This window comes from Chrysemys picta, chromosome 8 (assembly GCF_011386835.1).
Source record: "Chrysemys picta bellii isolate R12L10 chromosome 8, ASM1138683v2, whole genome shotgun sequence".
In the NCBI taxonomy this organism is placed as follows: Eukaryota; Metazoa; Chordata; order Testudines; family Emydidae; genus Chrysemys; species Chrysemys picta.
In genome coordinates, this window is record NC_088798.1 from 5281076 (window position 1) to 5353164 (window position 72089).

A 72089-nucleotide genomic window follows, 5' to 3' on the forward strand; every position below is an offset into this window, starting at 1 on the left:
CTCTATCTAATTCTACCTATCTGGACTTTGAGATGATTATTTCTTTGTATTTTAGGCTGTGCCTAGAAATCCAGCCAAGATCATGGGCCCATCGTCTTAGGTACTGTGCAAAGACGTAAGAACAGACAGTCCCTGCCCAGATTTTACGGTGTAAATACATAATACACACGAAGGCTGGGAGAAAAGAAGGGTTACTAACCTAATTTTACAGGTGGGGAACTGGGACACAGAAAGATTAAGTGACTTGCTCAAGGTCACACAGGAAGTCTATGGCAGAGATGGGAATCGAAACCATATCTGACGCAGCTTAGTCTGGTACTCCTATATCCTCGCACAGGACAGAAGATCTGTGCCCTCTGCATCTTTAGACAGAAAGAATTAGCGAGGAGGGTTCTGTGTGCCACGCAGGGGTGAGCCAAACCTGGTTTTCCCAGCAGCCAAGTACAGGCATAATGGAGCATTAAAAGGGGATAATCTCTGGCCTCTGGGAGGAGCCGTTCGTTCAGTTCACAACGCTTGTGTGTTTGTTGTGGCTGTCCTGTGTTACCCTCTGTAACCCCACCCTTCCAAGAGTTAGAGATTTAACATGTAGCAGATTTGTACAGGATGCGAGGCTCATGGCTTTATGAACTTCCTCCAGGGGGGCTGTTAGCGTAATTATACGTGTCGCGTGATGATCAAGTCCTTACAGGCCGGGGCCGCTCATGAAAGAAAACCCCTCACTCCACGCCTTATCTCAGGGCTTTCAGTTTGGGAGGGGTTTAGTCACAACAACAGAAGGGAGCAGAGACATGGAGTCCAATTCTCCTTGCCCTCCAGTTTGTCATGTTCTCAATCTACACCCCTGAAGAACCAAGGAGAACCAAGCCTGCTTTGTCTAACGGCTAAGGGTTCTGTGTCCTGCCTGCAGTCTATGGAGCCCTGGCTCCAGCACCACTCCGACAGAGGTCAGCGGGAGTTGGGCTTGTGCATCCGAACACCTCCCATTGAAGACCATGGGAGTCTTCCCATTGACTTCAGGGGAGCTGGCTGGGGCCTTGAGTGAGGGCCGCAGGATTTGTCCCCATGGTAGCGAGGCATCTCCTGGTCTGTACTGTAGAGGCAGTTGGTAGGACAATCACCTTGAGCTAGGAGAGAGTAGGTTCCAGCAGGAGCAGGCAGACAGTTACATGTCAGGCCCCGATTCTGCCAGGTGCTGAATGTCACCACCTCACCCTCACCCTCACCTCTGGGGGAGCAGAGGGCGCTCAGCAGGATCGGGCCCCTTGGCGACCCCAGGAGAAGGTTCCAGAAATAATCTGGCAGCTAGAGGGAGCTGGATTAATGAGAGGGACAGGGGAGGTCAATCAGTGAGGCCTTCAAACCAGGTTACAAGGACCAAAAATCCGACATGTGCACCATGACTATTCGCCCAAATGCAGGACTGCAGCCAGGGATATACACAACAAACGGGGTGAGCAGCAACCCAAGCCCTAATGGTCTGGCATCCATTTGAAAGACCAATTTCCCCCTCTCATCTCCCATCACAGCAGCTGAGATCCACTGAGGTGCTCCGGCTGCTGGTCCAGGCCACACACCTATTTAGGACCAGTTTTGGGATGTTGTCAGCTGAAGGCTTCAGCACGTAGAACTCAAGCAGGACCTTGGCCACCAGAAACCTGTGCACGGCCATCTTCAGGAGACAACACAAGACCTATAGGGTATTTAGGGTAAATGAGCCTCTAACGTATTTATTTCAGGTACTGGTTATCATCACGGCTTAGGAGCTTCCAGTCACATCAAAGGGGAATGGATTTTATGAAGTGAGCTCTGGGATTTAGCTCAGGTGAATTTGTTGTTAAATTGAAATTCTTAGGCAGAATGAAATACCTAGGGCCGGCTTTTTCCTATTGCTCTCAACGGAAGCTGCTGGGGAGGGCTGAGCAGTTTTGAAAATCAGGCCCCGCTTTTGTGCGCTCGAGAACCTGTGAAAATCTTGACCCTTCTCTAATTCATATGGCCAGCGTTCTAACAACACAGTTGTGTGAGGCAAAAAAGGCAAGCTCCCTGGGAGGTTAAAGCTAGCAAACAACATTGGGGAATTGTGTCTGAAATCAAAAGCACATCTCGGATCTCTCTGTTTAAACAGGTTAGAGAAGCTTGGCTGAGATAGGCCTAAAAGTAATACCTCTGACACCTTTGGGGTGTGTGTGTGTCTGAAAGCAAAACTAATTCTCTCTCCCTTCTGCTTCACTGGTTCTTCAACCCTTTGTTACTCACTAATTTAATTTTTTTTTTTTTTTTTTGGTCCTACTTCAGAAACATTCCTGCTTGGGTAGTAGGCTCCAACATGGGGTTAGCGGGGTGGGAATTAAGGTGTTATTGTGGGTTCAGGGATGTGTCATGTTTCACCATAGATCAGAATGCCTTTCTTTAAGGTGGCTGTTATGGGGATCTTAGGCAAACATGTTAGGAGAGTTTGGGAGGTGTGAGGAGAGATCTTCACGGAGCTGTAATGTTTCCTGACTCTCCAGTGCTAAGCTTGTCTCAGGCATAGCAATAAACCTGCCCCATCGTACACAGGTCTGTCTACAGTAGATGACCAGGATAAGCCTGGCATCCCTGGTGGGGTCTGCAAGGTGAGCTCAAGTTAGTTTGTACAACAGCGGGTCAGCAAGTTCCAATTTTATTTCTGCAAAAAATTGTCGAACGACGCACTGGAGATTCTCTCCCCCCGTCCCAGAATATTTCAGTGAAAATGAAAAGCAGATTTTGATTTTGGTTTTGAATTTTTTCAACACAAATCGAGAATTTGGACTAAAGACATTTGTTTTATTTATTATTAACCTGAAACCACATTTAATTTTTTTTTTTAATCAGGTGAAAAATTTCAACCAGCTATTTAATACTATGTAAGATATACCCATACCCCACTACTGCAGTAATCCTCTCAACCTCTCTGTGAGGTGGGGAAGTGCTATTGTCCCCATTTTATAGTTAGGGAAACTGAGGCCTGGTCTACACTAGGGGGGGATCGATCTCAGATACGCAACTTCAGCTACGAGAATAGCGTAGCTGAAGTTGACGTATCTTAGATCAATTTAGAATTACTTGCTTCGCGTCCTCGCGGCGTGGGATCGACGGCTGCGGCTCCCCCGTCGACTTTGTTTCTGCCTTTCGCTGAGCTGAAGTTCTGGAGTCAACAGGAGAGCGATCAGGGATTGATTTATCGTGTCTACACTACACGTGATAAATCGATCCCCAATAGAGCGATCTCTACCCACCGATCCAGCAGGTAGTGTAGACATACCCTGAGGCAGAGAAATTAAGTGACTTGACTAAGATCACTTAGTGGGTAGGTGAGGTTCTGTGGTCTACAATGTTCAGAAGGTCAGACTAGAAGACCATGATGATCCCTTCTGGCCTTAGTCTATGGGTCTATTATGGTTACATTGCTGAGATCACATGGCAAAGGCTAGTGTGCCGCTTGGAGGAGCATTTTTAAAAAATAAATTCAGTATTTTTGTTTGATGACAATGTAGCTACAGAAGTGAGCCTTATTATTTATATTCCAGAAGCAACTTCAGGCCCCAACTGAGATCAGGGCCCCATTGTGGTAGGTACATAGTAAGAGTTACTCTCTGTGCCCACAGAATTTACAGTCTAATTAGGCAAAATGGACAAAGGGTAGGGATAGAGACCAAGGACGTGACTTGTCAGGTTAGGTGGGACTAGAACTCAGGTCTTTTGAGTTTCAGTTCTGTGTCTTATCCATCACATCACGCCATCTAGTGATGGAGTGGGAATGCCCTGGCATATGAACTCTGGAAGAACAGTCTATGTTGTGAGAGGCAGTGTGGTCCACTGGCTATAGAACTCCACTGGGAATCAGGAGACACCTGGCTTCTGTTCCTGGCTCTGCCACTGGCTTGCTGGGTGGCCCTTGGCAAGTCACTCCATCACTCCATGCCTCAGTTTCCCTACCAGTAAAATGGGAATAAAAATACTTCTGCTTTGAGATCAATGAAGAAAAAGTGCTATATAAGAGCTTATTATTCTTACTATGGAGTGGAGTGGAAAAAAAAACACAGAAGAGGTTGTGGATGGGATTTACCACAATCAATGAACTTGTATTTCTGTTTTACATTGATTAATATAAAACTACCTGGGTTTCCCTTTCACGTGATAGAGTGGGAAAACTTTTTCCTGATTTTCCCATTCTGATTCCTGTAAAGAAAAGCTTGAAAATATGGAGGAAGCTTTAGTCTCCAAGGAGACTGGAACCCCAAGCAGAATCACACTGCCTATCGGTTGTTTAGCACTGTTATTTTCCCCCCAACACCCCATCCTCCCCCTTTATTGAGTCTCCCGTGTATTTTTGTGTGGATACAGTGAATCTAGCAAAGGAATATCTTGCTTTACTAATAAAGACAGGATGTGTTGGTAACGAATTACAGCTGACGGGAAGCTCTTTGCCCTGCTACCGAACTGGGCAGCAAGGGTGTCTCCCAGGCAGCTGGCAAGCTCTCTGTCCCTACCCTGGTGAGCTTGCTTTGTTTCAAACCCAGACATACCCGTTAAGGGATGGGTGAAGAGGAAGGTGCCACCAATCAAGGGCAACCCTCAGAGCTGCACTGGTAACAGTAGAGAGACTAAGGCCTGCGTACACAGACTCCTGCATGTTTGTGTACATGAGCGGCTTCATTGGACTCAATGAGACTAATTGTGTGATTCACGTTAAGCTCAGGTGTCAGTTCTTTGCAGGACCAGGACCTGAGCCTCTAAGCTGATAAGCACAGTCTAGGTAGGATGCGCTCTTACCCTGCCATCGTCAGCTCCTCCCTCCCCTTCTCTCCAATCTTGCCACTACTGGTGTGAGAGTCTTCTCCCGTGCAACTCCTGCCGCCGACGCAAGGAGTACTCGCTATAGGGAAGATTGCAGATTAGGCCTTGAAACTGTAAAGTAGGGGTGTTTGTCTAGAGTCATTAAGGTGACAATACCCTGAGGGAATTTCTCTAGAAGTAGAACTGATATCAGGATTCATATCAGGTTATTTCATTAAGCTGAACAACAAGAATGTTTTTATAACATCACCACAGACCCCCCGTTTAAAAAAAACAGGCAGTGGGGGGCACAGCTGAACCTTGACCATAATGGGGAACATTTTCAAAAGTGCCTAACAGGTGCCTAAGTCCCTTTATGAATCTGGCTAACTCCCATAGCCATCAATGGAAATTAGGTGCCTAAATTTCTGTGAGGATCTGGACCTAAGTGATTTAGGTGCTTATGTTCCAGACACCTAAATCATTTAGTCACTTTTGAAAAAATTACACGCTGAATTTATTAGTGCAGGGTGAAATTCTCTGACGTGTGTAATGCAGGATGTCAGAGTAGATGATTGTAGAATGGTCCCTTCTAACATTAATCTATGAAAATATAGACAACTCCAGCATCTAATAGGATCCCATTTTCTTTCCTTATTTTGAATAATATTAAGGGTAGCTGGCATAGATTTTTTTTTTTTTACTGTTAATGCAAATGGGAAAGATTTTTAATCAGGTGCAGATAATAAAGTTGAAACATGATGGATAGAGGGGGAACTGGGAACAAACAATAATCAGTAGCGTGTAGCTAGCTCCCTAGACATTCTTAGAAGTAAAGCAACACACAACAAAAAATTGAATTACATTGAGGAGCAACAATGTGGTAGACACTTGATGTGAATCTTAGGAGTGCATTTTTATGAGCATTTGAAAAATATATATGTATTTATTTGCATTGATATGTTTATATGGCTTTACATATCAACTTAGACAGGAAAAATTGAATAAAATGTCTCAGGTCTGGGAAATGAGAGGAGATTATGAAAAGCAGATTTAATTCGGCACCGTTTTTTGATGTTTGTGGCACATTTCATCATATTGCCGGAGACACCCAATTACACAGTTTGAAGAGTGATCAGCAAATGGGGTATCCATGGAAGAATATTAACTGTGGTCTTTTTTTTTTTTTATTCCCCTTTCCTACAGCAAATATTATGTATGCGTTATGGAAATGGATCAAAATACCACATATGCTCTTAATACTGAGCTCTGAATCTCTCTCAAATAATCTTATTTTAACTCTGACATTATATTTTTCTGGAACAAACCTGTCGGTAATTTTCGAGGATGGCTTTCCTGGCCTAAGCATCAGGTATGATTTCCTGGAGCTATAGATTCCAACCTCAGTAGGGGTTGATTGAGACTTTGGCCTTACATAAACAGAGGCCCTGTCAGAGGACCGAGTCACAGTGCAGTTGTCCTGTCACCAGGTTCCATCACGATCAAAATACGAGTCGGAACCTGGATGTCTCTCAACAGCCACGCTGAAACCATGGATTGACCAAGACTTTAGCCCCCTACCAGGGAAATGGTTACATTCTATCTGTACTGCATCTTTTTAGTGTGTTCTACTTGAGTAGGGTGACCACATGTCCCGGTATTAGGGGCTTTGTCTTATATCCACAACTGTACTTCACCACCACCCCCGCAAAAAAGTGTCCCGATGTTTCACACTTGCTCGTTGGTCATCCTATACCTGGGGCAGGGGACAACTGTGTTATAGCTAGAGTTGCTTGGGAATTGACCAATTGGCATTTTCCAACAAAAACTGTTGAACAAGACTGAAACTTTTTGTGCAAAAAGGTCTGTTTAGAAAAAAATGTTCTGTTCCTGACTCGGCCACTGGTTTCCTTGGTGACCTTGGGAAAGTGGCATCACTTTTCTCTGCCTCAGTTTCTCCATATGTAAAACGGGGATAATGATCCTGACCTATATAAAACCATTTGAGATCTATGGATGAAAATGCTATAGGAGCTAGCTAGTAATTATTTATTATGACATAATTATTTGCATTTCTTTGCCAAAATTTCAATATCTTTTCTGAAAATTTCAAAATGTTTTGAAAATGAGGACAAAGATATTTGTGAAAGTTTGGTCAGGTTTTTTTTATTCAAAAATAAAGTTTAATTGAAAACTTGAATGTTGGTAAATTTAGTCAGAAAAAGTTTGGAAAAATGAGTCTTTCCATTGAATTAATTGGGCATTGGATTAGGTTTTTTAACTCACAAAGAGGGTAGGTGTGTCACTGCTCGCTGCACACCATCTGTACATTTTTCAGTGGCAAGATAGATTGGTCTCCTTGTCCAAATGAACCCAGTGTTAATAACAGAGAGAGTTTTATAAAGATTTCTTCATCGCTTCCCTGAGACTTGCCACCAACCATCATTTGTCACTCTTTGTGCTAAACTGTGACTTTGCCAGGAACAAGAAAGAGCGTGTTGTTTTGCTGCCCTAGAAACAGGTTCCTCCTTTACTCTGAGAGGCAAGTCCACTGAACCAGCCATGTACCTGGTGTAGCCTAAATCCGTTGGTACAATAAAGCTTTCTTGTCATTCAGCTGAAGAGGCCTTGGTACGTATGACCCCAGTGTGTTAGAAACAGTGATTCTGAGACATTGCAGCTGGAAATAACCAGTTAGGTTGGTGTGATGGGGTGTACCGGCCCTTAAAGACTAAAGGCTGGGGCAGAAGACCCTGTCCCAGGGATATTGGTGTAAGCATGAGCTCAGGAGCTGCCCGAAACTGGAAGAGAAGAGGTGGTCCTGGGCAAAGGGGTAGTGGGGCCGGAACACCGTTTTGGCACTCATAGAGAAACCAAAATGGTACCCACTGCACAGCGTGACATCGCATGCTGTCTCTTAGAACTGGGTGCGTGCTGACCGAGGAAGGAAGGCAGAGCCGGAATGCTGGGCTTCTGCTAGATAGAATCAAGGCTCTGCAGTCAACCAGCGCGGTGGAGATGGGCCCAAGCTATGGGGCTGCTAGAATGTTTGGGACGCGGAGGACTATTTTGAATTACTTTGGGCTACTGACTCAGTTTCCAGGGATGGCTGATGACAACCCTGAGAGAGACTGTACAGCACTCCTATGGGGCAGACAGAGAGGGGGCAGACAGAGAGCCCTGTGGAAACACCTCTGGCTACAAGAGAGAGCAAAATGAATGGTGGCCCGACTGCAGTTGTCTATTCCATACCCAACTGCCCATGAAGGTTCCCTACTCTGTGTTCTCTAGGATTTTGTCTGGTCTGGTCTCCTAATTGACTCAGCTATGGGGCTTTTTATCATGTCTAAGCTCTTCTGCATTAGGAAATTTCCCCATAAACAATAATCATAGAACCATAGAAAGGGACCTTGAGAGGTCATCTACTCCAGTTCCCTGCACTCATGGCAGGACTAAGTAGTATCTAAATCATCCCTGACAGGTGTTTGTCTAACCTGCTCTTTAAAATCTCCAATGATGGATATAGGCGCCAACTCCGTGGGTGCTCTGGGGCTGGAGCACCCACCGGGAAAAATTGGTGGGTGCTCAGCACCCACCGGCAGCTCCCCGCCCCCCCGCCCAGCTCACCTCCACCTCTGCTCCGCCTCCTCCCCTGAGTGCGCCATGTATCGGCTTCCCCCCCCAGCTCACAGCACTTGCGCTGCGAAACAACTGTTTCATGCGGCGGGGAGGAGGGGGAACACAGGGCACTCGGGGCAGAGTTGGGGCCGGGGATTTGGGGAAGGGGTTGGAATGGGGCGGGGCAGGGGCAGGGCAAGGGTGGAGTCAGGGTGGGGCCAGGGGAGTGTGAGCACCCACTGGCACTGGGGAAAGTTGGCGCCTATGATGATGGAGATTCCGCAACCTCCCTAGGCAATTTGTGCCAGGGCTTAACCACCCTGACAGGAAGTTTTTCCTAATGTCCAACCTAAACCGCCCTTGATGCAATTTAAGCCCATTGCTTCTTGTCCTATCCTCAGAGGTTAAAGAGAACAATTTTTCTCCCTCCTCCGTGTAACAACCTTGGCATAATCATGATGCTAATCAGCCGAAATCGCCACAAAACCGGCACAAAACAATTCAGGCTGCTCGCCATCTCTATTTCTGTCGATCCGCGCAAATCACTTTTACTGAATGACTTGCGAGGGGCAAAAAAGCATTTTTCCCTTGCATTTTTTTTTTATTAGCGGAGTATGAAAACAGGCACTAACTATACAGAAAGCAAGACTGGCACAAGTGGTACATCGTATCATGCGGCAGCTTTTTCAAAATGAATATAAACTCTTGGTTTTTCTTTTAACTATCAGAATAAATAAATATCATACACATGTTTGGGTTTGCAGAGAGTGACTTCTAAAGCACAAATTGTTACACTACAGCTTAATTTTACAGCAGTTTGTACAGTACATAACTTTGATTTTTTTTCCCCTTTAAAAGTCTTTGTTCCTTTGCAAGATACGTTTGACACACACATGGTTACACTTTGGAGCTAACTGGACAACTCTGGTCAGTAGCCAAACGGGCCATCAAGACTGTTGGAGAAGAAATACTAAAAAATTACTTTAAACTGCAAAGACACGTCTAAATTTCAGCAGCACACAGCAGCCCTTCTCAATAGCTAGAAAGGTTATGAGAGGTGTGGCCATGAACAGTACACCAAACATGAGATTAACGTCCTGTGGGGTTAATTAATGTCTTCATAAAACAATTTACAAATGGCTGTCTCACTGGGTGTGTAGTAGATCATCTAGGCTGGAAAGATGGTCTCTTTTGAGTATACTACAAATGTGCCGTATTCTTGGGCCAGGTTTTGTTCTCAGTTACATAGATGTGAATCTGGCATTACCCCAGTGAAGGTGGTGGAATTACTCCAATTTTACACCAATACAACTGAGAGCAGAGGCTGGTTCCTCCTCCAGCGTTTATAAGTAATAACTGATTTCGCTCCACGCGGCTCTTAGTAACCGATAAGATTTCATGCAAGTGGCCAATCCTGGACCTTGTCAACGCTTTTGGGCATAAATCAGCACAGCTCCATTGGAGTCAATGGAATTGCAACTCATTTACGGGAGTGGAGAATTTGGCCTCTTGTCTTTAAATCAAGGTTAAAGCTATCCCTGGGCGTAGTGTGAGAAATCTAATGAATTGAGTGGCTCTGGTCATACGGTCAAGGACAAAACAGTGGATCTACAGAACATCGTTGAATATACAAAATGTTAATTGTTACTGGGTTTGGTTTGGAATCTGATGGAGAATCTCTTCTAGTTGCTATCGTAGGATTCCTTCGCCTTTTCTCTTTCCCTATCACTGTGCTTTTGATTCAGGTGTGAACCTCAGTCACTTAAGAAATAAATAGCTGTTTAGGTGTATCAAACAACACAGGCTTTTTGTCTCATTCCACAGTAAATTGTAAAGAACGGCAAAGAGGCACACAAGGGGCAAAAAAACAAATACAGCTTGTATAACCAAAAGGAAAATTCTCTGAATTCACTAGTTTTGGCTGAATCTAATCTCACTGCACAGTTCTTATAATTAGACCTTTATATCATAGTGGTTTTGCTTTTCCTTCATAAAGGTTTGTTTAGACCTTTTACACATTAAACCCTAAGGACCATCTTTTTGTCTCCAGTCTTTGTTAAAAGCTCTGTCGTGTCACTGAAAGTCTGATACAATGCTCAAGGGTAGAAAACAACCCCAAATTCCCCATGCCACTTGGGTGTTTCCTGATCAGAGATGCACACGTTTGTTTGGCTGCGGTGGTTACAAGAACCTAGAACAGGCAGAAATTCTTCAGAAGTTGATGTAACATTTGCGTTTTTTTTTCAACCATCTGTAGACCTGGCTGAAATGTTTCAAATTGGAAATTTTGAAGTTTTGGGGGGAAGGGGGGGAGAATGAAGATAAAATTTGCAACCCCTGCCCCTTTTATTTCAAATTCACGAATTTCAAAGATTGTTTGCAAATAAATCCCCTGCCTTTTCCCCTCCCAACCAGCAGTAAAAGAACCTTCTGTGGTAGCAGGCCTTACTCAGAATCAGCATTTCTTCTCTATGCATCTAATTCTACATTCTTACTTAGAACAAAACTCCCACTAATTTCATTGGCCCCAGGACATTTTCCTTGCAATACAAGTCAGTCAGTCTTACTGCAAACTCTTACTCTACATTGTTTTAACCCTTTTACTCAGTATTTTTCTCAAGTGGGATCTGATCCTATGAGCCACAGGGGCTTGCAGCAATTTACAGGATGGGCTCATACTTGGAAAATCGATTATGAATGCAAAATTGTAGGTTTTGGCCACATGTGGTGCAAAGGGAAGGTAATATGAGCAAAGCTAGAGGGGGAAAAAATATCTCATGCACATTGACACAGTCTCCAGGTACATATTCTTTTCATGGCCCATGTAAAACAGAAGTTGTGGAGATTCTGGAGGTCCTTGCCTGGTCATCTATAAAGAAGCCAACATGTTCATTCCAACATTTATGCTATGCGTTTCGTTTGGGGAATGTTCTTCTCCCATTCAGATTATTACATAAAAATTAATTTTTGACTGTTTGCTGTGGACTACAGAACCCTGCTAAGTAAAAAAAAAAACATTCATTCAGCCCCAGAGTAGTGACACTGTCAGGGTGATGGTGGGAGAGGCGTAGGGTTTTTTTTCAGTGCACTAGTTCTGCTTGGAATACTAGGACAACAACCTGAAAGCAAGATAAAGATAAAGCACCATTTAACTTGGGAGGTGCTATCTGCGCTGATCATTACACGGTCTTCTCCTTAAGTGACATTTGGGCCTTACGTATCAGCCCTACGTGTGATGTACACGTTGTGTATCACATCTAATGAGAGCAAGTGATAAAAGGGGGAAAATTGTGAACATTTAGAAATTTTGACCAGATCTATGGCTGATTTAAAATGGTGGGGGTGAGTTAAAGAGGGGGAAATCATCAAAAAAAAAATCATTGAAAGTTTTCCTCAGTTTTGTTTTTGGAAATTCATCAAAACTTTGAAATTCAGACTAGCTTGGTTGAATGTAAGAGAAGATGGAACCAGGGTACCAGATTTTGTCAAACCAAAATGAGGGGTGATTTGGAACAGGGTTCTAATTGATTTGAACACCTAAAATTCCTGGGAGCGGGATACATGATCTGTCTTCCCTATGTATTTATGGTTGCAGGTTACACTGGCAAATTCGGCATAGACATTCCTGGAAATAAACAAACATGTACCACATGGAAAGATTCCTCCCCAAAGAGTGATGAAGACTCGAAAGTCTCTGCCCCTGGATCAGCTGCCTTTAGGATTAAAAGAAAACCAGGAGTCTGACTCACTGTTCTTTGCTCCAGTTTTATCCATGTGTCACTCTGTTGATTTTAATGGAGTGACACGAGCATAGAAGGGAAGGAACTCAGCGCTCAGAACAGGACCTGTATCTTCCATACCAATTTTATCTCTGGAGATAAATGGGATTAGATATGTAACATGATGCACATAAGGTTCAATGGATTGCTACACTGTGATTCTGGAAGGAATTTCCTCCTGAGGTAAGATGACAAGAACCTTAGGGAAGTTTCTGCTTCCTCTGGAGAACTGAGGGAAGTTTATTGTCGCGTCAGGTGTATCTGCCACACTCCATTTCCTGGGCTTGCTGAAGGCTACAGGCAGAGGTCGGGCACTGATAGATTTTGATCCTTGTAATCTTCTGTGGTGTGTTTCTGTATCCCCTAGTGTAACAAGATTAGTGTCCTGACCTGCCGAGGGATGTCGCTGATTCCAGTCATACCATATCAGAATTGAACGTCATGTCACTTAGGCCACCCTTCGATGTCTCACTCTATCACCCTTCCTGGGCAAAATTTAGCCTTGGGTGCTTAAAAATGCTTTTCAGTTGCTCTGCTGTATTAAAACCATCTTCACACCTGCTCACTATCATCCTTAGGAGGAGATAGGGAGGAGAGGAAACAAACAGGTAATTTGGGTGGAAATAAAATGAAAGCTCATATTTGGTGTCAGTGGTTTCAGATGGCAGGCACCCAAGTGCTATAAAAAATAAAGACTGGGATTTTCAAGAAGGCCTCAGGTAGAGGGTGTCAATATGGTTTGGGTTCTTTGCAGATCCCAGACAAAATACCCGTTATAGGGTATCTTGCAGCGCTGGTGACGTGCGTAATCTTGTCAACCACTCAAGCCAAATGAACATTTTCCATCAAAATGTTTGACTGAACTGAAATGTACACAAACTTATTTCCACTTTTGTTGAAAACGGTGTCTTCAGTAACTCATCCCCCCCATGGGGGGGGGGGGGGAGGGAGTTTTTGTTGACATTTTTCAAAGAGGAGAAGGGAAATCATTTCCCAACCAGGTCTGGTCACCACTGGGAACTCACCAAGAGAGACTTTTAGCAGAACAGCTTGAGAGAGACAGTTGTAGTCGAGCGGGTTGTATTCTTTTTTCCACATTTAGATAAGTAAGTTGGCCATTATCCTCTGTGCTAGTGTAATCGCATTGGTAATGGGACAGAGCTAGGCAAAACAGAAGTCAATAAAAGCTTTTAGTTCATCAGATACCCATGTTATATGTGTGTGTGTATATCACACACTAATCACATACGGGCCAGATTTTAGCTGGTATAAATTGGCATAGCTCCATTAACAGTATCAGCGAGGCTCAGGCTCATGTATAATTTTGATTCAGATCTTCAACATCCCACTGGGTTGCGGGATGTCTGGATCTGGGATTTTGGTTTGGCCTTCTACCGAGAGGAATGGCAATTTGCAAAATTGAGATCCGCATCTGGGTTTGGATTTAAGTCATTTCCTAAGCTCAGGAGTGTTCAGATCTGGGTATTGGTTCAGGCCCACCTCTAGCCTGTCTGCATTCATTCTCTACTTAGTCGGTTTCTGAGACAAGCAGGGGAGCCCCCAGGGTTTGTGGTCTGAGGACAGAATTTGGCATGGAGACAGTTTTCCTAAACACAGCTTGAATTAATCACGGTTTTGATGAACCGCCACATAATGCAAATGGTGTATGAACGCAGCAGGAGTTCATACCAACTTTTTATTGTTCTTTGTTGTCCAAGTTAGACCAAAATGCTTTTTTACACATCATTTATAAATAGCAGAGTGTACACTTCAGTGAAGAACAAAGATGCAGCAACCTCAGTAAAAGTCTTGTGAATTTGACAAAATCTAGTGCTTTCATTTTTCCTCGCTCTCTAACCAACAGAGCCCGGTGGCAAATTCTTTGTCCTCGGACTTCGAAGAAGTGCTTTAAAAAAAAAAAAGTTCCTACCGACGGGAAGTGCTTTAACAGGAAACAACCCTTTACATCATTCCCTGGCGTTTGCAGGTTGGTTTTAACGGAGAACTGGAGAAGATATGATAATGGCATTCAGAATCTTTTCTCTGAATTCCTCTTGCTAGACTCATTCAGAACTCTGGCCAAAGAAGCATCTCCCGCTCAGAGCTTGTGGGGTTTTTTTGGATTGTAATTTTGATTCTAGCTACTACAAGTATAAATCTGAAAGAAAGGGGGAGGGAGGAAAGATAGCAAAATGCTCCATAATTCTGCATAAGGCAACACAGACAGCAACACACAAATGAAGGATGTTTTCAACAATAGAATCTATATACAGTACGAGGAGACTAGGTTTTCCAGAGCACAAAACAAAACAAAAATCACAGTCGGCACATTATCACAGTATCAACGAAAGAGGGATCTTTCTGGACATGACAGTTTTAACTCCTCGGTCCTCAGGAGAGTTTTTTTTAACATCTAAGTACATGCCCTCTTTCCTTCTTTATTAAATACTTCAGTGGAAGTGGGGCCAGTAGCAGTACCGGACGTGAAAATGGAGCTAGTGAAGAAGTAAAGGATTGAAAGTATCCCCCGAAAGGGAGCACCTTGATCCAGGTGGAGAGGAGAGCTGTGCATTTTCAAAAGAGCCACACGTTTAGTGCCAGCGGAAGGTGCCTTCTCTTGCGGCTGACGGTAGGGTGGGGGTTCCCCTGCTGCCTTGCGGTCAGTTTGGTAAGGTGTCAAGTCCGAGGGAGGCGGCGTGCTGCTTTGCCCGGAGCCTTAGATTCTCAATACTTGTCGTTTTACTGTTCAGGGTAGGGAGGGAGCTAGACGCCTGCAAGATGGGTGAAGACCAGACCTGCTGGGCGTGGGAGAGCGACTGGTAATACGACTGACAATGGAGAGAGCTGAGGGGCGCCATGTTGACATTCATGCCCAAGTAGGGCATGGCAGTTGGGGTCCCCATTTCAAAGGAGGAGTAATGGACCAAGTTGTTAGTGGCGGCCATGTGCTGGCGAAATTGCTCCTGGAGACGGAAGAGGCTCAGAGGTGAGGAGGAGTAGGAGTGAGTCTGAGACATGCCGCTGCTGGAGGAAGGCGTCACCGTGGCACTGATGGGAGAGTCTGCGTTAGAAGACAAGATGTAAGGAGGGGGGTTAGACATATGTGGCCGCTGAATAGAACGATCTCCCTAAGGAGGGTGGTGGCTGAGGAAGGCAACTGATTTACAGAGAAGGAGGAAGGAGAGGGGTGCCGGGGACCTTTTATCCAGACTAAGTTCTCCGGAGCATGGACGGAGTATGCAAATCACCTTGCACATTTGAGTGCTAATTAACCAGAAGCCAAATTGCAGCAAGGGTGTTGATGAATGAATTATCTGGACCAGCGTTCCTGTAACTGCCTCCCCTGATCCTTTCCAAGCAAGGCTCAGACAAGGCCATGGAAAGCGACAGAGTGGGGCTATTATTGTGAAGACCCAAACAGAACCAGAATGGAGAACTGATCTTTCCATACTGGCTGTTCAGAGGAGATCTTGTTTGCTGAGTCCAGGGTGGAGAAACCCAAGCAAGCAAGATTGGGGCCCTATAAAACTCATCCAAACGGCACCACTCCAGATTCGAGCCACCTTTTCTCAAAATACAAGAATGGGAGGGGTGCGGGGTTGGGGGATGTCATTCAAGGAAATTGAAAAGTGACCAATTTAAATCTGACCAAAAAGGAAATACTTTTTCCACAGAAGGCACAAATTGGCCTGGGGAACTCATTGCCACAAGATATATCTGAAGCCGAGAGATAAACAGGAGTCCCAAAAGGACTGAACATTTAAAAGCAATAATAATAAATAATTTGGAAGAGGCACAAACTCTCATGCTTCATGTTATAAGCCAGTCTCTAACTGATGGACACTAGTGTCCCACAGGGAGGCCGAGGACCTCCCTTCCCTGGCATATTGTTCCTGGGTGGAAGCAATTCTAGCCCAGCTCTGTGCTGCTCGCTGACACCTCTCCTTGTTCCTGTGCAGATACGGCTTTAACAGCCATGGACATGCCGCCATGGAGCGTAGGCTTTGGGCCTGGCAGGGAGCGTAGCTCCAGCTCACGGAAGGTAAAGCTCCTTGCTGTCATGAAGATCTGGAGGAATAGCTCAGTGGTTTGAGCATGGGTCTACTAAACCAAGGGTTGTGAACTCAATCCTTGAGGGGGCCACTTAGGGATGTGGGGCAAAAATCAGTACTTGGTCCTGCTAGTGAAGGCAGGGGGCTGGACTCAATGACCTTTTAGAGTCCCTTCCAGTTCTATGAGATAGATATATCTCCATGTATTAACTTGCCATGGGCAGATTCTTTTATAGCTGGCCACCATCAGAGTCAAGATTAGATGGCCCACTAGTTGGATACAGTCTGCCAATTTCTACATTCCCCGGTAAGGGCCATCCTGTATCCCTGTGGCCTTCCACTTCATTCTTGAGAGGGTTTACAGATGAGTAGGACGGATGTATTTGTTCTGTGTTTAGTGAGGAAATGCATTGGCCAGGCCTGAGCAAACCTGCCACTGTCTTCTCTGGAGAGAATAGGCCTGGTTGTCGGTCTTGCAGGTTTTGTGGTATATTCCCAACAAGCTCTTGGAGGGCTAGGATTTGACCTCTTTCGGATCCTTTGCAAGCCATTACAATCCACCAGGAGAGGAGATTCTGATTCCACACTATGAACTATTTCTGTGCTAAACTTGTTGGTCATGTTTGCCCGACTGGGTCACACGCAACTGGCAACTACCTCATTAAAGTGCCTGGCGGACCTGGCTTGTGAGAGAGAGCCAGGTTTTTTAGCAAGTGTGTGTTCCCCAGAGGGCATTTAGACTCTTATCCAATGGGGAAGTGTGTGCCCAGTATGCCTGTGAATGGCATGCTGTCACTGAGCAGTGTTCTTCGGTGCTCATCTAAGCTAACGGGGGATCTCAGCCCTCTCTGCGCTGGGACCCCATGTTACAACAGGGGACCTCCCTGCATCCCGTCTAGCCATAAAGAAAGGAAGAATGCTCATCACGCACCTGGACCAATTTGCTTCCCTCCCAGGGGATTGTGACCTCCCCCTTCCAGGCTGGGAGAAACCAATGATCTAGGGCATATCATACTGTACTTGCCAATGCTCAGTCTCTGGCTCCCAATCTGGCCTGGAGACCAGGCCTCCACACGCGCATTGACCCTCACCTGCTTTTGGACTGGCTCTCTTGCAGTTCAGAGCCTTGCTCTCAGCGCCGGGACCTTTGTCTGCTTTGGACTCCTCCAAGGGGTTCTTAAAGTCCTCCTCTCTGTCCGTCTGGTCCTCTGCTGCGGACTCGCTGGCCGACTGCTCCGACAAGGTGAGGTTGAGCTCCGTGCTGGCTTCGCTCGGCTGGCTCTGTGGCTTGTCTACGTCAGGGGCGGAAGTCTGACTTTCCAGCACAAGACCTTCCGTCTTCCCCTCGCTGTGGCTCCCTTCTGAGTCCTTCTGCTTCTGCAACTGCTCCTTCTGGAGGCTGCGCTGTTTCTTCCGGAATTTGGCTCTTCGGTTCTTAAACCAAACCTTTATACCACAGGGAGACAGGATAAAAACCCCTAGTAATGCAAAAATCAAAAAGTCAAATAGACTGGGATTTTGACGAGAACCCACGGTATGTAGGCACCCAAATTCCACTGCATTTCAATGGAATTTGGGTGCCTAACTCCCTTAGATGCTTTTAAAATCCCCAGACTTAATGCTGGTTCTTTAAGAAAACACAGCTCTGTCAAGAAAAAAAAAAATCACAAGCGATGTATTAAACCATCTCGGTCACCAACAGACCTGAGTTAAAGAGGTAGAGAGTACAATGTTCTGCTAGCTTTCTAAAAACAGCGTATATCACATTAATCTGTACCAAAACCATATAGAAACACAGTCAGAATAAGTCATATTATAGAGGACAGACATATGCGTTAATTACTGCCAACACTTTAGATTATTTGACTTGAATGCTTAGTTGAATGGACCTAAATAACAACAACCTCTTCTGTAGTGCTTTTCATCTCAGTAGATCTCAGAGCTCTTTATAGTGGAGGTTTATAGCCTTATCCCCATTTTACAGATGGGGAAACTGAGGCACAGAGGGGGGACGGTCACTTGCCCAAGGTCACTTGACCAGCCAGTGGCAGAGCTGGGAATAGAACCCACATGTCCTGAGTCTCAGTGCTCTGTACACTAGAATACTCTTGAGTCTCTAGACTGTAAGCTGTTTGGGGCATGAAGTATGTGTGTGCGCGTCCGTGCATAGTAACTAGCAGTAATACCGTGATCCCTGAATGTGGACTCTAAGGGTGTGTCTACACTACCCGCTGGATTGGCGGGTAGTGATCGATCTATCGGGGATCGATTTTTGCGTCTAGTGTAGATGTGATAAATCGATCCCCGAGCGCTCTCCCGTCGACTACGGTATTCCACCGCCACGAGAGGTGCAAGCGGAGTCGACGGGGGAGCAGCAGCAGTCGACTCAGCACCGTGCACATGCTGCGGTAAGTCGACCTAAATATGTCGACTTCAGCTACACTATTCTCGTAGCTGAAGTTGTGTATCTTAGGTCGATCCCCACCCCCCACTGTAGACCAGGGCTCATTGCTACCACAAAACAAGAAGATAAATTTTGCAATTTAACTGATTTCGTTATGTATGTTGTATACAAGCTCTCTCTGTGATGAATGCAGCTCTGTTGTGGTATTGTGTTGTTTTGTGACGGTACTGGGAACCAGGTCTTGAGTGGTTCATACCCTTGCTGGGCCAAATATGTATCGTCTGTGTGATGCAATGTCTCACATTAAGATATTTGGGCTAATCCTTTAAAGCTGTACAGCAAGGTAGTATCTGGTATCATAGGACATTTGATTCCAATATGCCAGGTCAGGCGGTGAAGGAAGTTTCCTTGGTTGGAATTGAACCAGTAACCTTTAGGAGCAAAGTCAAAGGTTCTTACTCTTAAATTACAGGAAAATATCCAATTGCTAATACTAGGTGTGTGTGGGTGTGTCCTTTTCAACATACTATCCCAACGTAACTCAATTTGGGAATAAATTCGGAAGGAGACAACCGGCTCAAGATTGTAATTTGTAGATTCCAAAGCCCGAAGGGACCATTGTGATCATCTAGTCTGATCTCATGTATAGCACAGGCTGCAGAACTTCACCCAAATAATTCCTAGAGCAGATCTTTGAGAAAAACATCCAATCTTAGTGTAAAAATCAATGATAGCGAATCCACCACAACTTGTGGTAAATTGTTCCAATGGTTAATTACTCTTACCATCAATAATTTACGCCTTATTTAGTCGGACTGTGTCTACCTTCAACTTCTAGCCTTGGATCACGTTATATCTTTTTCTGCTAGATTGAAATCTCATGTCCCCTTCCCATTTTTCTCAGTTAAGGCTGGCCTGCTATGTAGCGCCTTAAACCCATACTGAGCAGGCACCCATAATATCAGTAAGTCATGCAGCATATTAGTATTTGTAGGGCTAGGTGAGAAATGATTTTCCCATCCCAGAAGAATTTGAGAGTTCGAAGAATATTTTCACCTTAAATTGTGACAAAAAGTCAATCTCAAATTTTCACGAACAAATTCAGCTTAGGTCAATCAAAATGCGGTTTTCTTTTGACAATTCTGTTTTTGTTTTGATTTTGTCCTTTCTATTTTCCTTTTTTAAAAAGCAAGTTTCTCAACAAGAGAAATGTTGATCCAAAACCCAGAACTTTTTAATTTTTTGTTGTTTTGAAAATGTCCCATTTTGACAATTTTTAAGCTTTTTATTTTTTTTAAATTCAAACTGAGAAACTCCTCAAAAACCAACCACCTCCTCCAAATAATTTCAGTTCTGATGAATTGGCATTTTACACTGCAAAAAGTTTTGTGAAAAAATTCCCGACCAGCTCTACTTATTTGTTTCACTGGAGGAGAACAGAAACTGTTGGACCAGATGGTCTGAGACGTTATAAATATTGACGTTGTTGGGAGGGAACAGCTGGAATTACTTGTGCTCCTAGGCCTCCGAGGATGCCAGAGAAACAGTCATATAAGTAAATAAATAAATAAGTAGACTTTTGTGGCCATTTCTAAGATTTCCCCCCAAAGAGAGTTGGAATCCCAAATGAAAGCCAGGGCTACCCTCAGACAACACAAACCCTCAAAAATGTGTGTGTGGATTCAGTTTCTGTTGCAGCTCCCTCAGTCTGAAGCAAAGATTTAAGTCCATTTTTTGCTGCAGAGAAAACCCTCCTTCTTTGGTTACTATGAAAGCATTTTGAAAGAACTACAGATCAAGCCAACCCAGTGGGCCCTCTTCGTATATCTCTTAAATAGCCCTATTGGAGCAAGCAAGGTAGAACGCGGATACCTGTACTCTGGCTTCCGGTAGGTTGGTGCACATGGCCAGTCGTTCCCGCATCACCACATCTGGATAGTGAGTCTTCTGGAAAGTCTTCTCCAGGGCTTCCAGTTGTTGGGCGGTGAAGGCTGTGCGGCTTCTCCTCTGTTTGCGATGCTGGGATCCATAACGGGCCTCCAAAATGATGTCTTGAAATGTACAGCCGTTGGAAGACAAGAAAAGTGGCCAATTTAATTATTGGAATGTGCATGTTGACATCTGAAATAAGGCCCCTGGCACCTGCACCAAATGAGGAGGTGGGGATTGTGGCCTAAAGGTGGAGCAGTTCTCCCAGTGGCCCTGATCTTGTTCTCATTGAAGTCCAACTAGCTTCAATTCTGCAGTCAGGCTCTGTGTCAATTAATGGGGTGAGGATGTGTAACTCATAAAACAGCTGCCTCTGGTTTGGTTTTGGTTTGGGGTTTTTTTGGGGTCCAACTCTTAGAAGGCACATTGCTGTCAGGATTAGAGGTCACTTTGGCTCCTGTTGTGTCTCTCATATAGCTTATCACAGTCCTCAAAACACTAAGGTGGAGAGACAGACTTTAAGGTCATGGGCCCTGATTCAGAAAAACACGTACACATATGCTTAAGTCCCATTGATTTCAATGCACAGGCTTAAGTGCTTTTCTAAATAGGAATGTTTTAGTGAAAGTAGGCCTATACATTCCCATCCTCTCAACTCTCCCCACATCAACCCATGTTCTTTGGCAGGGTAACAAGTCTTGTGGCTAGAGGGGACGCGGTAGATGTGGTATATCTTGACTTTAGTAAGTCTTTTGATACTGTCTCACGTGACCTTCTCATAAACAAACTAGGGAAATGCAACCCAGATGGAATTACTATAAGGTGGGTGCAGAACTGGTTGGAAAATTGTTCCCAGAGAGTAGTTATTAGTGGTTCACACTCAAGCAGGAAGGGCATATCAAGTGGGGTCCCACAGGGATCAGTTCTGGGTTCTGTTCTGTTCAATATCTTCTTCAATGATTTAGATAATGGCACAGAGAGTACACTTATCAAGTTTGTGAACGATACCAAGCTGGGAGGGGTTGCAAGTGCTTTGGAGGATAGGATTAAAATTCAAAATGATCTGGACAAACTGGAGAAATGGTTTAAGCGGGGGGTTGGCAACCTCTGGCACGCGGCTCGCCAGGGTAAGCACCCTGGCGGGCCAGGCCAGTTTGTTTACCTGCCACGTCCGCAGGTTCAGCCGATCGCGGCTCCCACTGGCTGCGGTTTGCTGCTCCAGGCCAATGGGGGCTGCGGGAAGCGGCACGGGCCGAGGGATGTGCTGGCCGAACCTGCGGACGTGGCAGGTAAACAAACTGGCCCGGCCTGCCAGGGTAAGAACCCTGGCGAGCCACGTGTCAGAGGTTGCCGACCCCTGGTCTAAGGTAAATAGGATAAAATTTAATAAGGACAAAAATGCAAAGTACTCCAGTTAGGAAGGAACAATCAAGTTGCACACATACAAAATGGGAAATGACTGCCTAGGAAGGAGTATGGTGGAAAGGGATCTGGGGGTCATAGTGTAACATTGTTGCAAAAAAAGCAAACATCATTCTGGGATGTATTAGCAGAAGTGTTGTAAGCAAGACACAAGAAGTAATTTTTCTGCTTTACTCCGCACTGATTAGGCCTCAACTGGAGTATTGTGTCCAGTTCTGGGTGCCACATTTCAGGAAAGATGGGGACAAATTGGAGAAAGTCCAAAGAAGAGCAACAAAAATAATTAAAGGTCTAGAAAACATGACCTAGGAGGGAAGATTGAAAAAACTGGGTTTGTTTAGTCTGGAGAAGAGAAGACAGAGAGGGGACATAACAGTTTTTAAGTACATAAAAGGTTGTTATAAGGAGGAGGGAGAAAACCTTAACCTCTGAGGATAGGACAAGAAGCAGTGGATTTAAATTGCAGAAAGGGTGGTTTATGTTGGACATTAGGAAAAACTTCCTATCTGTCAGGGTGGTTAAGCACTGGAATAAATTGCCCAGGAAGGTTGTAGAATCTCCATCATTGGAGATTTTTAAGAGCAGCTTAGACAAACACCTTTCAGGGATGGTCTAGATAATTACTTAGTCCTACCATGAGTGCAGGGGACTGGACTAGATGACCTCACGAGGTCCCTTTCCAGTCCTATGAGTCTACGTCACAGTGGACATACAAGACCAACAGGGTGCTGATGGGGAAGATCTAACCCAGCTAATTGGACTCGATGCAAAAGATGGATCTTAAAGGGATCCCATGCCAACTTAGGTGTGACCCAAATTCGAGATTTTAATGGTTGTTTAAAGAAGGCTGACAGTTTGCTAGACAATTTCAAGGACAAAAGGGGCTTAACTTTTATAACCTGGTCTCCTTTTTAGCATCCAAGTTTTAGATGACTATCTAGGGTAATTGTATAGAGAGATAGAGGGAGACAGACCTGGTCCTGAAGGGCTTACTTTTTAAATAGACAAGACACACAAAGAATGGGAGGGGAAACTGAAGTGACTTGCCGAAGTTCAGTGACAGAACCAACTCTCCTGAGTATCAGTCCGGAGCCCTAGTCACTGACCGCCCTTCCTTTCCGGGCAGATGAGCTAGTTTGGTGTCTCAAAGATACAAATTATGTCTTCAGTTTATTTGTGCCCACAAAATTGGGGATGCAAAAAATCAAGTATGGGCTGGAAAAAAAATCAGGCCTCCCGATTCTGCCACTAAAAGCTCACAATAAACAAGAGGGGGTTACGAAACCTACTAGGAGCAGACCTGTTTTTAGGGTTGGTTTTTGAAAAGTCAATGACAATAGGCTGTTTTTATTTTAAATTCTGCAATATTGTGAACCCAAACCCGACACTGCGGTAGTGCATGGGAATCTGAGCTGTAGTGATCATGGTCTAAGATGAAGAGCAAAAGAAGTAAACAAAGAGCCCGAATGAGAAATGCATTTGATATTTTTTTTCCCTGTTTAAATTCCAGCTTTAAGAGTCTATGGCATCATTTTTAATACAGCTAAGAATGCGATCGTTCCGACAGAGGGAATGGACACACTAGAAAGCAAACCTAATTTTACATGGCCAGACTCAGGCTCTTGTTTTGCGGGCTTTGCTATTTATGTGAGCTTTTGTTGCAAGTCCCATGGCATGAATGTAAACAATAAAACAAAGCCGGCTGTCAGGCCAATCCCAGAACCACACAGTTTGGTTCCAAATACGTTAGCTAACGAGCGTGTCAAATCATCTTTGTGCTATTTGAATATTCCAGTTCCAAACTTCCAGCTGTTTCATTCTAGGCCAAATTCCACGATGCTTCCCCACACTAGTGCCAAAGTACGAGTGGTTTTGGTGACCCAGGGAATGCTCAGTCAGGCTAAAAGTTTCCAGAAGAATACAAAACAAAGAGACCTCTGCATTCAAGGAAGCAATGAGTTATTAGATACCGGTAATACAGCCACTTTTGTAGGAGAAGGCAGGAAGTCTCCTTTATGACTTCAGAAACAGCTCACAATGCTGCCTGGCTGCTTTCCTAAGGAAAGGAATATTCTTTCAGGACAAGAGATCCCTAAAGTATTTTCTAAAGTCCCATGGCATCTAACTTTAATACATCAAGTATCAAAACCAAGGAGAGATCGTGGTTTAACATCGACCAGCTGGAATATTCCCAACATTCCACAGTGGAGGTTAAACCTGCCAGTTTCTCAGAGGTGGTGGCTCAAGTATTTAATTTGGCTGCTGACAAGGATCTAGACAACAATTATTTCAATGCTTTAACTATGTTTTCAGGTTCAGTTCAAGACGGAGATTATGAATTGCAGGTGAGGCTTTGCCGTTACAATCTGAAACCTCTGTTTTCCAATTTAAGGTTGTTTGCTTTTGTGCTGGCTTATTCCGACTGTCCCTGGAAGGCAAGCGTGATCTATAACCATGCACTAAAAGATGTTCAGCGGTAACAAAATGCGGTAAGTAATCACGTTAGGAGCCTGCTTGCTTCAGCATAAACTGAAGCCAGGTCCCCTTTGCTGCTCGCCAGATTGGTGGAAGGTATATTTGGATCAGAAGAGGACAGTTTGACTAATTTACTGAAATTATCCAGATTGGTTCTCTGTGTTAACAAAAGGTTAAGATAAAATAAGTAGCCAGAAACCAACTTGAATCTTTGCTCTCAATAGTATTGAAAGGAGTCTGAAAAGCTTCCCTCAGCCCCCGCTGTTTTCAGCCACCCCTGTGTTTTCCTGGTTGCTTATGGCTAAGGCCAGAAATGTAAAACCACAGCATATGAGCTCAGCTGTTTTCTTGGGATTTCCTGATCAGAAGCCTTCCAAGAGATCCTTATTCTGTGTATTACAGTAGCATCTTGAGGCCCCCAAGTTCACTATGTGCTATATAAACACCTAGTGAAACAGTCCCTGTCTCCAACAGCTTACAAGCTAAAGAGACAAAGGGTAAGAGGTGAAACAGGCCCACAAAAGGGAAAGTGACTTGCCCAAGGTCATGGAATTAGGCTGCCTGATTCCCAATCCTTTGCCCTATTCCGGGGTGAAAGTGGGCCGGTACGGTGTGCCGGTAAGAAGCTGGTATCGACTTGTACCCAGCCAACATTAACGTCACTGCCCCTTTTACCCGCTCCACCCCGACACCGTCGAGAGGGGGACAAAAGGGGCAGCTGCCCCGGGACCGCCGATTTAAAAGGGTCCAGAGCTCCCGACCGCCACTACCATGGCAGTGGCTGGAGCCCCGGGCCCTTTTAAATTGCCGCTGGAGCCCCAGGTGGCATGGATGGGCTGGTTGGGGGAGGCTGACCCCCAGCCCCGCCCCTTCTGCATGAGGCCCCGCCCCTTCCAGGGGCTCGGAGCCAGGTCCCCGTACCAGTAAGCATTTAATATTACTTTCACCCCTTGCCCTATTCCAGGGGTACTCAAACTTCCTTGCACCACGACCAGGGCCGGCTCTACTGTTTTTGCCGCCCCAAGCAGCGCGCTGAATTGCCGCCGCGGACGGCGGGGGCAGTCCGTGTGCTGTTAGAGCGGCACGTACGTTTCCGCGGCTGCGGCAATTCGGCGGCAGCTTCTGTCTTCAGCCGGAAGACAGAAGCCGCCGAATTACCACCGTGGGCAGCTGAACATGAAAGCTGTGGCCAAATTGGCGCCACCGCGGAAACGGGTGTGCCGCCCCAACGGCGCACGGACTGCCCCCACCGTCCGCGGCGGCAATTTGGCGCGCTGCTCGGGGCACAAAAACACACGGACGGCTGCCCCTTGCAGATTGCCGCCCCAAGCACCTGCTTGGAATGCTGGTGCCTGGAGCCGGCCCTGACCACGACCCTCTTTCGAGAACAACAATTTCTACACAACCCCAAGGGGCCCAAAGCCTGAGCCCACTTGATCCCCACTGCCCCGGGCTGGGGGGCCAAAATCCGAGCCTTGCCACCCTGGCTGGCAGGGCCAAAGCCTGAGCCCCATCGCTCCGGATGGGCGGGGCCAAAGCCAAAGCCCAGGGGCTTCAGCCCCAGGAGGGGGCCTGAAACTTGAGCCCCACCGCCCCCCAGAGCTGAAGCCTTTGGGCTTTGGCCCCAGGAAGTCTAACATCAGTCCTGGGGACCCCACTTTGGTGTCCTGACCCACAGTTTCAGAACCCCTGCCCTATTCACTAGACCACACCACCTCCATGAGATATCTCTCCCTCATTTATACGCTCAAGGACCAGGGAAACACCCAGATGCTTAGCCAAAGCTCTTGAGATTCCTCTTCACCCAATCCCAGTTATCAGTGAGTTCTGACGGTCAGCTGGAGATTGCCTAGTTTTACTTACATCTTAGCAACAAATTTTTCATGCATTGTTGCAACACAGCTCGGGATGCAATTGCCCTTCAGCAAGATCTGCCTTTCCAGGCCGAGCCAGTTAGCTTGTGAACTCTTCAGGACAGGGCCCCCTAGCTACCCACACATCAGGGCATTATTATTTCTGTCCATCATTTATATTGCAGTCGCAAGTGAGTGACCTCCAACGAGTCAGAGCCTGCCTTGTGCACACACTACACAGTCCCTGGCTTGCTTGTCTGCTGCCCCTGCTAACTCTGACCCACGCCTCCCGACCGTCGTCCTGACAAGCCAATAAGTGGGGTGTCTTGCACTGCTTAGCGCTCCTTTCGGTATTTCTACAGTGCTGTCAATGGATGCAGCGCTTTACAAAGGCGAGATGGTGACATGGTCCCTTTTCCAAAGCTGTTACACTCTGACGTAGATGGGCCAAACCCCAGGGTGACAGATCGGGCAAGGGATGCTCTGGAGGGATCCAACATAAGAAGTGCCGATGGGAGAAGAGGGTCTGCAGGAGAGCATGCCCTCAGCGGGACAAGGGCTTCAAGTGTAGAGAATAAGCAAGTATCTAAGCCAGTGGTTCCCAAACTTGTTCCGCCGCTTGTGTAGAGAAAGCCCCTGGCAGGCTGGGCCGGTTTGTTTACCTGCCCCGTCCACAAGTTCGGCCAATCGCGGCTCCTAGTGGCTACGGTTCGCTGCTCCAGGCCAATGGGAGCTGCTGGAAGGGCGCGGGCCGAGGGATGTATTGACCGCCGCTTCCAGAAGCCCTGGAGCCTGGAGCAGCGAACTGTGGCCAGTGGGAGCTGCGATCGGCTGGACCTGCGGACGTGGAGGGTAAACAAACCGGCCCGGCCTGCCAGGGGCTTTCCCTACACAAGCGGCGGAACAAGTCTGGGAACCACTAGTCTAAGCCCATCAGGGGAAATTCACCCCAGGGCGGAGGGCTGGTACAAGATCAATGCACCACTCCAATCCCACTTCAGCTCTGAAATAGGACATAGATGGGGCACTGGCCCTCTGCCCAGGGTTAATTTCACCCGAAGGACTTAGTGGGTCTTTCGGGGGAGCCTAGTAGTTTGTTTGTATCTATGCACGGGGGTGAGTTGACTACCCAGGTATCTCTGATCCAGCCACGTTTGTCCATGGGGATCTAATGAGTTTGCTATAGAACATTCAGGCCTGTGTAAGATTCCACACAGCGGCAGAGTCTCGCTCAGCGTGAGCCTAGGCCGCGTGTCCGGCTCAATGCAAAAAATCCATAAATTGTTCTTACCAGCCAGTCTCTCTGCCAGCGTGAGGGCGTGCACCGAGGGTCTGTAGTCAGGGGCGTGCTGGGCTTGTTGCGCCGCCTGCTGGTGAAGGTTGTACATGGCACTCAGAGAATTCATGGCGTGAAGAGAGTAACCGTTCACTCCATAGTGCTGCATGGTGGCATACACCTAAAAACAACCAAGCAGAAAAGGCCTGGTTAGAAACTCATTCATTATAATATAAAGGAGTTATTTAGGGGAAGTTCTGTGGCCTGCTACACAGGTGGTCAGACAACACGATCTCTGTGGTCCCTGCTGGCCTGTCTGAACGGTCTGATTCGTTAGATCCTTGGAAGCTTTGATGTGAAATAAAAATAATGCTCATGGGTCCTGATCCAAAGCCCACTGAATGAATGGCAAGACCCTCGAACTGCGGTGAGCTTCGGGACCTGAGACAGTGATACCGAGGTTAAAGTCAGCAATGAAAACAGCATGATACCAGCCCTGAGGCCTAGCTGCTGCCTTAGGAAACAGCATGTGAATGTATCCCCCAAAATACTATTAGGAAATAAAAAGAACTTTTCCAAGTGACATTTAAATGAAAGGCAAAAAAAGTGTGTGTGTGTGAGAGAGAGAGAGAGAGAGAGAGAGAAACTTGTGGTGAAATTGCTGATAATTGAGTGTATCTGGCATTTGGAGTGACTCATTTTCCCCAATATCAAGGACACGGTTTGTAGACTATCCAAGTCCCCCTCCCCTGTTTTTTTCTGCTATTTACTCACTGGGCAACCTCAAAAAAGGTCACTTTACCTTGCTGCGCCTTAGTTTCTCCATCTATAAAATGGGGCTAATACCAGTCTCACGGCGGTGTCGGGAGGCTGAATTAACTCATGTCTGTAAAGGAATTTGAGTTCCTCTAACAGAAGGTGTTAAATGGAGATGAAATAGCAGTCACCAAATGAGGATGGAGAAACTACGATAAGAGAAAGAGGCTGGGAAAGTTCTGTTTTGGTTATTTACCAGGTTAAGATAGTGGCTGCCTGAGAGAGAAAACTGTGGAGCTAACATCAGGTGCTGGAGGTCATGTTCAAGTCTCATTGACCTCAGCAGGAGTTTGAGGTCTGTATCTGAAGGCAAAAATTGAGCCCAAATCTTATCTTTGCATAGATCTATTATGTCAAATATATTAACCACCATTATTCAAAGAACAACAACTTGTTTCTCTAAATTTCACCTTTATCCCTAACAAGTTTTCATTTTTCCATGTAGAAGATTTATACCACCAAGAAAAGAATCTCAATACACAGGAGCATGCGAATCCGCAGTCAAAGGTCTCATTGACTGAGGACTTCTGGAATGCAAATCTAAACCCAAACATACAAGGACTTCATAAGACATCCATGGAACTTTTGTGCATCTGGAACCAGAAGTTGTATTGCTTTCTATGGGAGTTTGCAATAGGGTAGGATGTTTATGGGATCTCACCTACTGAGCAAACTAGGAGTCTTTCACTCATGACTAGAATCAAAGCCCTATTCAGCTATCTAATTCTTTCGCTGCGTCAATGCAGGGAATGTTCCTTACCACAGAGATATTTCCATAGGTCCGAAACATTCTTGAGGCCTTATACAGTGATGGAGTAATTTTGTGGAGTCATGAGACAAACTGAATCAGGACAGACAGGATTAACGACAGGTAGCCTGGAAATATGCCTGTTTTCCACAAAGCTCCAGCCATGTTGTCTCCATTGAAGGAAAGGCCTTTCTAATATGCTAGATGAGTTACTCCACGGACACCTGATCCAAGACCGGCCATATCCTGTATCTAGCTTCAGCTTGTGTTGTTAGAGCCTTCATATTGAGCCGTTCTAAATTCACTTCAAAGCGCTTCTTCAGTCCTATATTTGAAGAAAACTAGCTGGCAACTCAGCATATCTCCCACATCACTCATGCTACAGGGAAAATTTCTCTCTTGCAGAGACAGCGCACACAAAACCTATGTGCTATTTTAAGCCATCAAAATAGAGCTTAAGTGGACTTAAACAGTGCAGAAGCCTTTGGCTGGTCTTCTGTATATGGGGAAATTTTCTAGTAGTGTGCCCTAGTGAACATAGGGCCAGATTGTCAAGAACTCAGAACCCGAGTCTGGTGTAGGTAGCAGCATCATTGAGTGTGTGGGTCAGATTCTTAGTTGGAGTGAAAATAAATAAGAAGCCGGGTAGCTCCACTGAAGTCCATGGAACCAAGACAATTTGCACCGGCTGTGGGATCTGACCTTGGGCAGCTTCTGCCTTTGCTCATCCCACTGAACATCTAGACCTGTATTTACAAACAACTGTGAGCCAGGTTTATCGTCTGCACGGGCGGTTTTCAGAACCAGAGCTTGGATCAGTTTATTTTCTAATGCAGTTTGTACACCTTTGGCTGTAACTTAGAACCCCAAATAAACCGGCGTGTTTGGAAACGGTTACTGAAATGGAAATTCCCCCTGCAAGATAGAATGATCAGAGAGGATTATTCATGGAGAACAGGTTCATCAATGGCAATTAGCCAAGATGGGCAGGGATGCAACCCCATGCTCTGACTGTCCATAGCCTCTGTTTGCCAGAAACTGGGAATGGGCGACAGGGGATGGATCACTTGATGGCTGCCTGTTCTGTTCATTCCCTCTGAAGCACCTGGCATTGGTCACTGTCGGAAGGCAGGATACTGGGCTAGATGGACCATTGGTCTGACCCAGTATGGCCATTCTTATGTGAGACTCCATAAAGGCCCACTTTTTCCAATGGGAAAGCATTTTCTTTGGTAAGATTTCTATTTATTTGGTGGTTAGAAGGCTTTCCTCTGTGTTAAAGTCTTCTTGCTGGCCTGGAAGAAAAGGCATACATTTGAAAAAGGAGATTTACAAATAGTTAAAGTCACGTGAAACCAGTCACTAGATGTTCCAGTTTTCTCAACCACTGTCTGGAATACTGCATTGGCAGATGACAGCTGTAACTTCTTTGTTATGGTGCACAGTAAATACAGAGTGGTAGACAGAATAATATGAAAGAGCCGGCCGGGATATCGGTGTTCTATGTTCATAGACTATTTAATCTAGCAGACGTGAGTTAACTGAGCTCGCACGTAGACCCGCTTTCGTTGTCATTTACCTCTATGCACATTCCGAAACGGAATACATTAAATATTTAAAAGACCCCATACAGCAATTTTTTTGTAAATTGAGAAGGCCATTCATCAAGCCACCGCTGGGTTTCACAAGTTGTCGAATTGTGCTTACATTGGTTAAAATAATCTTTATATTTCATTAAGCAACCAAATAAGCTGATCCTCCCCACCGGCGGTATAGATGGCTTTAATTTTCAAAATCTGCAAATGCATCTTTTATGTCTCTCTCTGGCTGGAGGGTTTGGATAATAACCACAGCCAATTGGAGAATAAAAGCAGGGTTTGATTAGGTGTTACGTTGTGTAAATTAACGCCGGGCAGCAAAGGAGCAGATCCTAAGCTGTCATTGATTAAATGGGGCTTGGACCTTCGTCGTCTCCTAAATAATAGGGTGTAGCTTTCCTTTCCTATGCAACTCCTGTGTGTGCCTGCCCCAGATGCCAAGTGGGGTCTGAGTCACGGAGAAAGGAAATAGGGACTGGAGGGGGGGAGTTCTTACAAATTAGTTGTCTGCAATGAGTGTAAACGGTATAGGGCCCAGCCATGCGTTCCCTGGGCATCCAGAACCGCCATTGGATTTCAGGGTTGGGATTTAAAAGGGTGTCCCACTGCTCTGTGTAGCACATACTGCAGGGAACCGTGGGTTTCAATGGGGCTGTGCAGAGCAGCAGGGATTAGTAAAAAAGATGTCAAGGAAAGGCTGCCCTTTACTTCCATCGGGCCTGGTCCAACTCTCTAGCTAACCGAGGATTGCAAGGTGCTCATTGCTCGCAGCTCAGGGATTTCAGCTGGGGTGGACGCTTTGCAGGATTGGGCCCTACGTGTATGCCTTTGGTCGGCCTGATCCTTCAAGCATTACTTACCCAAGCATCCCTTGCTCACGCAGATCGTCCCTTCTCAAGTCAATGGAATTACCAGTGTGAGTGGGACTGGTGGGTGAGCGACTGTTACAGTAAGTGGGACTGGTGGGTGAGCGACTGTTACAGTAAGTGGTATGGTTTAACATAGCTTCCCTGGGGTGTGGAGAGCCAGATCCTGAGCTGGTGTAAATCAGTGTGGTTCTGTTTACACCAATTGAGGATGTAGCCCATATGCTTGTGTGAATGGGGAGCTTTGGTAGGGCCAGAGTCTGAGGGGATGTAAGCAGAGCTACACTGATTTACTCTAGCCTGACACTATGGCCCTAAATATTTGTTCAATACGCCAGGGTCAAAGTTTCCAATCTATGCTGGGTAGGCATTTGATGCTGGTATCCAGGGGCATAATTCTGTCCTAAGTACAAAATGTGCAAAAGAAACACACAAATGTCTTGTATCAGAGGGGTAGCCGTGTTAGTCTGAATCTGTAAAAAGCAACAGAGGGTCCTGTGGCACCTTTGAGACTAACAGAAGTATTGGGAGCATAAGCTTTCGTGGGTAAGAACCTCACTTCTTCAGATGCAAGAATCTTGCATCTTCAGGCTTGCATCTGAAGAAGTGAGGTTCTTACCCACGAAAGCTTATGCTCCAATACTTCTGTTAGTCTCAAAGGTGCCACAGGACCCTCTGTTGCTTTACACAAATGTCTTGCGTCCTGGTTAAAGTGTTCTGTGCTGGGTTGTTGGTTTTGCAATTTTTTTTTTAGTAACTTCCTGGGGTTTTTTAAATACAAAATAAAATATCTATTTAAAAATGTAAATCTACACTTCATCAATGTATTGTATATTGGTAAATACACACATTCTCACTGAGATGTTCCTGATAGCGTGAAGAAAGGCTAGAACTAAAAAGATTTATTACAGCACTGAAAAATCTGAGCGTAGGAATATTTTGTATGCTTGCGTTAATTTGTCATTTGATTAAAGTGCCTCCATCGTAGTCTAAGTGAGCAATCCATATTTAAATATAATTTACATGAAACTGACAAAGCAAAGTCCATTTAAAAAAAAAAAACTCCTTCCAGCCTGCGAATCCAATCTATTTTCCCATTCGAACCTCAAGCAAAAGTCTGAGGTCTTGTCTACACAGGGAAATTGACCGCAAAAGCTATTGCAGAACAAGCTCCTTATGTGGACCCTCTATTCTGATATAAAAGTCGCTCTGTTTGGAAATAATGACTCCACTTTGGAAACAACTAATTATTCGAGAACGGTGTGATTTTTATTCCGGAATAGAACGTCCCCATTCGGAGCTATTCTGCAACAGCTTTTCTGGTCCGTTTCCTCATGCAGATAAGCCCTGCGGAAGGAGAAACCTTATCACACATCCTAAAGTTAGATGGGAAGGATGGTCTTGTGATTAAAGCACAGTGCTCTGAGTTGAGCGATCTGAGCTGTGTGGGGGTCTTCGAGCAGTCACTTCGCTTCTATGCCTCAGTTTCCCTTCTATCAAAGAGTATAATCAATACTTCCCCACCTCACGGTGGTGCTGCGGGGCTTAATCCATTTGATATTTGCCAGCTCCTCAGATACTACAGTGATGTGTGCCATGGTAATGCCTATTTAATGAGTGATAAGAGGTTACATTTTGATGCTAATGGAGCAATGGCAGAAATCATTCCAGAGCCATAGGTGGACTAGTGTTTCATTAGTGGTGAAAGCATCTCAGGTGTGTTCCTTGGCAAGGAGAGGAGGTTAACCAGGACCAAAAGACACTTAGGTCTTTCTAGGTTCAAAATTAACAGGTTGGGTTGCACCTCAGAGCAAAGTGCCGTATGCAGAATTGTAAACGCCAGTGCTAACTGTGAAAGCGCTTTATGGAGCACAAGCAGGAGCAATCGGGCACAATCTACGCCAGCTGGATTTTCGTCAAAGGTAGCCTGTGTGTAGATTGCACTGAAGTATAATATTCTTGGGCCCCTGGGAGGAAAGGCTGCAGTCTCCTAGCCAGATGGGGATGATCATTAAAAACACCCAGCCACCTCCCAGCAAAGCAAAGGACTCTTGGCTCCTGTTGCGACGGGGGAAATCCAGGAGCAGCCTACACAATCCCTCAGGTTGGGGACGTCACTAAAGGCACAGGTAAATGAATGTTAGTATGGAACTCAATGGCGCTTCAACTTAGATCCGTCATCTCTGTGTGTTCCAAAGCCCGCTGGAGCCAGGGAAAAGATTCCATTGGATGAGATCCTCTGGGTATTTATAGCATGCTCCTCACTCCAGTATCTGATAACCTAGCCACCTGCCACTGATTAGTTTGCAAAAGCCCAGCGACTTCAACGGGAGATCCAGGCACAGAAGGATGGCAGGGTTTATAGTGCAATTACAATCAGAAGAGTCACAGTCTAAAATGTGCTCCTCCTTCCACAACAGAACTGCTCCAGGTGTGTGAGGAGAGCGATGTCGGCTTAATGCAGTGACAAAAAATAAGCTATTGATGGGTTTTTTTTTTTTTTTTTTTTTTAGCAGCATAACCTCTGCAGCCATCAGAGATGGAGTCTAGCCTGGCTTGTGCATTGTTGACAGAATTCTTAACTGAGTTCCAGTTTCAGAATCTTTATTACTAGGGATGAGGCATGAGCCTGAAAGAACTCAGCTTGATTTTCAGATCCCAGGTTGAGTTTGCAGGGCTAGCAGTAAATGGCGCAAATTTAGCTCCATCTGAACAATGCATATAATCATGCAGGATCCCTCACGAAAAGGGCACAGAAAAATGCATTTGTTAATATAGTGCTCAATGCAACTGAAATTGTGGGTCAGCTGTTTGGGCCTGATTCAAAGCCCACTAAAATAAAAGATGGTATCTCCATATTAATATCACTTTTGTCACAACTGCAGCCAATCAATAAGGTGCACTGAAAATAAAATGATGGCAAGAAATGGAAATATTCACCCATTTTTTGTTAGCTTTGCCTTTTTTAGGGTACAGCCACACTTTAAGTCAGGGAGACAAATAGTGAATCGCTCTGCTTATGCTTATCTGACAAAATATATGCAAAAAGGCACATTCTAACCCCAGATATGAGGTTTTGTACGTCTTTGGTGCTGAATGCATTACATGTCTAGGGAGCTGTAAATAAATGACCCTTGTAAGACGTTTTCCACAATTTCTTCTTTTATTTCTTAAATCTTTAAGATCCAGATGGTCCAAAATTCACATCATATAATAAATAGTAAGTCTTCAATCAGTTTTGTTGCTCTTGTGAGAATGTGCTGAATGTCTAAGGAAACTTTTTTTTTTTTTGCAGTGGATGTAGAATAAATAACTATTTGAAATATTGCAACACCATCATTTTCCTCATTCAACTTTCCAGAGAGTGAGGGTCATGCATCATAAAAATGAAATTCAAAGGATTTTGTTAAAATACTGGAATAAAGGTGTTATTGAGGACAGCTCTGGACATTGAAGGACTCCAATCTGATTTACCTGCAATATTTTTACACCTATGTAATTACAGGGACCTAAACTGAGTTACTGTCCCGGTTTGCACGGACATGAATGATCCCAGAATTAAGCTTCATCTGTTCAGCTAAGTGTAAACCCACAGAAAATAAACACAGATTTCTACATAGATTTTTGTAAATTCTATTCAAACTTCTTGCTGATGATTTAAATATAACCATCCCATCTGTTCCCTTCTCCCCCCCCCCCCCTTCATTTCCAAGGTCTCTTAAAACCATGACAGTATTTTTCATTTTAAGAAAAAATAATGAGATCTTGAAGCATTTTAGTGAGTGAAATTTTGAATTATTTGCATATAGGTCCAGTACAATAGTCTCTTGTAAATAAAATATTAGGCAGATTTTCATCTTAATTATATTGTCCAGTAGTTTTGAGAACTATGAGTAAGGAATATCATAACAAGTATATTTATAATGCTAATCTTTTTCACTCTAAGTATCATACCAGGATCTCAAGGGGTATCATAAATGTTGCACAAACCTCACAATACCCTTATGCGGTAGGGAGCTCTGATTATATTGATTTTACAAATGTATATGCTGGGGTACAAAGGAATGAGAACTTGCACAAGGTCACCCAGCCAGGGTTTGCCAGCCTTTGCAATTTTATCATGACTCTTATGAAACATGGCATTTTTCCTCAAAGCCCCAGGTCCTGAAGGCATGTGATTATGGGAGAATCTCCGCTTTCATTTAAAATAGTAAGTTTCTAGTATTCCCAGAGAAAGAGAAACATGAAAGTGTGGTCCAAGGCAAATAAAAAGAACCTGCAAATATAATTTTTAAAAATCTTGGTTTTTTTTTACGCCAATCTCCTGATTCTGGGGGCCCGACAACTGATTTTCAAATGCTTAAGTTTGGCAATACTGCACGGCAAGTTACTTGGGACTAGAGCCCAAGTGTTGTCTTGACACCTCGTCTCTTATTTTGACCACACTAGTTGTCAACTGAATATTTCAATCGTGTGTTTACAGATACAATAGGTTTGTGTAAATATATATGTTATGCCTCCCTTTCTTTTTCCTTATTCTTACCCTAAAAATGAAACCACATAATTGGGAAAATGTGTCCATATAGTCACAATCTTATTCAAAGCTCTTACATACTTAGTCAAAGTAGCAAGAGTTCCTTATCTACCAAAGGAAGTTAAAAGCGTTAGCCTCAGTTTGGATCCAAAGTAAAGTTCCTATGTCTACACTGCCGCAGGATCGACGCTGCAGCGATTGATGCATTGGGGGTCGATTTAGTGGGTCTAGTGAAGACCCACTAAATCAATGGCGGAGCGCTCTCCAGTCGACCCTGGTATTCCACCGGGAATGAGAGAAGTAAGGTAAGTTGACAGGAGAGCGTCTCCCATCGACCCAGCTCAATGTTGACACCGCAGTAAGTCGACCTAAGCTATGTCGACTCCAGCTACGTTATTGCACCTTTTGGCTTGAAATATGACATTGGCTCACAGCTGTGGCTTTTATTAGCGTTAAAGCACCATGCAATCAAGTGACGGTCAATTTACAAGCAGTTTAGATGTGTAACCTGAGAGTTTATATGCAAAAAACAAAACAAAAAAACCATCACCATGTTTCTGGCTGGCAGTTCACAAGTCTTATTTGCACAGGTTTGTCTGGCTGAAGCCTACCACTCCATTTGTTTCTGTAAAATGGGCTTATTTTAAAGGCTAATGACATGACTTTTCTGAAAAGTGGCAGGTGGGGTTTTCAAAACTGCATAAATAGGTAAGCCTAGACCTTTTCAAAGCCCGCAGTTCTATATGGCTGCTGGCATCCAGCATGAGAAAAGTTGTGGCTAATTCTGTCTGTAAAGTGGTTGTGGCTCCTTTTAAATGGAAGATCATGCCTCAGTGTTAGCTTCAGGTTTGATCCTCTGAGAAGTCATCCTGATCTCGGTGGGAGTTGAGAACTCCTTGCCATGATCAGCACCAGACAGAATTGGGCACATGGACACTTGCCAGTAGAGAAGCTGGGTGCCCCCGTTTGCCTATTTCTGTGCCAAAATGTGGCTTTAGGTGCAAGGAATTAGTCACCATGATTGAAGCTATGGCCCCTATTTGTAATAAGATGCCTCCTTGGAGAAAAAAATCCTCAGTGCTGAAGACTTGGGGCACTGATCTTGCCATCAGCTCTGTAGCCCCGTCGATTCATTGCATTAAAGGGGAAGTGATAGCACTCTTTTTACAGTTCACATAGATGCTGGAACTAGGGGGGCTGCCGCACCCCTTGGCTTGAAGTGGTTTCTATTAGCTACAGGCTTTACAGTTTGGTTCAATGGCTCTCGGCACCCCCACTATGCAAATTGTTCCAGCACCTCTGGACTTGTTCATAATGTCGGCAAATTATTTTTGAGTTGGACCTTCTGATGACTCCAGGAGGTGAATTCTTGGAAAGCATCTGGACATTGGCGTTCAGTCTATGTATGTTTTAAATGTATAGCTTTCCAATGTACAGTTTCCCCTTATGTTCTGATCAGAAATCTTGTGCACAAAGAACTCACCCATAGCTAAAGCAATTTTGTTTAAACATTGCTTGTTTTCTAGATCTCACGGAGATCTAAGGAATAAGCCAGTTTTGAAGAAATCAAGTTCAGAAGCGGAGAACTTAATGAGCATAGATAGATTTTTTCCCCCCGTGGATGTTCAGCAGAATAATAGGCTTTATTTGGTCTACAACGTCTAATAATGAGGATGCAATGCACAATGGACTTTTCTGTTAGGTGTTTCTGCTCATACTAAAGCTGGTTTGGATGAATGGGATGCCATTAAGTGTTTTACCTTATTCTAAACTTGGAAAGATGTGCCAAATACTAGGTTACCTAGGGAGGTTGTGGAATCCCCTTCTTTGAAGGCTTTTTAAGCGCAGGTTAAACAAACACCTGTCAGGGTGATCTAGGTATAATCCTGCCTCAGGGCAGAGATGGGCAAGATACTTCTTGAGGTCTCTTCCAGCCCTACATTTCTAGGACTGTCCAACAACGCTTACAACTCCAGGACATGTTAATGTCCCAGGAGGAGAAGCTTTTGTACGGAACTTTTTTCCTGACCTTTCAGTGCTTGATTTCACAATCTTGGCATTGGATTCATGCTAGTTTCCCTCTTGCCCATGGAATAATCTTTAAGGGCTGGTCTTCACTGGGGGGGGGGGGGGAAATCGATCCAAGATATGCAAGTTCAGCTACGCGAATAGTGTCGCTGAAGTCGAAGTATCTTGAATCGAATTACCTGGGGTCCAGACGGTGCGGGATCGATGGCCGCGGCACCCCCGTCGACTGTGCTACCGCCGCTCGCTCTGGTGGAGTTCCGGAGTCGACGGTGAGCGCGTTTGGGGATCGATATATCGCATCTTAACGAGACGCGATATATCGATCCCGGATAAATCGATTACTACCCGCCGATACGGCGGGTAGTGAAGATGTACCCTTTGCCATTTCTGCTGCAGTGAATACTCAATGACCAGTTCAGGAGGGGGAAAAAAATTATTGTGGCTATTTGTGTGACCTTAATTATGGGATCAATACTTTAAATAATAGCAACATGGAAATAGAGCAGATGGAGATAACTGTAGCTTCATCTAATGCTTCCCATTCCGCTAAGCACTCAGATACTGTGATGAATGCAATATAAGAATCTAGCTAGGTGGGTAAATTCTACCCATCAGCAGGCAATTTAAAATGTAGGAAGTAATGTATACCAGGCGTGACAGCCCTGTGTCATTCATGTCTTACAAGGAGATGCACAGTGCTGCTTTCCCCTTAACAGACACACATTTACTCTGTTCACTTTAGCACCACCGAAATTGGAGATAGAATAAACCCACGAGACCCATCCTTATCACTGCAACATGGCTGCTTCCAGAGTTTTGTACAACTTAATTTTAAAAGACTTAAAACAATGAGGTTTTTACATCACTCTCTTTGGGAGACTATTCCAGGGCCTAATAGACTAATCAGTTAGGATCTTTTCCCCTCTCCGCCACCACCCCATCCCATTATTCTACTTTGCATTTCATAGGCTAGGTCTACACTACCCACCTGAATCGGTGGGTAGAAATCGATCTCTCGGGGATTGAATTATCGCGTCTCGTCGGGACGCGACAATCGATCCCCGAATTGATGCTCTTACTCCACCAGCAGAGGTGGGAGTAAGTGCTGTCGACGGGGAGCCGCGGAGGTCGATTTTGCTGCCGTCCTCACAGCGGGGTAAGTCGGCTCCGATAGGTCGAATTCAACTATGCTATTCGCGTAGCTGAATTTGCGTATCTTAAATCGACACCCCCCCCCCCGTAGTGAAGACCTGCCCATAGTGTCTTTTAGAAAATCCTAAAGGATTCCTGTTTGCACCCTCCAAATACTAAGAGAATAAAACTAAGTAAAACAAAGTGATGTTACCTGCCATATTCTTCTCCACACCTGTAACTCATGACACCAAGTCCTATGGAAGACACGTTGCTGTACAATCTGCGATAGTGGTTTTATAGAGCCAGATCCAACACACACTGAGGTCAATGGAAAAATTCCCATTGATTTCAGTGCACTTTGGATCAGGCCCACGTAAAAATAAGAGTTTGGATTAACTCAGAATAAACCCAACAGTTCAATTTGTGTAATAGATAGGTAATTGCTTTAAAAAAAATCTCAGCATTGTACTTCTTGAATTAGTTTTTTAGATCCCCATTTTTCTCTTTTTATAGAAACTCACAAAAAGGAATGGTTCGTTTCTCCTCTGTAGCTTCACAAGATTGGAATCTAGTGGGTCTCTCAGAAAAGTAGGTCAGCCTTAGCAGCCTCTGTATAATGATGAAAACATTTTGGCTTATTTCAGTCTCTTAATTTGTATCTGCATTTTCTGTACAACCAGGTCTGTCGTGATTTTCTTTTTAAAGTATTTATTTCACTCCCTCCCCCAGTTTTTCCACCCTTACATTTCCAGTTATTTAAATGCCTTGGGGGCAGGGAGGGAAGAGGAGCTTTGAGACGTGTCCTGAAGGTCAGAGAGATGCAGACCCCTGATCCTTCTTTCACACAAGGAAGAATCAAGAGTAACTCCATTGAAACCAATCAAGTGACACTGGTAGAAAGCTAATGTAAGGACAATCACACCCCCAACTCTTCAGGTACTTTGGTCACAACAGTAACCTTCATTTAGATCAGGGCTGTGAGTGCAGTTAAGTGGAAATAAAAACATAAGAACGGCCATACTGGATCAGACCAATGGTCCATCTAGCCCAGTATCCTGTCTTCCAACAATGGCCGGTGGCAGATGCTTCAGAGGGAATGAACAGAACAAGGCAATTATCAAGTGATCCATCCCCTATTGTCCAGTTCCAGCTTCTGGCAGTTGGAGGTTTAGGGACACCCCAGAGCATGTGGTTGCATCCCTGACCATCTTGGCTAACAGCCATTGACAGACCTCTCCTCCATGAACTTATCTATGGATAAGTTTTTTGGAACCCAATTAGACTTTTGGCCTTCACAAGATCCCCTGGCACCGAGATCCGGAGGTTGACTGTGTGTTGTGTGAAGACGTGCTTCCTTTTGTTAGTTTTAAACCTGCAGCCTAGTAATTTCATTGGGTGACCCTTGGTTCTTATGTCACGTGAAGGTGTAAATAACACTTCCCTATTTACTTTCTCCAAACCAGTCGTGATTTTATAGACCTCTGTCATATCCCCCCTTAGCCGTCTGTCTCTTTTCTAAGCTGAGCAGTCTTTTTCATCTCGCCACGCCACAGAGGGAAGTTGTTCCATCCCCCCCATATCATTTTTGCTGCCCTTTTCTGCACCTTTCCCCCATTCTAATGCATCTTTTTTGAGTTGGGGTTGGTAGAAGACACTTTTCGTTTGAACTCTGCTTGCAGTGGAGGCATGAAGCCGGATTCTGTGTTCACATTACATTGGAGTAAATTCAGAGTGACTCCACTGGGTGCACTGGTGTAAATGGAAGCAGAGTCTGCCCCTAGAACTGCATAGATCGGGGGAAATGAAAAAATGGTTCTCCTGAAAGTTTGGTTGTCATTACAAGTTAGGAAGCTGCTACCAGATTCTGGTATCATACCAGTAAAGGCGCTGATGCAGGCAAACTATCCAGCATGCATACAGCACTTAAGCGCATGCTTAACATTAAGCATGTGCTTTAGTCCCATTGACTGCACACTCCTGGCTGGGGAATGGTTTCAAGAGGATTTAAGTATGCCTGCTTACCTGCTGTCCCAAACAAGGACTCAAAAATCAGTTAAATCTCCACTAAAAATCAATAAAAAGAACAGGAGTACTTGTGGCACCTTAGAGACTAATAAATTTATTAGAGCATAAGCTTTCGTGGACTACAGCCCACTTCTTCGGATAGTGGGCTGTAGTCCATGAAAGCTTATGCTCTAATAAATGTGTTAGTCTCTAAGGTGCCACAAGTACTCCTGTTCTTTTTGTGGATACAGACTAACACGGCTGCTACTCTGAAACTAAAATCAATGTAGTGCAAAAAAGGTGAAAGTAAGATCAGACTCAGGCCCTAGGCATTTAAACTGCCCATTTCTTCCCTTACCTGGAATCATAGGATTTGGAGTGTGATGGTGGCACAATTTAAAATCTGGAGGGCGTGACACTAAAAATAAACTCAGGGAAGGAATTTTTGAAATTCAAGAGTGAATTGGGGAGGTGAAATCCAGAAATGAAACAGTCCATTGCAGTATTTCTAGTTAGGAGGAGTCAGATTACAGCCAACTAACCTGCAAGGGATTGTACCAATAGCCATCTGTTCTGGGTACAGGCTCTGGGGCTACTTGCTGTTGACTTGGGCTGTCGGCCTGAAATAACTTCACCCAAAGCTAAGGAGGATCCCAGGTAGGCAAGCGATTTGGAAGGTTTGTTCTTGCAGTTTTGCTTGATATTTATTCTACTTCTTCTGGCTCCCTGTTTGCATCAGGCCTGTCAAACCACAAAACCGCCTTGAGAGCAATTCCCCCAAGCCCTTTCCATTATGATTGATCTCACTGAATCAGCTAATAACAGATTTATTTCCTCATTTGCTTTGTGCTGCCAGCAGAAGGAGGAAAGAGAATGGGGGAAAGAACAAAAAAAAAAAAAAAAACCCACAACAACCCACCCTCAACCCCTGCCTTAGGGGAAGCTAGAGGCTACTTCCAGACAAAACTGTTATCCATTAACATCCAATTATCACTTGGTCCAAGCCATTAATTATAAATCAGCCTCCTAATTGGGATAATTAGCTCTCTGCTTCTTAATGTAGTGTGACTGATGCGTTTGGAAAGAATGTAATCACTCCATTTGTTTAGCGTGAGGAGAACAAATCCAACTCTCATGGTTTAATTTTAGCCTTATCCTTCTCATCATCAGCATTAAAAGCTCTTTACGGCCCTATTAATTGTTTGGGAACTATGCTTTTGATGGGCACATGCCACTTCTCTGTGGAGAAACCCCTTCGAGACAATCTCGTTTTAAGAGATCTGTTTCAAATGCTTTTTAAAAGTGCAGTTCTGATCGTGTGCAGATTCAAGCCGGTTTGTTTGTTCTTTAAGCAAAGGGGGTTATATTTTCTGTCTTTTCTGTATTTGTCCTGCTCTGTTTTGTCTAGTCTCCATTTATTTTGTCTACACTCCGTTTAATCCTTTGCTTTTCTCATTTGCAAAAGAAAATAGAGCTAAGATGTATTGCAAAGGCTTTCTTACCTTTAATGTCGGTGGGTTTTATTCCGGGAATGTTCTTTTTTAGTTAAATAACGAATTTTAAAATAAAATAGTGGGTTGACAGCAGCATGTTGGGCAATTATCTGTAAACCTTTTTTCCCCACAACAACAACAACAAAGAGAGAGAGAGAGAGTTTGGGAGACATTTAAGTATGTGCTACAAGTGGACTTGCTCTGAAGGTATTTCTAAAAGATTTGTAATGATGAACCGCAAAAGAGGGTGGTGGTTGTTTTTTTTTAAATCCCTAAATGAATCAAGGCTGTTTTCAGTCTATGCCAAAAGAAAGACGATTCATGTGCATACACTGTCACTAATTTAGAAGGAGAAACTAGCCATGAAGTAATGTCCCAAATGCACATTTTTGGGTTTAAAAATAAATTAGCAGCACTGTTATTCTGGGCAGTTTTCGTTGTCCTCTTGTGACTTCCTAAACACTGTTTCCATAATGTCTCAAAAATCGTTTACAGGAACAACAACAAAAAACTTTTCCGTGACTTGATGTTTCATTAATGAGGGCTGCTCAGAGAACCGACTAGAGCTGGGGGGCATGATTAGATATTTATTACTGTCATTTACATGGAAAACTTGAGGAGCCAACCAAGTGGAACAGAAGGGGATTTATTAATTATTATTATTATTTAACAATAGAAACCAGTTCAAAGATCGGGAAAGTGTCCTAATGTTGCATCACAGCAGTTGTGTGTGTGTGTGTTTTCTGAAGAGGTTGGCAAAATGGTGTTTCCACTTCAGAGGTATAATCAGATTAGAATAAAACTTTGAGCGCTAACCCCAAACTGTCACATAATTATCCTTTTTCCCCACTATCCAGTCACCACACACTTTATCCTGAATTTAGTGAGACAAGGGAAAAGTTTTTCTGCCCAGATTTGCATTCCCTAAAATAAAATTGAGATGCTGATGGGGGAAAATGCATTTAGCCCAAACAGTCTGCTGAGTTTACATGACTATACCATTAGCGGTTTAGTCCACGTTCCGCTTTCTCCTTCTCAAAGATTTTTTTTTTAAAGTTGTCAACAGTGTCAGAAGTTCACCTCCCCGGGGGTGATGGCCTGGGAACTGTTTTGGGGGCTTTTGTTTTAAATATTATATATATATATTTCTTTCTTAACTGAACTAAACTACTTCATCGGAGATATAAATAGTCACTCCAGAGAATTAAATGTGAATATTAATTACACCCAGGAAGAGCTGCAGAATTTAAAAACGCTAAAAATAAACTCTCCTGTTTCATGTTAAAGGGAAAAAAGTGAATCTATGAGACTTGAGTGAAATAGTTTTTAAATGATATTCCATAGAAGTGCGTGTAGATCTATTTCACGCACATACCCTTCCGATCATTTTATCCACACACAGATTTTGTCTTACTTCCAAATCGATCTCAACAGAAACGCGCACAGAATGATAGATGAAAAGAGGGGTAGTCGGAGAAAGCTTAAGTGCATTCAAGCGGCTGTGTGTTTGTGTATAAATACAGAGGGGATATTTTCGGCTGGACTGTCCAGAAGGCAAAAAGTGCCCCCAGATCTTTCGCTGGAATAATGCACCCATCGCTATAAGATAAGAATATGTTGCTAAGAAGAGGCTTTTCCTCTCGGAATAGGATTCCTTTACACCAACATAACGTTTTTACACAAAAACAGCAAACGCCTTGGTCTTTGCCTCGTAGTTTCGCACGGTTTGGAAGAGTTCTAAGACCCTACGACACTGGGCAGAGGTTTCTGCGCCTACGTAGAGGATGCAGATTGTTTCCCCACCTGCTCTGGGGGCGTCAGAGGGAGGTTGCAAAGTTGTTCGCTTTAAACTATTTTTTTTAAGTCGTTCAAATTTCGAATTAAAAACAGAACTCAGGACCCGTTCTGCGCGGGGCCGCGAAGTTTCCTGGCCGTCGACAGCCTCAACGGCTTGGTCGCTCGATTATTCATAATCGTTTCACTTCGATTAATAGTTGTATCACTTAAGAGGGAAAGCCCTTGATTCCAACTCTTATCACTTCAAGCAGCTGCCCGCTGCAGGCCTGCTTGTAGGCTGCCCTTCAGAGACACAGCTGATGCCAACTTGTGTCTGGTTCAGAAACTAGCAAAAAAGTTTTCGGGAGTTGGCTCGCCTCCACAAGCAGTTTCCCGTTCAGGATAAGGGCACAGAGAAAAGGAGTTGTATCAGGAGAGCTCATTAGAAAAAAGGAGAGGCGTGTGTGTTACCTATTACATTGTCCCTTCTGCACCCCATCTCCCTCACCCCTCGGGCCTGAGGACCCCACTGCCTGGTCGAGTTTGGTGGTTAAAGAAATTGACACGGTTACTTTAGATGCTCACGTTTGCAGGTGCTGTAAACGTGTCTTGTAATCACACGCGTGTGACGATGCTCTGTGTAAGGGGAGAGACGTGTATCACACACTCACACCACGTATCTGCATGAAGCACATGTGTGCTGCTGATGAATGGGAGGGTGTGGGGATGGTGTAAGTGGCCGATTGCCTAGACAGACGGTACTTGGCTAAACATTTACTTCCCTGCCTGAAGTGTCGATGAATGGAGGCCGTGTCCCTCTGCCTTCATCCTTCTCCCTCCCTCCCCTATCTGTTATGCCATGGCCTGAGGGAAGACGTTGGCTGAGATGTATGAGATCTTTTGCGGTAAAATATGCATGCGGATCCCCATTTGGTTCGCCGGATAATGGAGGTGCAAATAGGTTTCGACTGTAGAGCCCTTCATTTATCAACTGCGCCTGACAACGCAAATCCTGAGTTTATACACATCCGAAGTGGGGGGCTTCTCGGAGTCTTGTCTTTACCCTCCCAGCTCTAGTTCTGCGTTAGATAACAGGTAGCGAGAGAGCAGTTCTTGCCCTTCAGGTCTCACTATAAACTAAGGGAGTTGTGCGAACCTATATTTAAAAGACACGGGGGGAGGGAAATTCGGTGTTAAACCTCCGATCAGTTTGGGCTCCGTTTTGGTTTATACTCTGCCAGAGGCACAATCCGAATTTTCACTGCCCACCTGGCAGAAGAGACCTGTCCCAACCACTGCTGAACTTTAGTGACAGTAGTGTCAGCCCCTTTTCTTGTGCAAAGGGCTTTTGTCTCTTCCCAGAATCTGTCTGATTTTTGCCTCCGGCGCTCTCTCTCTCACCAGGCTGTTTGGCTTATTAAACATCATTATGTAAATGGCGTGAAATTTACAGTCTCCTACTTTGATTCCTATAAGTGAAGAGATGCGTTGTTAGCTATGTATGCCCTTTGGCCAAAAAAAGAGAAAAAAAAAGAAAGACAGAGAGAAAGAGGAAAGAGAGAGACTCGAAAAAGGAAGCGAGCGGTAAAAGAAAAGTGTGTTTACACAGCCAAGCCCAAACCTAAACCAACCTCTTTCCCTTTTCTAATTGTGTCTCTGGGGCGCTCAAGAGGGAGCTACCAGAACAAGGTTGACAGAAGATCGGAGATCGGAAATGAAGCATTAAAACCCATTTCTGTGACCTGCTTTCTCACATGCGGTATAACCTACCCCTTTAGCTCAACGAATCAGTGGGTCTGATTTTTATTCACGTAGCCATCTGCTGAAAGTTACATTTTAAAAACGGCAAGAAATGTATTATTTTTAAAGAAAAAAACCCAACAACCCACAACCTTATTTTGGAGTAAACTAATATATTCCAAATGAAGCAAAACCAGAACAAATAAAACTCTTCCAAAGGGGAAAAGTTAAGAGAGTCCACAACAATCGGCAACCATATGGCCCGGGATTTTGATGGAACTCGAGTTGTGAGCGTGTTTTTTCCTGTTTCCTCAGTCACACATCTACATTTCATTTGCTTCCTTCAAAGGATTCGTTAGGGCATCAGATACACCCGGAGGGGTTTGAAGTGTCTACAAGGAGACAAAAAACCCTCTGCACTTAAAACGTGTCCTAAAACTTTATTTGACTACCAAGAAACAGCGCTGTAACGCCCCTTTTAAGCCTTCTGCAAAATGCCTCGCCCCAAACAAAACTTTCTGCACTTCTTGATCGCCTATCGCGACAAACCCAGGCGTGCTAGGTAAGGAGAAGCCTGCTGCTAAAGTTAAAGCGCCCGGCGATGGGTTTTTTCCTCGGAGATCAGAAAGCGTCTTACCTTTCGAATGTTGTCCTAGGATCTCTTCAGTGGAAACGGCCAAGCGGCGGGTGTAAAGTCTCTCTGGAGTGTAGCCAGAAACCGGATTCGGAGCGAAAGGGGTTGAGACAGCGGAGGGCTGAGCACTTCGCCGTCCCTGCCTCCCCCTTTCCTCTGTTCTCCTGCCTTGTTCCCAAGTTGTCTCAGGGTCCAGCGAAGCTGCCATCTACCGGGGGGAGAGGATTGAGGAAGGATTTTTAAAAGGAGCTTCACACAGACCTAGCAGCTACCCTGCAAGATTTTCAATGGTCCTCCACCCTGTCAATCAAACCAGGGCTTGCTGATACATTTCTCTCTGCTCCCCCCACCCCGTTTTTTTTTAATAAGACTTCTTACCAGTCATTTACTCCTAGTCTAGTCAGGTGTAAACGCCTAATTAAATCACGGGGAGATAATGGGGAGCCAGTCGTGGGAGGAGGGGGAGACGGTTCTATCCTGTCTATAGGGACTGCAAGCTGGATGTGATGAAGCTGGGGCATAAATTTGATTTGGGGTGGGGAGGATGAGTACATATTTATAAACATGCCTACACACACACACACACACACACACACACACACACACACACACACACACACACACACACACACACACACACACACACCCACCCCCCTTTGGCCGAGATTAGGCATCAGGAGAACTCTAAGGTAGACTCCTGCTTTATGGGGAAAATCCAAACCCTCATAATGCCTTCAGATATGAATCAAAGGGCCGGTGTCTTTCCTCACAAGATCGCAGTGGAAACCAAACTTCTGGACACTTTCCTAAATTTCAGTGAACACATCTTGTCTTATTTCCCACACCGCCAAAGACATTGCTTGGCCGGGTCTATGCTAAAAAAAAGTCAGGCCGACCTAGCTATACAGGCCCCGGGATGTAAAAATGTTTGTTATACCGCGGCCCGATTCTGTCCTCACCCGCAACTTCCCACTGATCTGTGTCCAAGCGGGAGCACCAGGAACAAGGTGTATCGCTGATATTTTCTAGATGTATCACGCCATGGACCCGTGCAACTTTCAGTTGTCCTTTGCCCTAGTGGGGAATCCTACAGCCCCAACCCAAGGAAGTTTGAGGTTATGTAGATTTGTATATGTCGAGGTTAGTCTGGGTCTAACATTGTCGATATTTTAGTTGTTTTTAAACGTTCTCTCTTGCAAAAGAAAACAAAGAGGATGGGGGGCGGGGAAGGATGAACGAAACCCTTTCCCCTATTGTAGGAAGACCTCCAAGGAGCGCACGCCAAGCAAGGTAAGGATGAGGGAATGTGTGGTTAATTGTAGACCACTTCAATACAGCTCCCTGCTTAAGGGAAAGAAGCCGCAACCAGACTGTGAGAGATTTGGTTTTCACAAATCATCACTCCAAAGAGAGGAACAAGAGAGGGGAAAAATAAATGAAATAGGAGAGGCTAAGTGCCTGGATGTGAAGGGAATAAATATTAATATTTTCTCCCCATGCTTTTTACTCCCTCCCCCCCCCCCCCCGAATACTCCTGTACTTAAACTTCGCAGGTATCTTCCCGGCTGTCTGCCGTCTGAAGGCAGCTCGGGGCTAGTTATTTGGCCGAGTTGACTAACTGGAGCGTTAGTTTTATTTGCTTTTCAGCGTTGTCATGCCTTTGCAGCAGCAAAGAGCAGTTTAAAGCCTTTAGAGGGATTGCTAATAGATGCCAGGGTACTTGCCTTTAGATTCTCTCCCAGCCCAGAAGGATTTAGGATGGGATTGAGGAGACAAGACGCCATTTCAGGCTCCAAAACACCCTGTTTTAAAATGACTGCGGGTAAGAGGATTAAAACAATAATACCCTTCTCTTCTTGAAGGGTTTTTTTCCCCCCACTCCCTCCTATAGAAAAGATTTTTTCTCCCAGAGCAAAACCGTTTAGGCAAGGGAATTAAGGGAACGAGAAAGAAGGGGTGTGTGTGTGTGTGGGGGGGGGAGAAGTACCTTTTAATTTAAAGTTTGCATATTTTTGTATACATTCTGCCCCAAAAGAGGGGGGAAAGGGGCGAATCTGAAAGTGTTCGTATGTGCAGGGCCGCAGAATACCCAAGGGGTCATTTTTGCCGAGGGATGGGGAAAGCGAATGAATGTCCCAGAAGGAGGGGGGGGGGGAAATCTATTTAAATATATTCACATACAACCCGTGCTGGAAGAGGGCAGGCGATGAAGGGTGAATAAAGGCAAAGCAAACCTCAGCCCGAGGTGGTGCGTGGGATATTTGAGTTTCGCGTATGCCCCCCACCCCGACTTCCAACTTGTGTGTGTGTGCAAAGAATACAGGGTAGGGTCTGCATGCCCCTTATGCAGTTTTGTAGAGGACCCCCCCCCCAGCCTTCCCATAGCGTTGACTCTTACATTTTCCTCCCTGGCCAGGCAGACTCCGAAATAAAACTGGGGCACTTGGAAGGGTACCCAAGAGCCTAATCAATTTCATGTCAATTTCACTCTTTCATACACATGCCCCCTAGAAAGCCTCCCCGTAGTCTTTGCATCCGGCAAACAGTTTTCCAGCAAAAGAGAACAAAAAAACACAGGTGTTTTGTTGTTTTTGTTGCTATTATTAAGGTTCACCAGCTCCTGTGCTTTAAACCGATTTGTTTACCAAATGAGACATAGTTCTCCAATGTTCCCTAATCCCCGATGAATGGTGTCCTAGAGCTCGGGAACTAAGTTTATACCCACTCACCCTTAACAAAATAAGGTAGCGTTTAGATAGTAGGGTGAAAACTTTAAATTCTAGGGTGAAAACTACCAAGGATTTTTAAATCACATTCTCCTCTAAACTCAAGTGAATTAAAATTAGTTAATAAAATGCACTCGAAATGGCATAGGCGGAGCACGAAGCGATATGATACTTCCCACTCAATCGTTTTCTTCAAAAGGACACACAAACTCGCCATAACCCTTTCCCCCTTCCTCCACACCAGCCCCGAGAAAATCCTGGGTGGAAAACTTTTGGTTGTCTGGAGACCCGTAGTTAATGGGAGTTGTGCCAGGTGGATCTAGGAGTTGTCCTCCCCCTCTTTTCCAAACCACCTTCTCTCCTGGGCATAACAGCGCCTGGGAAGTTTGTAACAACTTACTCCTCTCCTTTATTTGGTGTCATCCCCCTTTCTCCTCCTGTCACTGAATATTGAGGGTGAGGAGGGGAGCCCATGACACGTTTTTAATTGGTGGTGGCAGAACTGTTACATACAGCTCAGAATAATAATGCCCAGTTCCCAATTCTCCCTGCATATGATCCCCGATATTCTCTCTCCCTAGCAACTGAGGTCCTGACAAAAGGATATTTTTAGCTGGCTTTAATTTTTTTCTTGCAGAAGAAATGACAAAAGGGTAACCGAAAAGTAACTATCTTCCCAATGTGGACGTGCAACATCACAAATCAAATGAACAGATTTCTGCTTTTAACTCAACCTTTACAATTAACTAGCTCCATTTAATTCTTTGTGTATTTAGCCAAATAGGTGAACGATATCTTTAGCATATACTGGAAGGAGTAACTTGATTAAATAGTTTTTTCCGGCTATCTTGTCTTAACAACTGATTTACTGTCTTTATTCCCTGCTTTAATGTATAGATGTGGGCAATATATCAACACATAAATAAACCTGGAAGAGAGTTATATTGAAAATAGCAACAGAGGGTCCTGTGGCACCTTTAAGACTAACAGAAGACTGTTAGTCTTAAAGGTGCCACAGGACCCTCTGTTGCTTTTTACAGATTCAGACTAACACGGCTACCCCTCTGATATTGAAAATAGACACAGTTTGGTAGATTGTAGATCGCTAGGGATGCGATTTATACAAGAAAGACGAACACAATGTCAGAAATACTTGCTTTTCGTTTTGAAAAATGATTTCATTTTGTTGGAACACTTGGTAAAACATTTTTTCCCTGTCGATTTTTCCCTCCCCTTTTATTTACCCAGTGGAAATAAGTTGCTCTACAAAGTTGTAGTTTAAAGTCCATGCGACAGAATTTTTGTTTTTCTTGGGGAAAAAATATACATCTATAGTTCAAGCATTGTAAAAAAAAAATAGGGAGTGGAGCAAATATTGCAAATGTTCATTTACAATGTTTTCATTGCAACCCAAAGTGATTATATATATATTACACACACACACACACACACACACACACACACACACACACACACACACACACTCCAAACGCTATTGTTCTTAAGCTTGAGAGAGAAAAAATCTATTCATTCACCAGTTAGAAAGAATATTTTATTAATATTAACTGGAATATTTTGGTTAACTGGGTCTAGTCATTAAAAACACCTCACCTTTCAAGACTATTCATTACATCTTTGCTAAGTGACTACAGACCTTTGGGTTGTTGTTTTTGTGTGTGTGTGTGTGTAAATATTAATCCACATCCACCTGAATAGCTAGAAATTAAATACAACTGATTCTTTTCATTTTAAAACGTCTATATTTAAAGTTTCAGTGGAATAAGCACTGCATGAGGTTGGAGGACATTTATGTGGTTTTCTCCCATTTTATTTGTAAGTGAATTTTGACATAAATTCCCTATTTCTTGGTGCTGTTTTTTTTTTAATCCAGCAAATATAAAAATCGTATGTTGAAGAGAAAATTATTTTGTGTTACTGGTGCAGCATCAGCTGGAAAACAGCACCCCAAGTTGTTCAAGCTTTAAACAGTTCCTGCATTAAACACACACAAGTAACTCTCTCTCTCTCTCTCTCTCTCTCTCTCTCTCATCGTTTTGGTAAATTATTTGCATCCTAATCAGGGGAGCAAGACGTTCTAAATATATACACAAATTAATTTGTAGATTGCCAAAGTTATTTTTTTGTCTACCCCCTTGGAATATGAACACTGAAGAAATCTGCAAACAACTTGCAAGCTCTCTCTCCCTGCATTTATAGCAGGTATAGTTCAAAATGATTTATAGTCACCTCAAATTATAATGGTAACAAGGTCTTAAAATAGCTACTTAACCAAATCAAGGCCACTTCTTTTTGTTTTGTTTTTTTCGGTATGGGGCATCTTTTTTTGGTTTGAAATGTTCCAGACATTGTCCAGTACTTTGTCCTCTATGCCAACTGCATTCGTGTGAGACTGAAAGGGGATTAACTTGTGAACTTTTAAAAATCAGAACTTAAATGAGAAGCAAATCTAGGCCACAGCTCATTGTGGGAACCGTTTCTTAAGCAATTAAAGCGAGAAGAAATTCCTCTCAGCCTTTTTCCTTAAAGCAGCTTTCTGAAGGATTTAAGGAGGACTAATGTCCAGTCCATCAAGAAAGATTTAAACTGCACAGTGATATAGAAAATCTCCACTTGCTGTTATTTAAAGGGGCACTATCATCATTTCCATAAGACCCTTGACATTGTTTCTTTAATCTTGTTTATAAACTTAAACAGATTTAAAAAGTTTTTTTTCCCCTGCCTCCTTTTTTTCTCTCCTCCATGAATTCATTGAAAATATATTCCATGCAGTATTTGAAAGAGACCTAAACAGGCTCACTTTTAAGGATTTTCTGTTACTAAAATGTCTCAAGCCGTAGCTGCTGTATTTCTTCTTTTGCTCTTGGAGGCTTGGGGGAAAGTCCAAGATTAGTGGAGGGGGAGAGAATTTATATTTCACCAGGATCCACACTGCCATAAAAGTTCCTAATTTGGAGAGAGGGAACACACACCACCTCTTTAAACAAAAAAACTGCTCCCCAATACACCCATGCACCCACAACTCTCATACCACGTTTGCTTCACCTTTAGTGTGTTCCAAATATTTAATGTGAACTGATTTTTTAAAAATAAAAGTCTCATGCCATGTGAGATTTAGTCCCTTTATTTTCACCTACCAATGAGCCCCACGGGGATCACTGTAGTTTGGAGTCTGTACTGTCCCTCTGCTAAATCCTATGTCCTTGACATGCATTCTGGACCTATTATCTGCTTGATGCTGGATTCCACACAGTTCCACAGAAGTGAGCAAGGCTTCTCTGCCTATTCCTAAAATCTGGACTATGTAGTACTGCGGGAAACACCTGCTAACCTTATTCCAGCCAACCAGTTCTCCCTTAAGCTTTTTTTTTCATGTGAACACCTTGGAGTCACCAAACCTTGGGTGCTTATAGCTAATTAATAGCCCTAATGATATTTTTCCAACTCCATGAATACATTATGTTTGCAATCCAAAAAGGCTTTAGCCTCTGTGCCTCTATTCAAGGGTACTTCAACATCTGCTCATTTAAGGGCAATTAATCATTTTGATATATGGTTTAAAATTGACTGCTTCCAAGGGACTTTTTTGACAAGAATAACAAAGCAATTTGCCAGGAGCCATCTTCTGGACATGTTATTAGCAAAGCCTTCATCTTAAAGATTTTTTTTTTTTCAAATCAGATTTAGGTACCTGCTTTAAAGGGACCACCCCCTTTCTCTTTCTTTTTAACACCTCTTTGGAGTCTTCTCAACTCCTTTTATTCATGACAAGAGATCTCTCTCAACTTGAACCTCTCTACAGAAAGTTTATAGCTTGATTGCAATGTCACGTCTTTTATAATTTTGATCCTCCAGCACAAGGTGAGCTGAATGTCATGGAACATGGAGAAAGCTTGATTCCCTCTCTCTCTCTTTCTTGCTTTTCTGTTTTTGCTTAATTACAGAAGTTTGGCTATTTTTATGTTTTCCGCTAAATCCTGTAGTATTATTATTATTAAAAAAAAAATTGAATTGTGGGCCCAATCCTGCTTCCAATTGAAATCAAGAGGATTTTTGCCATTAACTTCAGTTTGTAACAGAAATAAACCATTTGCTACTTTACCCTATTATTTCAAATATACCAAGAGTATTAGGAGAAACCAGGCAAAAAGATCAATTTTTTTCAGCCTCTGGTTCCTGGTAAGGAGGTTAGCAGAAAGAATGCAAAGGGAAGTCTGTAGCATGGATGGAATATAAAGTTTGATTACAACAGGTCAATGATATTGAGTGTGTGTGTGTGTATGTGTGTGTGTATTATGGTAGTGCTCAGAGGCCTCAGTCAAGATTAGGGCCCCATTTGTGCTCGGAGCTGTACAACCACATAGTGGGAAAACAATCCCTACCCTGAAGTGCTTTACATAGACAAACCAGACCAAGGGGAATGAGAAGGACAAAAAGGTGAAGTGACTTGTTTAAGATGCTCTAAACCAGAACACCGTGACACCTCTTTCCCCCAGCTATATTTATCAGTGATACAAGCCCAGGAGCACCATTACATGTAATATATCCCTGCTGTTCTGCACCCATGACCTGGGGGAAAATGTTACTTAAGGAGCTAAACTCTATCCTTTTTTTTACTTATGGTGTCATCTACCAACAACTAGCTTGCAATGGGCAATGCAAATCCAGATCTGAATCCTCTCAGCTCTCTCGGAGAAATACACAAATAAAAAAGATGAAATATGTATTCATTTTCTTTAGGATGGTTTTCACACTTGATGGATCTCAAGAACTCCTAAATGTTAATTTAGAGTGTGATCTAAAGCCTGTTGTAATCTTGGCATTGACTTCAATGTGTTCTGGATAAGACCTTTGGTGAACATTTGCTGATTTTAGCTGCTCTTCAGAACTCTACTGCGTATTTATGGAAACATCCATATTTCCTTATATTAAAGAGCGCTTGTCAGAAAATAGGTTTCTCCCATAGACTAGTTCAGTTTTCATTGGATATTTGCATACCAAAAAAATTCAGTGGAAAACTGAAATATTTTGATTTAAACTAGGGCTGTCGATTAATCGCAGTTAACTCACACGATCAGCTCAAAAAAATTAATCGTGACTAATTGCACTGTTAAACAATAGAATAGAATTTATTATATATTTTTGGATGTTTTTCTACATTTTCAAGTATACTGATTTCTATTGCAACACAGAATACAAAGTGTACAGTGCTCACTTTATATTATTTTTGATTAAAAATGATTTGCACTGTAAAAATGATAAACAAAAGAAATAGTATTTTTCAATTCATCTCATACAAGTACTGTAGTGCAATCTCTTTATCCTGAAAGTGCAACTTACAAATGTAGATTTTTTTTTGTTATATAACTGCACTCAAAAACAAAACAATGTAAAACTTTAGAGCCTACGAATCCACTCAGTCCTTCTTCTTGTTCAGCCAATCGCTCAGACAAACAAGTTTGTTTACATTTACGGGAGATATTGCTGCCTGTTTTTTATTTATAATGTCACCTGAAAGTAAGAACAGGCATTCATTGCAAGGTATTTACGTGCCACATATGCTAAACATTCGTATGCCTCTTCATGCTTCGGCCACCATTCCAGAGGACATGCTTCCATGCTGATGATGCTCATTAAAAAAATAATGCATTAATTAAATTTGTGACTGAACTCGTTGGGGGAGAATTGTATGTCTCCTGTTCTGTTTTACCCTCATTCTTCCATATATTTCTTGTTCTAGATGATAACCCAGCACATATTCGTTTTAAGAACACTTTCACAACAGATTTGACAAAACGCAAAGAAGGTACCACTTGACTCACGGTTTAAGAATCTGAAGTGCCTTCCAAAATCTGAGAGGGATGAGGTGTGGAACATGCTTTCAGAAGTCTTAAAAGAGCAACATTCCGATGCAGAAACTACAGAACCCGAACCACCAAAAAGGAAAATCAATCTTCTGCTGGTGGCATCTGTCTCAGAGGATGAAAATGAACATGCATCGGTCTGCTCTGCTTTGGATCATTATCGAGCAGAACCCATCATCAGCATGGACACATGTCCTCTGGAATGATGGTTGAAGCATGAAGGAACATATGCATCTTTAGCATATCTGGCACATAAATATCTTGCAAGGCTGGCTACGACAGTGCCATGCAAACGCCTGTTCTCACTTTCAGGTGACATTGTAACAAGAAGTGGACAGCATTATCTCCTGCCAATGTAAACAAACTTGTTTGTCTGAGCGATTGGCTGAAAAAGAAGTAGGACTGAGTGGACTAGTAGGCTTTAAAGTTTTACATTGTTTTATTTTTGAATGTAGTTATTTTTTTTGTACATAATTCTACATTTGTAAATTCAACTTTTATGATAAAAAGATTGCACTTCAGTACTTGTATTGGGTGAATTGAAAAATACTATTTCTTTTGTTTTTTTACAATGCAAATATTTGTAATCAAAATAAATATAAAGTGAGCACTGTACATTTTGTATTCTGAGTTGTAATTGAAATCAATATATTTGAAAATGTAGAAAGCATCCAAAATATTTAAATAAATGGTATTCTATTATTGTTTAACAGTGCGATTAATTGTGTGATCAATCACGATTAATTTTTTAAATCGCTTGATAGCCCTAATTTAAATGTGCTGCTGCAGTGCATCATGGGAGTTGTAGTTTGGTTGCCACAAGCTCCCATTCTCCTCTATAAGTTGGGATCTCTGGTCGGACTACATCTCCCATGATGTACCATGGTCTCCCCTCTTGGTGCATCATGGGAGTTGCTGGCCATGATGCAGTATGGCAGATGTAGTCTGGCTGGGGATCCTGGCCCATAGAAGAGAATGGGGACATATGAGGCAACTGAACTGAAACTCCCACGAGGCATATTGGCAGCATTTCCAAAGAGATCTGTTTCAGTTTTGGGCCATTTAGGATTTTTGACAAAAAAATCATAATTTTCCGTAGGAAGCAGATGCTTTCTGTGAAGAATTTTATTTTGTCAGAAAATGAATTTTATGTTGAGAAACAGCGTAGATGGAAGATTTTTGACCAACCCTAGTATTAAACATCAGTCATGCCATAGTTCAATCGGACTTGCGCATATGAGTAAAGTTAAGCATGTGCTTTGCTGAACAGGGATGGACTTAAGTGCATTCTGAAGTACTTTCCTGAACTGGTTCCTGAATGACTAGTCTCTGTGGTGGAGAACTTTGTTTGAAATTCACCCGTGGATTAATTTAGTGGGAAATAAATCTTTATGGCTTCACAACTCTTTTACTTAAACCCACAGTGAACAAATCCATATACCTGCCTTCCTAAGATTCCTTTATGGCATGGTCTTCCCTGTGATTTCCATATTCTCTCTGCTCATTGGAAACACTGTGGGATGCTGGCTGGCTTGTGAAAAGCATTTCATTGCTGGAAAATGATCCAGTCACTTCTTTTAAAGGTTGGTAGCTATACACGTGGGTGATGATTTAGATTTTGTTATTTGCACATTGAAGAGACTTATCAAAAGAAAAGAGGCTGCAGAAGTACCCAGGAGTGGGGGTATTTCTAGGCACTGTTCTCTAGTTTCTGGGGTGACATAAAATATTCCGGTTTCTTCTGTGTTCTATCACTTATGCACTGCAGGAAAAATAACCCTTGATGCTCAATTTTTTCTGTCTCCTCTGCTTCTTTGTAAAATTCAATAGCAAAGGATTTCAGACCCTCTCACTTGTCTTTCCTTTTGCAGCTCTGCCACCTGGTTTAGTTCCTGTTGCAGTTGACTTATGTTTATTGTATTCTAGCAGTATTGATCAGCTTCTCTCGGTTTGGAAAGATGGTCTGGTGGTTCAGGTACTCGAATGAGACTCAGGGGATCTGGGTTGAATTCCCAGCTCTGCCACAGATTCCCTGACTGACCTTGGGCAAGTCATGTGATCTCCATGCCTCAGTTTCCCATCTGCAGAAGTGCTGCCCTGTCACACTGGCAGGGCGTGAGGAGAGATTCATTCACAGCTTCCTGCGTATAAAGCCGACATACTCGCACATCTGTGTTAGATGCAAAAGTTTTGGAACTCGGCTTTCAAGCCTGAATCAAGGACCTCATACGAAGGGCAGTGAACTCAATGGACAAAACTCCCATTGATTTTACTGGCCTTTGGTTCAGGCCCCAAATGAGTATGGGACTAACAGCATCTTTTAATTCATTGAATATTTTGCCATATTCACCATGCACCAGAAAAACCACCAAGTTCAACTCACCAGCACTGCAGAAATGATGCAATAGGTCTTAGGTTCTAGAACTTCACCTGTCACAGTGATTTCCATTCATTTTTTGTGAAGAAATGAACACATTCAGAGAGAACATTTGACAGTCCTCATTCATTCCCATGTTAAGGAATTTGGGAAAGGGATTGTAATTTTTTTGGTTGGAATGGATTGTCTCTTCATATGTGAATATAATACAGTCCCTACTACAATAGGATCTTGATCCTAACTGGGGCCTTTAAATACTACGGAAATACAAATACAGAGAGAGACGTCCCCTGGAAATCTTTAGATTTTCAAGTAGCATCGTCATCAGAGGACTGCTAATATTTTGTAGTTGGAAATAGTCCATCACAGTGGTTTAGAGAGACAAAGTGGGTGAGGAAATATCTTTTATTGGACCAACTTCTGTCAGATTGTTGTAATAAGCCACAAATCCCTATGAAGACCATGATTTTTAGTGTCTAGCAAAGTTTATGGCTTATTACAACCATCTGTAACCTAGTAACTCCCCTTTTTGTCCTTTGACTACAGGAGCGTTAATGGATTAACCACCTCGAAGGGGCCCTTAGAATACGTGCTACGTACTTTTGCCAAACTATCTGTTCTACCTTGGATTGAGCTATGACACTCGGAGGACCTTTCCCAAACACGAGGAAGAGCTCAGCGTAGCTGAAAAGCTTGTCTCTTTCACCAACAGAAGTCATTGATCCATATTGCGTTCCCCACCTTGCGTCTCTCTAATCCTGGGACTGGCACACCGACAACAACACAGCATATCACAGTGGTTCTAAACCTTTGCTATTGCTGGTGCTTATCTGGCCCGCATTTCCATAATATCTGAGTTCCTTATAATCCCTGATGAATTTATCCTCGCTACACCCCAGTGTAGGTTTGTTGCCCTATTTTAAAGATGGGGACCTGAAGCACAGGGAGAGCAGAGAATTGAACTCTGGTCTTCCAAGCCATAGGCTATTGCCCTAACCATTACACCATGCTTCCTCTCCTTTTGCCATCTCAGGACTCCCTCCAGCACAGTATCTAACCTGGCTGCCTTCTCATGTAGCAATGTGGGAAATAAATCTGTTAGTCTTTAAGGTGCCACTGGACTCCTTGTTGCTTTTTTGGGAAGAGTAGGGCGGTTTTGACTCTCAGGTTGAGAACCTACTGTCCATTATGTTTTACCCCTCTACAGAGCTTGTAGTGAAAATGGCAAGGCAGCTCTGCTTCCCTTGAACGCGAACCCAACACAATATAGCTGAGGCTTGACGAAGCCCTGGCTAGGATGATTTAGTTGGTGTTGGTCCTGCTTTGAGCAGGGGGTTGGACTAGATGACCTCCTGAGGCCTTTTCCAACCCTAATATTCTATGATTCTACCCACCCTGCCCCACTGAAGTCAATGGGAGTTTTGTCATTGGCTTCAATGAGACTAAAAACTGTCCCTTAACCAACATATCAAGACTGGAATTATCCATCGTACTCCAATATCTTTACGGAACAGTTTGGACCAAATTCTGGTCTCTTCAATCTCACTGGGAGTTTTGCCTTTGACTTCAGTGCTGCTAGTAGGATCAAATTCTGCTCTGGGAAGCTAGAGTAATTTCATGGCAACCAATGGAATTTATCTGCAGTCACTCCGGTGTCATTGAGAGTTGAATCAGGCCCTTGGGTAACTGGCACTCAGCTGCATGACTTGCAGAGTGTTGCAATGCTTTCAGCTGGGCTGTACGTAGGCCCTAGTGTGAAATAATGGATATGTTTCCTTTGGGTCAAACCCACTTCACACACACGGCTTTCAGGAGGAGAAGTGTGGGAACATGGGTGGACTAGGGGAGAGGGAATTGAGCTTGGTTAGCAGCTCCAGTTCTTGTGTTCACTTGGAGCTGCTGGGTCCTCCCTTGGCCATCACTGCTACAGTCCACACTGGCTTCCCTAGGGTTAGCTTGGAGACTCTGACAGGGTCTGACACAGTTTCCCTGGTACGGCTCCTAGATCTCCCCTAATGTGGATCATGAGTTGTGCAGAGAGCCTCTGCATCATGGATATATTTCAATCTTTGGTGCTTGATTTTGTCCCCCTTGAAGTCAGTAAGTATTTTGACATTGGCACCAAGTGCAATCAGGATTGGGCCCTTGGTGTATTAATTTATGACCCAGCAGCACTTGCAAAACAAAACCCTAAAGTACCAATCTCCATAAACCCTGCACTACTGAAGTTTCTTTCTATGAAGGTTTAAAAAACAAACAAACAAAAAACCCAACTTTATGTAGGTAATGCATGACATGAAATATGTTGAGCCAATACATTATTAGAAAAGATTTGTCATCTCTCTCTTTCTCTCAGCTTCATATAACTCTATCTCCAGACTATTATAGTATAAAATATATTTTACAAGAGTTTTACCTACAGGTGACTTGCTCTTTATTACTGGATGTGAGCAAAATCAATACTTTTGTAACTAGAAGATCATTTATTTTGCTTTTTGAAACATTTTTCAACAGTGGGAGTACAGCTAAGCCTTGCAAAGCTATGATTAAGAATTATAGACTCTACTTTTCCCGTTCTCTCCTACCCCCTAACCCACTGTTAACTCAAATATATGTGAGTTTTCAAACCCAGACCAACATACCATATAGTCAAGGCCGGCATTATCTATAGAAAGCATTTTTTACACTTGTGATAATTTCAGAGGGGGAATCAACTTAATATAAATGTAGCTGTCAACATTTGGAATATGAATACATTCTGATTCACTTCGAAGCACATGTCTACAATTCCACACTGGGGACGAATCAAAAATTGCTGCTGACTGATAATGCATTTCTAAAGCCATTCAGTTCTTGATGGAGTCCATGAGACCACTATGCCAGCTGGGTTTTTACCTTCTGATTTGTTTTGAAGGTCGTCTGATGCAAAAGAGACTTTAGATGACATGATGGGCTTTTAGGAGGTTCATCATCAAGTCACACGACCCCAGTTTCTTGCAACCATCTATTTAAAAAAAAAAAAGCCACAAGATTTATACAGGATAAAGGAAAGATTCTTTTTCTAAATCAGGATGAGTTTGCTATCTCGGATTTATAATTCTTTCTGCAATAGCCAGAGCTGGTACAAAGCTTAATCAATCATAGATAATCTTAGGAAGATGAAGTGTACATGTATTATGTAGTGTTTGGGAGGGAAAAATCAGAATACACAAGAGAAAGGTCAGTTGAAAATGCTTCAGCCTTTTGGTGCAATAAACTATTCATAGCTTGATGCAAAGTCTGCTTGGAAAGAAAGCCGTTTGCCTTCAGATGCACGTGAAAGAAGAAATAAATGGCATCTGTATTCCACATTAGCACTGGGTTTTATTCACTGTCATAGTCGACTTATGCCAACCAATTGTTAGAACAACAGGTAACAATATGTAATTATAACAGATGGGAATGTAGACAGACTGCCTGATTCATAGCTGATGAAAGCACTTTATTAGCAGAGACGTTAGTGAGAACTGCGTGACCTACACCACGAAGGCAGCTCCATCTAGCCACAGCAGTGGCATTCAGACTCTAGTAGCAGAAAAGAAAAATCAGCCCCCAGTGAAGAACAGCTAGCTAGAGATGAACCCAGGCATTGCATAGATGATGCTAGGTAGGAAGAAGGAAGTCCTCCACCCCCATACTATTGAGCACATCTGCATCTGAGAGCCCACAGCCTTGGGGTCCTTTTGGAGTCTTCAGTGCTGTTAGATATCTAACTAGCCACAGTGGCATAAAATAGCCATCAGGCCAGAAGACTGAACCCCATCCTATTGGACACAGACCTGGCCATGGTGATCCATGCATTCATGACCTCTAGGCTTGCTTAATGCAGCTTGTAGTTGGGATGAAACCATTGCCCCCCATGGAAAAGTCCAAGTGCTACCAACCTGAGTAGCCCCTTCTGCTTAGCCCCACATGTCATCCTGAACACATCGTTTCGACATTTCCAAACAGATTTTTTTTTTAGAATTTGCATTCCATGGAAAATGTTGACATTTCAATTTTTTGTCCTGTTTTGGGATGAACGCAGTTGTTGAAAGGTCCAAGTTTCCTGTGGAAATTCTGAATTTTCCTCACCTCTAACTGCTGTTATTTCTATTTTAAAGTATGTGGAAAGTGCAAAGATAAAACAGTGATGGGAAGAGTTAAGCATGTTTAGACTAGAACAATGAGTGTGACAGGTTTAATTAACATAGTCATTCAATCAGATAAAGGTTGGAGTATGAGCTTTGTTAATTAGAGCTCACTGAGGGATCTGACTATCCGTCTGTCATCAGTTTGAAGAAGTCTGGCTCTGTTAACGTCACACCAGCCATCTGCGTCTATGGCTTTTCTCAAGTGTTGGTTGTACTGGTTAGCTACAAGGGCTGTGGTGAGCTGTCTGGGTAAAATGGATATTGGGTCATTGCTGCAGAGCTCACCAAGATGATAGACTCAAAGAACTCAATCTATTTAGCTTAACTAAGAGAAATTCAAGGTGACGTGATCATGGTCTATGGATATCTACATGGGGAACAAATATTTAATCATGGGCTCTTCAGTCTAGCAGAGGAAGGTCTAACACAATCCAATGGCTGGAAGTTGAAGCTAGACAAATTCAGATTGGAAATAAGGTGCAAAGTTTTGACAGTGAGGGTAATTAACCATTGAAACAATTTACCAAGGATCGGGGTTGATTCTCCATCACTGACCATTTTAAAATCCAGATCGGATGTTTTTCTAAAAGATCTGTTCTTGGAATTATTTTGGGGTAGTTCTCTGGCCTGTGATATACAAGAAGTCAAACTAGAGAATCACAATGGCCTTGGAATCTATGAATCTATGATGTTGGATAGACTTAGTCTTCATTTGGTTTGAATATAGTAATTATGGTAATTCTTTTATTGGGATAACACCTAAAGGCCAAAGTCATGGACTTGGTTCTGTACAAACACAGCACAAAAATACAGTTCCTACCCTAAAGAGCTTGCAATCAAAGAGGTTGTCTACTGTAGAAGGTTTTGCCATGTGAATTATACTGGCAAAACTATCTGCGGTGGACAACCCTTTTGATTGTAAGCTCTTTGGAGCAGTGGAGTTCAAGTGGTATTGGTATAAAAGACCTCATGTTGTTGTAGCGTAGTCCCGTTCAGGAAAAGGAATAAGACATACAGGTATGAAGGCACCTTTATACCAGTATAACTGTGTCCACTCTATGAGTTGCACTGGTATAACTATATTGGTGGAAATTCTCACCCCTAACTGACATCGTTGTATTGGTAAAGCTCTTAAGTATAGTGTGACCAAATGCAGCCTTGTATTCACAGCCTACACACAACTGCAATGATCTTCGTACAAAATATGCCTTGTCAGGTATAATTGGAAAACTAAGAATTCACTGGTCAATAATACCATGGTGCAATGTATGTAAAGTTAGGAACATAAGCTGAAATTATGACTGACATGTGTTTACCAGACAAGCCTGGGGAGGGGATAAATCAGTTTGTCAAAGGCAAAGGACAAGCTGCCACCTCTAGCCAGGTGTCATCAAAGTTGATTGGCAATCACTTGTCAAGTGGCTATATTTTGGCAAGGAAGCAGGGGCGGGAAGAACAGATCCATCTGCATTTGAGCAAATAACAGGGAACCTCTTTCATCATGGGGGGTGGGATAGCTCAGTGGTTTGAGCATTGGCCTGCTAAACCCAAGGTTGTGAGTTCAGTCCTTGAGAGGTCTATTTAGGGATCTGGGGCAAAAATCTGTCTGGGGATTGGTCCTGCTTTGAGCAGGGGGTTGGACTAGATGACCTCCTGAGATCCCTTCTAACCCTGATAGTTTGTGATTCTATGAAACTCCTCACAGCTGGACTGAACTTTATCTAGAGGTGACCTTCAGGAAAATACATTTCAGATGGTGACTGGACTATAAAAGTGATAGGCCAAAACCCCCAGGGTATTCCCTTTCCCCCCTCTCTCTCTCACCTAAAAAGATGAAGGAGCCAGCCCTCTGGTTTTGGAAGGAGTTGGGGAACCCTGACCTAGAGAATATGTTCAGCCCTATTGTTGGGAACAGGTGGTAAGGGTTTTACCTTGACTCAGGTCTACTTTGTTGAATTTTAGCTGCCAGGAAGAGTTTTATCTTTATTTTTCTTGCAACCATTTCTGACCTTAAGACTTGTCTTCACTACAAATCTCTCTCTTAATTGTTCAATAAACTTGTTTTATTTTTTAATCAAAACTAATTCAGTGTTGTGGTTAAACTGAACTGTTTGGGTAACTCCAGTGAAAGTTGCAAATGGTGGAATATTCACCCCTTACAAGACCATAGACCTGTAATACTGAATTGGAATCTCCTTCCTTGGAGGTTTTTAAGGCCCGGCTTGACAAAGCCCTGGCTGGGATGATTTAGTTGGGAATTGGTCCTGCTTTGAGGAGGGGGTTGGACTAGATGACCTCCTGAGGTCCCTTCCGACCCTGATATTCTATGATTCTATGATAACTGCCCTGGAAAGGCCCAGACAGCGCAGAACACACATTTTGGGGAGAATTCGGGATTGGGAGCACATTGGGGTCACCCTGCAAGAGGTAACCAAGGCTGGTGGAGGCCAGAGTGTGACTGGTGTGTGGCTGACAGGCTGCTGGGATCAGAGTTGCTGGACCAGGGTTGTGGCTATACACAGACCTGCATGCTGTTTGTGGGCAGCCTAGGTTGGGAGCTACAACAAGAAAGCATTACGAGGCACCCAGGGCCGCAGGGCAGGTGGTGACCCAGCCCCTCACTGGCCTGGTTCGCACCTGGTATAACTATTTTTGGTAGAAATTCACAGCCCTAACTGACATAGTTAAACGGGTAAAACCCTTCAGTATAGGCCAATCCTTGCATAGAAATCAAAGAAAATGTTAGCGGCCAACCTTGCTCACTCCAGGGTTGGCAAGGCTTGCAGACTAATGATATCAACACAAGAGAGAGGGACTTTTCCTACACAGTGGAGTAATGATTATGGTCAAACTAGACTGACTGGTTCTTGGTGAGCTGGTATCTGTTCTCCTAAGCAGTGTCCTTGGTAAAGACATGCTATGTACGAATACAGTCCAATACAGGGGAGGCAGGCTGTTTACAAGATCACTCCCTCCCTGGAGTGGGGCAGGGATTAGGTGTCACTTTGGATCCATCCTTTCTCTAATGGCAGGTCAGTGCAGCTGAATTACTTTGATGGGGAAGGGTGGGGGACTCACTGTTGGTATAAACCAGCCGCAAATTACCACCCCAGTAGGGCAAGGTAGGCAAAGGAAGGGAACTGTGACTTCCTGAGTGCTCATGGAGCAGTGCAGTTAAATACACAGACCATAGTCAAGGGCAGCAATATTGGTGCATCCTGACCTAAGCTTCCCCAAAGGTCTTGCATGTAGTCAGGACTGGGCTCCTCTCTGCTATTTGCACATGGTCTATGGTGCACTTCCGTTCACTATTATTGTTATTTACTATGTATTTGTAGTGCTGTAGTAGATGTCCTAGTTAGGAACCAGGAGGGATGCCATTGTGCTAAAAACAAAACCAATTTTTAAAATGTTCTACGGACTCTTAACTGTGGTGTTCGTTGTTCGGGCTACTTCTTGATGGATCCAGACACCTTCAGTGTCGCTGGCTTCCTGTACAAATCACATTCAAAATGAGACTTTGTCACATAACAGGCACATTTTCCATCCATCCATCCATCCATCCATCCATCCATCCATCCATCCATCCACAGGAATGAATTCACAAGGAGAAGACTGATGAACTCCCAAGCCGTGGAGATCAGACATTTCCCCGCAAAAAGACATTCTCTCAGCTTTCATACAAGAACTAGGTGTATGGAGTTTCAACCACTTTTCCCTTAAGGAACAGATTTTAAATATAAAGTAAGGGGAGGCACATAAATTACAATTACCTCAGGATGGAAATAACTTGCATGTCAATTGTGTTGTAGGAATTCTGTAGGTTCCCCCCCCACCACTCAGTCCGGTTTTTTACAGTGTACTCTAGGAACATGGGTGAGCCATGCAGGGCATGCGGAGCTGTAGAGTGTCCAGGAGGTGTCCAAACCATAGGTGTTTCCGTTTTTTGGGTGCCCAACCTGAGACACTTGAAAGGAGCCTGATTTTCAGAGACATGGTGCTCAGGCCTTTTTGAAAATCAAGCTCCATTAAGGTGTCACCAGTGGGGCCTCCAAAAATTGGAGACGCTTCAGATCCCTAGTCACATCTCTGAAAATTTAGGCTCCTATGTATAACAAACAAGGCCACCCATCGATATGTGAGGAAGAGAGGCCTCCGCGTAGGATCAGTGTTGTGTTGTAGCAACTTGGCATGTGGTTTTGGTTCCCTTATTATTAGTATTGTATTATTTTATTTATTATTTAAAGCACTTTTATAAGAAAATGGTTTGGATTCTTCTGGCTGTTTCCTCCGAATGCTGCTCTTCCCCCTACTTCTGAAAAAAACCGATTACACTTTTATATACAGCATACATTTAAAAAACAGCTCAAAGTTACATTTGACCTTGTCCTTCTGTACTGCCAGTGCTTTCTTGCCGCTGTGGGAGCTCAGCAAGCCGCGTGGCTATACGACCGTTTTATGACACAGAGATGTGTACGAATTCCAACACATCGACCTGTGAATCAAACCGAACAGGGTCTATTCCCACCTTGCTATGCCGGCCCATAACTCTTTGTGATGTAAAGGACAGAGTCATACACAGTACTGAGGTGGGGAGGGGGGAGAACAGACACAGCCCCCCCCCAAACACACACTTGACATTTGCCTGGAAATCCCTGTTTCACAAAACCCTTGATCACAAAAAGATTTTTTTTTCTCGATGGCTCATAAATGGAATGTGCGTCCTTCCCAGCTGGAGAATTAAAAAAAAAAAATTATTTGGAGAACATCACCCCAAATATGGAAGGACTTTGTCCCACCTGTAAGAAGGCGGTAATGTTGCTCAGTTTGTTTTGTGTCCCGAGTCCCACTGGAAATGTAGTTAATATTCTGACAGATGCCACAGCTACCTGGGAGGAAGAGGTGATGCCCTGACTATGATGAAACAAGGAGAGGCTAATCTGAAACCTGGGCCGTGTACAGGGGAGAAGAAAGGGAATGGGTTTTTCAAAGACTTATCTGCAAGGGGAGCGACTCCGAGTGTGCCCAGATCCCATCATCCAAGGCTCCACCTCCCTGGATGGAGCATTGCATGCTGGGACCTGTAGTTTCTCTGCAGTGAAGTCTGGGCAAGAACTTTTTCACACAGGGACACCCCCGTGGGAGAATTTTGAAAAGCTGCTGGAGAGGAAGAGCCATTTCTGCTTCTTCCCAAGGCCACGCGGTCTAGCAATTTAGGCATAGGATTGTAGGAACTGGGTTAGACCGTGGATCCATTCTGTCCAGGAGCCTGTCTCGGACATGGGCTAGCACCAGTTGCTTTAGAGGAAAGTGCAAGGAGCCCTGCAGTTAGGGTGACTAGGTTTTGGGTTTCGACTGGAACACCCAGTAGAAAAGGGACCTTGGCGGCTCCGGTCAGCATCGCCGACCAGGCCATTAAAAGCCCGTTTGGCAGTGCTGCGGAGCTAAGGCAGGCTAGTCCCTACCTGTCCTGGCACCGCGCTGCATCCTGGAAGCGGCCAGCAGGTCCGGCTTCTAGGCGGGGGGACACAGGGCTCTGTGTGCTGACCCTGCCCCGAGCACCGGCTCCGCACTCCCATTGATAAAAGTCACTTCCCCAGTAGTGACACCTTTCAAAAAACAAAAGCGTAGAGGAAAACGCAAGTATGGCCTGGAGCCTTGGGAGGGAGAAATGAGACGTGTCTCTGATCTCCTAGGCTATCTGCAAAACTGTGCTCAGAGCTTAGGCCCTGATCCTACAAAGCCTTCTTCACATGCTTAACTTTACGCAGGTGAGTAGACCCCTTGGGTGGAATCCTGGCTTCAGTTAAGTCAGTGGGAGTTTTGCCAGGGACTGCAACAGAACCAGGATTTCACCCATTGACTTCCGTGGAGCATGCATATACATTTTTGCCAGATTGGGGCCTTAGATAGCTAGGGCAGAGATCTTTCCTGCCTTGTACTTTATGGAATCATTTACACCTATGCAAAGAGGGTATGGAAGTGTAACTGAGTCAGCTTGGAGTTGTCTCACGTCCATCTCACACAGGTCTAAGTGACTCCCCAAGATGCAAGACAGAGGAGAATTAGGGTACATCTACACTACAGGGAGGAGTCGATTTAAGATACGCAAATTCAGCTACGTGAATAGTGTAGCTGAATTCGACGTATCGCAGCCGACTTACCCCGCTGTGAGGACGGCGGCAAAATCGACTTCTGTGGCTTTCTGTCGGCGGCGCTTACTCCCACCTCTGCTGGTGGAGTAAGAGCGCCGATTCGGGGATCGATTGTCACGTCCCGACGGGACGCGATAAATCGATCCCCGAGAGGTCGATTTCTACCCGCCGATTCAGGCGGGTAGTGTAGACCTAGCCTCAGTGTCTTTGGCTGCTATGTCTGTTAATCAACCATTCTTGTCTCCCGCTATTAGAATTTGCCCTGGCTGGTTCTCAGTGACACTGCACCTTCCATTTCATCAGCCAGCGCCTATAACGTTTCAGTTGACGTGATTAGATGGCGTAGGGTCTTGGTGGCTCCCCAGCCTGCTGCATTGTTCTGCAGCAGCAATGCCCGAACCATGCTGGGGTCTTGGCCTTTCTTTACTCTCTTTGCTCCAAGCCAGTCTTTTAGGGAGGAAAGTGAGTCCGGGAAATGGTGGTTCTTGCCACCTTGAAATCAACCCCCTTCAGCTCTGCCATCCAGCATTCCCACTGGAAGTCTTGGAAATCTTGCATTCACGACGTGTCCGGCGACGTTTGTGTCAGTGGATTTAAACTTTGGATTTGTGTGACCAAGGAATCCCAATTCTCTTCCTTGCGCACCCCCGTCTCGGCCTCTCCCCCCTTCCTTCTCTGGGCTGTGAAACAGCACAAGGAGACTCTTTGTATGCTCCTAATCCTGAAGCAACACAGCTTTAGCAACATCCAGGGATAAAAGCACCATCAAACCACAACTTTATGGGGGCAAATCTCCTCTAATCCCTCGCTTTAGCTAAACAAAGCTTCTTGCCCTAATCCGCTATCGCTTTAAAAAAAAAAAGCTCAGATTTTGTTTTTAGTAAGAAGATGATCCAAAGGACTAATTTTGAGAGAGACTAACCAACTCTGACAGCCTTTAAAATAGACGACGAGAAAATAGATGCAAACTTCCCTCTCAAGTCAAGGTTTTTCAGGCTATGCAATAAGAAAAATATCAAGGGTTTAACTGCTTTCCCTTAAGCTCACTCTTATTGTATTAAATGCTCTGGCCAACTCTGATTCAAATCGCCAGGCCTAAATGCCATTTGATCTTTAAAAGGAGTGTAAAAAGTGTGCATATTATCCCCAGCAAGGCAGTCCAAGGAAAATCAATTATCATAAACAAGGATTATATTACACACACCGTCAATATCGAAAAACAAACACAATGCCGATAATAGGCTATTGAAGCCTCTTTCATTGGAAGTGGCTTTTGATTGCATTAAAAGACAGTTCTGTATTAATGGTTTTTTCGGGGGGTGGGGGAGGTGTGAGAGCTAGGGACGGGTAAACCAGCTTACAAATACTCAACCCAAATCTCCACCCCAAACTTGAACCGTATCCCAGCTTTGGTTTGCAGGGGGAAAAGTTTGGCTATTTTTTGGTCTGGTGGTTTAAATTTTTGTGCTGCTTGTTCGACTGGGAGTGGAAATACCACGACGGTGGATGAATCACTAGATGCCTTTAGAGTACAATGCGAGTCCTGTTTATTTTGACAGGCGTCGGTCTGTCTAACCAATGTACAGGGTGCCCATCACCATAGCCCATAGGTCCATATAATACATTATAATAAGGCAAACACCCAGTGGACAATGCTCTCTTCTTCCCTGGATTTAGCTGTATCGACTTGCGTTTAGGGGGCCTTTTTTGTTCTCGTAGTGCTCAGATGACTCAGGGTAGATTGCCAGGTGCCCCAGGGGCAGAGCTGTGATGGAATTATAACTCAGTGGCATAATTCAGTCCCTGCTTCTCTTTTGTTCCAAGGGAGAAGGAACCTGTACCAGCACTTTTCCTGGCATAGCTTGCTTCCCGCTTCACTCCAGCTGAACTGCACTGCCAGGATGGGAAAATAGTGGTATATCAAATTTTTCTCCTGATGAAGGGAGCCTACACAGAAAAGTGAGGGTGATTCTTCTGCCATTTTGCTCTGCTGCACCGTGTAGATTTTGTCAGAAAACACCATTTCCATACCCCGGGACGTTCTGACATTTCAAAGTTTGTTTGGTTCCGGATGGGAATGAAAAGTCGAAATTTTGCAATGGAAATTCTGTTTTGATCATGTGGAATTGTTTCATTTTGCTCGTGTCAAAATGTGAGCATGGAATAGAAAATATTCAATCAAACGCACGTGTTGGATATTAAACAAAAGGTAGAAAATGGAACATTAAAACCAATATGTTGATACCATATAAGAATCCAAGCAAAATGAAACGAGAGAAAACGGTTTGACCTCAACAAAACGGAAGGAGAAGGTTGAAACAATGTTTGGATGCTTTCCCATGGAAAACGTTGTCATAATGGAGGTGGTCCCGTGAAATGTTTCAATTTGAGAAAAGTATATTTTCCAATGGAAAACCACTGTCCCCCCCCCCCCCCCAAAAAGTGACCAGCGTTAGCACAAAGCCAGCTCACAAGTGAGCCTTTGAAGTTTTGTTTGTTACCATCTTCTCATCACTATTTGCATCAGCTGGGAACAAATGCCTTTTGTCCATTGGGCTGGATGTGTGGCAATCCTTTTCCCTCATGATGCACACCCTCGAGCTGTAGTGGCCTGTATATTTTGGCCTCATTCATAAATTTGAGTTGAATATTTTGCATTGGTGTATTACACGGGCTTAGACATCCATCCAGAGGCAGCTGATCAATGTTTTTAACAAGGAATGATATTTAGTACGGACACCAGGATGCAGTGGAAATCTTGCAGGAAAGCTTTGTTCTAGACTAAAGAGATGTGTATAATCTTTGGCTAAGCTCCAGATAGGCCCCAGCCTTCCTACGCTTACCCAAACTGAATGGAACCCTTTGTAGTTCACCCATCATTGGGGTGTGTGTGTGAACCTGGTAAACACTATTTGTAAATGAAAATCTCCAAAGTCCATATCCTTTTATACTAAAAGTTTCCCTTCCTCATTGACCTGTGGCCAGAGGTGACTCCTGATTTGAACAGCAAACAGTAGCTTTTCCTTCCTAGGACATGGTAGCGATGCTTTTTTCTTGCAATGAGCGGTGGTATTGTTCTACAGAACCATACTGATCTGGCCCTGCAGTGTTCCCTCGGTCCCTTATGCCTGAAAAGCTCTCTGATGATATTGGAGTGGACCCAGGCCATAGCAGATTTTAGCAAGGGCCTAGCAGGGCCCCTGGCTCACAAGAAGGCACCAAGTCTGCCCAGTTTCTCTACAGGTAGATTGTAATCAGCCGTAGCTTCTTGGGTGGTGGCGTTGCCTTCCAAAGGTCTTGTGGAGAGCACTGGGTTTTGAGAAGCATCCTTCACTTTTGCTGGTGTAGTTCCTAGCACTTAGATGTCTAACTACCTGAATGAGAGCGCAACTTATGCTGTCACATGTCTACGTTCCATGGATTGTGCTTTCAGTAAAATTGCAGGAACAACTATTTGTTGGCCCACAAAATCAGGTGGGCTGGTCCTTTTAAAAGACAATGGACTGATTTTCAAAGGAGCTGAGGGCATCTCTAGCTCCCCTTGACTTCAGCAGGAGCTGTGATTGTCTGGCGCCCCTTGAAAATCAAGCTCCACGTTTTCAGTCTTCATCTCGGATAAATGTCCGCAGGAGGAAAATGGCTGAAAAGAACAATTTGTCGGGGTTTAGAAATGCTCTGCACCCCCCTTTCAGAACCTCGGCGGTAAAAGGAGTTCTCACCATATCGTTATCGGGTGGAACAGCCTGGGATACTAACTCCCTTCCTTCAGCAAGCCATTGATACTTCGTAACCACC

General features: G+C 43.9%; 1 protein-coding gene across 1 annotated transcript; it reads right to left on the minus strand.

Annotated features, from left to right (window-relative positions):
- Positions 1-13882: 13882 nt before the first annotated feature.
- On the minus strand, positions 13883-47195 carry DMBX1 (diencephalon/mesencephalon homeobox 1). The gene is made up of 5 exons (XM_005284877.3): positions 46986-47195; positions 27627-27792; positions 20529-20707; positions 17344-17698; positions 13883-15261 (listed from the first exon to the last, which is right to left on the minus strand). The coding sequence occupies exons 2-5, from the start codon at positions 27778-27780 to the stop codon at positions 14861-14863; spliced, it is 1089 nt and encodes a 362-aa protein (XP_005284934.2). The 5' UTR covers positions 27781-27792; positions 46986-47195; the 3' UTR covers positions 13883-14860.
- Between the last annotated feature and the right edge of the window lie 24894 nt (positions 47196-72089).

Coding starts and splice junctions, on each gene's coding strand:
- DMBX1 (XM_005284877.3), bottom strand. CDS start 27,780: ATGCAGCACTATGGAGTGAACGGTTACTCTCTTCACGCCATGAATTCT. Junction 20,708..27,626: donor GCTGGCAGAGAGACTGGCTG/GTAAGAACAATT, acceptor GTACATTTCAAG/ACATCATTTTGGAGGCCCGT. Junction 17,699..20,528: donor TACCGGAAGCCAGAGTACAG/GTATCCGCGTTC, acceptor TGTGGTATAAAG/GTTTGGTTTAAGAACCGAAG.